Genomic DNA, 71,375 nt, shown 5'->3' on the forward strand with positions numbered 1-71,375 from the left:
TGTTTCTGCTATGAAGTCCTAACTTCACCCGCACAATTCACCTTTCATTTGTACTCATGGTAGCATGTAGCACTCCGACAAGCCACGTGCTATGGACGGTTATTACACTAGGAAGATCACCTTTTAACTTGTTATTTTCTGTATGAGATCACCCTAATAATTGACTATTGCGCAATCAAAGTCTGCACACAACAAAGGGATAAACATCTCAGGCAATTCATAATAGCATGATATGGTATAGCCCTGGGCGCAGGGAACGTCTCCATGGTCCTCCGAGGTCTTCACGAAAATTTCTCCAAGAACGTTGTCGTGGCAACAATTTTGAAAACTGCTGTCGTGGCTACTGTTACTGTTATCGTTACTATTATTGTTGTTACTACTACTATCAAACTGTCATACTACCGTGCTACTAAACACTTTGTTGTAGATATTTAGTTCTCCGGGTGTGGTTGAACTGACAACTCAACTTCTAATACTTACAAATATTCTTTGGCTCCCCTTGTGTCGAATCAATAAATTTGGGTGAAATACTACCCTCGAAGACTGTCGCGATCCCCTATACTTGTGGGTTATCAGTCATCATCCTGTATGTTTCGATGACGGGCTTCCTCAAATGCCAGAGGTCTTCATGAGCAAGCAAGTTGGATGCACACCCACTTAGTTTCAGTTTGAGCTTTCATACACTTATAGCTTTTAATGCATCCGTTGCATGGCAATCTCTACTCATTGCATTCATATCAATTGATGGGACTCTCCATTGCCCGTTCATCAGCCGCATTGATGAGAGACTTTCTTCCTTTTTTACTTCTCCTATTGATCTTTATCACCGCATTCTATTCCGCCTATAGTGCTATATCCATGGCTCACGCTCATGTATTGCGTGGAGTTGAAAAGCTGAAGAGCATTAGAAGTATGATCCAATTGCCTGATTTGACACCGGGGTGCTCATGATTTATATTTATGTGGTGAACGCGGATTCATGCCATGCTAACATGATAAAAAGAGTAGGGATAACATTCGTTAAGGATCATATATTTTGAAAAAGTAATGATTATGTTTCTTATATTCATGGATATTATTACGTTAATAGAAATTACTTCATCGTTTCTCAATATTTATACCATAAGAGAGATTAGATTATAAGCATGATAGGTAGCATTCAACATCAACTTTTTGTTTTTAACATTTACCTACTCAAGGACAGGCAGGAATTAAGCTTGGGGATGCTGATACGTCTCCAACGTATCTATATTTTTTTATTGTTTCATGCTATTATATTATCAATCTTGGATGCTTTATATGCTTTAATATGCTATTTTATATCATATTTTGAGACTAACCTATTAACCTAGTGACTAGTGCCAGTTCCTGTGTTTCACTTGTTTTTTAATTTTTAGAAAATCAGTACCAAACGAATTCCAAACACAATGAAACTTTACGGTGATTTTTTCTGGACCAGAAGGGACCCTATAAGGTTTGGGAGGAGGCCAGAAGAACTATAGGAGAGCCACGAGCTCACCAGGCGCACCCTAGGGGGCGCCTCTGAGCTCGTGACTTCCACACAGCACCGTTTGACCTAATTCCACCTCTAGAAATTCCCAAATATACCCAAACCAAGAGAGAGAGACCCGAAACACTTTTTCTGTCGCCACAAGCTTCTGTTCTTCCATGATCCCATCTGGAGGCCTTTTTCGATACTCTACCCTAGGGGGGATCGATCGCGGAGGGCCTCTACATCAACCTTCCTGCCCTACCAATGATGCATGAGTAGTTCACCACAGACCTATGGGTACATAGCTAGTAGCTAGATGGTTGCTGCTTCTCTCATTTGATCTTCAATGCCATGTCCTCCTCAATTTTCTTGGAGTTCTATCCGATGTAATCTTCTTTTGTGGTGTGTCCGTTGGGATCCAATGAATTGTTGGTTTATGATCAGATTATTCATTGAAAGTAACTGATTCTTTTCTAAACTTTATTATGCATGATTGTTATAGCTTTGTATTTCTCTCTGATCTATTCGTTTGGTTTGGCCAACTAGATTGATTTATCTTCAATGGGAGAGGTGCTTTATGATGGGTTCAATCTTGAAGTGTCCTCACCTCGTGACAGAAGGGTAGCGAGGCACGTATTGTATTGTTGCCATTAAGGATAAAATGATGGGGTTTATTCATATTGCTTGAGTTTACTTTGTCTACATCATGTCATCATACTTCATGCATTACTCTGTTTGTTATGAACTTAATACCTAAAGAGGCAAGCATAGAAGTGTTCTCGAAGTGGAGTAATAGTAGTAGATGCAGAATCATTTTGGTCTACTTGTCATAGACATGATGCCTATATACATGATCATTGCCATGAATAACATCATAACTATGTGCTTTTCTATCAATTGCACAATAGTAATTTGTCTACCCACCGTATGCTATTGTTTCGAGAGAGAAGCCTCTAGTGAAAACTACGGCCCCCGGGCTACTTACTCATATTATAAAAAACCAAAGCTACCTTGCTGCAATTTATTTACTTTTCTTTTCTTTTGCAATTTATCTATCTACCACTACAAGATTTAATCCTTGCAAGTAACGAGTTCAAGGGGATTGACAATCCTCTTGCCCGCATTGGGTTCAAGTATTTGCTTTTGCGTGTGCAGGTGTTATTCACTAGGGTTTGTGTGATTCTCCTATTGATTTGATAACCTTGGTTCTCACTGAGGGAAATACTTATCAGCTACTATATGATTCACCCTTCCACTTGGGGGAAAATCCCAACGCAGCTCACAAGTAGACTCATCACACCGAGAGGGCCCTAGGAATATCTCTCCATCGCCAGAGGAGCAAATTCAAGTCTCAAGCTAGCTGGTCCCTTGTCAAACTTTCCGATGAACCAGTAAGTTGTTGTTATGATCACTGTGTTACAAATGACATTTGAACAACCCCAAAGTTCGTCGTTTGGCATAAGTGAATACGATACTCACATGGTCTATGGAACTAAATCACACATTAACACTCCGTGTTATAACAATTGACTTCTGACAATACTATCTCAAAGTATAACAAACAAGTTTGGGTCGATTCAATATGATCGTTCTTCTAATGTCATACTTTCAATGTTGTTTTAGGATTACTGTTACACTTAACAATATCCTAAGATCCGGAAAACATGGCCACCAAAAATACTTGAGCTAGTCTTAGAGGCGAGACTGGGAACCTTATTTTGTAGTTTATCATTCCACACGTGCATATGAGTTTTCCACTAAATTGCATATTCCAAGATTATAGCAGTTATAACATAGAATATAAACTCTTAATTATGAACATAGAAATGTAATAATACAATATTATTGCCTCTAGGGCATATTTCCAACATCGGGACCATGGCAAGTTTATCCTAACAATTTCCAGGCTTTGGCCCTATCTCTCCTCAATGATGCGATCTTGTTCTTCTTATGCGCTGGGAAGATGTCAATCTACGCCTCTGATAGTGCTCACCCCCTATCATTTTCCCTTTAAACCTCCATCGAAGGCCCGCTCAGCAGTTCTATAAAGAGTAGGTCACTTGGGAAGCCTAGTTGCGGTGCTTGTATCTTTCTACGGAGATATCTATTCGAGACAGCGGACTTGGCTGGCTTGTGCATGTTCGTCAACTTCATCTTCAGCATCGACAGTTGGTCTCCTTTGGCTGCTGGAGTGATACATGTCAAATGTATCTATAATTTTCTTATTTTTAATGCTATTATATTAGCATTTTTATATACTTTTTATATCAATATTTTTTTTATGGACTAACCTATTAATTTAGTGCCCAGTGCCAGTTCATGTTTTTTGCTTGTTTTTGGTTTCGCGGGAAATCAATATCTACGGAGGTCAAAATACGTTGCCGATTTAACACGATTTATTGTGGGCAACAAAAACATTGTAAGCTTCGGGAGACGTCGAGAGGAACCACGAGCCAGCCACATGGACATGTGGCGCGACCAAGCGGGTGGCTGTGTCACCTGTCCATGTGGGGCCCATGAGAACCGCCTTAGTCCAATTTCACCGCCATAAATTCCTATAAATAGAGAAACCATCTGTCGTGCCTCCAGAAAATTTTTATCGCCACTACAAGCCTCTGTTTTGAAGAGATCGCATTTGGAGCCATGTTCCGGAGTTCTGCCGGAGGAGGAATCCATTGCTGGAGGGCTCTTAATCAACCTTGTTCCCTCCATGACCATGTGTGTGTAGTTCCTTTAGGATATACGGGGTCCATAGTAGTAGCTAGATGGTTCTCTCTCTCTCTTTCTCTCTCTCTCTCTGGATCTTCAATACCATGTTCCCCTTCTTCCTTGTATGATTGGATCAATCTGACATAATTCTATGGTGTGTTTGTTGGGATCCGATGAATTGTGAGTTTATGATCAGATTGTTCATTGACTATTATTGAATCTTTTGAATTTTCTCTGTTGTATAATTAAGTAGCTATATATGCTTTCCGATCTATGTGTCTTCTCTGGCCAACTTAGATGCGTAGTTCTTCAGAGGAAGTGGTGCATAGTAGTGGGTTCAATCTTGCGGTGCTCTAACCCAGTGATAATAGGGGCCAATACATGTATTGTATTGTTTTCACTATGGATAAAACGACGGGGTTTAATCCGATTGCTAGATTTCTTTCTGTCTACATTATGTCATCTTGCTTATTGCATTTATGTTTCTTGTAAACTTAATACCTTGAGATGCATGCTGGATAGAAGTTTTGGGGTGGAGTAATAGTGGTAGATGCAGTTGGATTAACGGTGTACATATCACGGACATAATGCCTATATGAGATTACGCCATGAGTGATCATAGTTATAAATATCACAATCTTGTCAATCCCAACTATAATTTTTTACCATGTCAGTTTCCCGCTTTCGAGGGAGATACCTCTAGTGAACCTTAGGTCCCCGGGGCCATTCTCTATCAATACTTTCTTGTACAAAATTGCCTCTTCATTCACCTTTCACTATTTTTCGTTTCACTATACCATTATTATCCATCTATTTACTTTTGACCTTGTAACTAGCAAGACAAGGGGCTTGACAACCCCATTGACATGTTGGGTGCAAGTATTTTTGTCTGTGTAGGTGTTGCTTATCTTGTGAGCTAGTTGAAACCTACTGGTTTGATTAAACCTTGGTTCTTATCTAACGGAAATACTTTGTTTCTATGCTACATCACCCTTCCTCTTTAGGGAAACCCAACAACTCCTGCAGGAGTAGCAAAGGAATTACCGCGTCATTGCCAGGAATCATCTTCTATCAAATCAGGTACCTTCACACAAACTTTTTATTTACTTGTTTTATTTTTTCCTAGTTACTTTTTCTTTTGGTTTTCTTGCCAAAAATATTCCAAAATACCAAAAATATGTTGTGTTGCTATTCTCGCTTTTTGCTACCATGTCTACTCTTGATAAAGTTATTACTGAAATTAATAGTGCGGAAAATTCTATGGAGAACAAAGATGAAGCACCTAAAACACCTACCCATGATAATGATCCTCATGATAACGAAACTCCTATAACTTGGAAAAAAATCTGCACATGAAGTGGGGATGTTATTGTAAAAAGTGTTATTCAGGAATTCTTTACTTTTGCGGGAGTCATACTGGCAATAGGGGGATCAATTCTTGCAAAAACTAATAGTTATGTGGATGGTAGTTATGCTTGTGGTTGAACATGAAAGAAAATTTATGCATATACATCCTGCTTTACAAATATTGTTTCTCGAGCTCCCTAATATTCATTATCATAGAGCTAAAATGTTAGCCACTATTATCCTGATGAATGAATTTGATTTTATAATGAGAAAAAGTAGGGATATTTTTTCTTTCTATAAAATTAATCGTGAATGTCCTCCTATAGAAGAAACTCTTCATGATCAAGATGTTATGCGTAGAATGAAATGTAATGAATATAGTGCTTTTGGGGAGAATGCTAGAAAAAGAGTCCCACCTTCAGTTTTGGTTCAGAATTTGTTTGAGCATGCTAATGATAAATTTGAATGAATTTCTAGAGGGATTGTTGATGGATTTTCTAAAGATTGGTTTAAGTATACCTCTAGAAATCCCATACAGGATAAAATAACTATTATGTATGAGGGATTTTATGGACATGATCCACCCCCATAAGAATTTGAGTTCACGAATGTAAAAATTACTAAATATCTCCCCTTTACTATTTATGCTTGCCGGCTACAAAATTTGCTACAGAAACGAGGGACTTTCTAAGATAAGTTTATGATGGTCCATCTGTTGGGGAACGCGGTATTTCAAGAATTTACCTACGATCACGCAAGATCTATCTATGTGATATATAGTAACGAGTGAGAGAGCATGTCCACGTACCCTCGTGGACCGAAAGCGGAAGCGTTAAGTAACGTGGTTGATGTAGTCGAACATCTTCGTGATCCAACCGATCAAGTACCGAACGCACGGCACCTCCGTGATCTGCACATGTTCAGCTCGGTGACGTTCCTCGAACTCTTGATCTAGCTGAGGCCGAGGGAGAGTTTCGTCAGCACGACGGCGTGATGACGGTGATGATGAAGTTACCGACGCAGGGCTTTGCCTAAGCACTACAACGATATGACCGAGGTGGAAACCTGTGCAGGGGGGCACCGCACACGGCTAAACAATCAACTTGTGTGTTTATGGGGTGCCCCCTCCCCCGTATATAAAGGAGTGGAAGAGGGGGAGGCCGGCCTCCTATGGCGCGCCCAAGGGGGGATTCCTACTCCTACTAGGAGTAGGTTTCCCCCCTTTCCTAGTCCAACTAGGAGGGGGGAGGAAGGGAAGAGGGAGAGAAGGAAAGGGGGGCCGGCCCCCTCCCCAATTCGGATTGGGCTTGGGGGGGGGCTCCCACTTGGCCGTCTCCTCCCATTTAAGCGTGCGGACCCTACGGGTTCGAGAACTATGTAGACATGACCGAGACACGTCTCCGGTCAATAACCAATAGCGGAACCTGGATGCTCATATTGGCTCCCACATATTCTACGAAGATCTTTATCGGTCAAACCGCATAACAACATACGTTGTTCCCTTTGTCATCGGTATGTTACTTGCCCGAGATTCGATCATCGGTATCTCAATACCTAGTTCAATCTCGTTACCGGCAAGTCTCTTTACTCGTTCCATAATGCATCATCCCGTAACTAACTCATTAGTCATATTGCTTGCAAGGCTTATAGTGATGTGCATTATTGAGAGGGCCCAAAGATACCTCTCCGACAATCGGAGTGACAAATCTTAATCTTGATCTATGCCAACTCAACAAACACCATCGGAGACACCTGTAGAGCATCTTTATAATCACCCAGTTACATTGTGACGTTTGATAGCACACTAAGTGTTCCTCCGGTATTCAGGAGTTGCATAATCTCATAGTCAGAGGAACATGTATAAGTCATGAAGAAAGCAATACCAACAAAACTGAACGATCATTATGCTAAGCTAACGGATGGGTCTTGTCCATCACATCATTCTCTAATGGTATGATCCCGTTCATCAAATGACAACACATGTCTATGGCTAGGAAACTTAACCATCTTTGATTAACGAGCTAGTCAAGTAGAGGCATACTAGGGACACTCTGTTTTGTCTATGTATTCACACATGTATCAAGTTTCCGGTTAATACAATTCTAGCATGAATAATAAACATTTATCATGATATAAGGAAATATAAATAACAACTTTATTATTGCCTCTAGGGGATATTTCCTTCAGTCTCACACTTGCACTAGAGTCAATAATCTAGTTCACATCGCCATGTGATTTAACACCAATAGTTCACATCGTCATGTGATTTAACACTCTATAGTTCACATCGCCATGTGACCAATACCCAAAGGGTTTACTAGAGTCAATAATCTAGTTCACATCGCCATGTGATTAACACCGAAAGAGTACTAAGGTGTGATCATGTTTTGCTTGTGAGAGAAGTTTAGTCAACGGTTGTGCCACATTCAGATCCGTATGTATTTTGCAAATTTTTATGTCTACAATGCTCTGCATGGAGCTACTTTAGCTAATTGCTCCCACTTTCAATAGTATCTGGATTGTGACTTAGAGTCATCTAGATCGGTGTCAAAGCTTGCATCGACGTAACTCTTTACGATGAACTCTTTATCACCTCCATAACCGAGAAATATTTCCTTAGTCCTCTAAGGATAATTTTGACCGCTGTTCAGTGATCTACTCCTAGATCAAAATTGTACTCCCTTGCCAAACTCAGGGCAGGGTATACAATAGGTCTGGTACACAACATGGCATACTTTATAGAACCTATGGCTGAGGCATAGGGAATGACTTTCATTCTCTCTCTATCTTCTGCCGTGGTCGGGCTTTCAGTCGTACTCAACTTCACACCTTGTAACACAGGCAAGAACTCTTTCTTTGACTGTTCCATTTTGAACTACTTCAAAAACTTGTCAAGGTATGTAATCATTGAAAAAACTTATCAAGCATCTTGTTCTATCTCTATAGTTCTTGATGCTCAATATGTAAGCAGCTTCACCGAGGTCTTTCTTTGAAAAACTCCTTTCAAACACTCCTTTATGCTTTCCAGAAAATTCTACATCATTTCCGATCGACAATATGTCATTCACATATACTTATCAGAAAGGTTGTAGTGCTCCCACTCACTTTCTTGTAAATACAGGCTTCACCGCAAGTCTGTATAAAACTATATGCTTTGATCAACTCAACAAAGCGTATATTCCAAACTCCGAGATGCTTGCACCAGTCCATAGACGGATCGCTGGAGCTTTGCACACTTTGTTAGCACCTTTAGGATTGACAAAACCTTCTGGTTGCATCATATACAACTCTTCTTTAAGAAATCCATTAAGGAATGCAGGTTTGACATCCATTTGCCAAATTTCATAAAATGCGGCAATTGCTAACATGATTCGGACAGACTTTTAAGCATCGATACAAGTGAGAAAATGTCATCTTAGTCAACACCTTGAACTTGTCGAAAACCTTTTTTGACAATTCAAGCTTTGTAGATAGTATCACTACTATCAGCGTCCGTCTTCCTCTTGAAGATCCATTTATTCTTAATGGCTTGCCGATCAGCGGGCAAGTCCACCAAAGTACACACTTTGTTCTCATATATGGATCCTATCTCAGATTTCATGGCCTCAAGCCATTTCGCAGAATCTGGGCTCATCATCGCTTCCTCATAGTTCGTAGGTTCGTCATGGTCTAGTAACATGACTTCCAGAACATGATTACCATACCACTCTGGTGCGGACCGTACTCTGGTTGACCTACGAGGTTTGGTAGTAACTTGATCTGAAGTTTCATGATTATCATCATTAGCTACCTCACTAATTGGTGTAGGAATCACTCAAACTGATTTCTGTGATGAACTACGTTCCAATTCGGGAGAAGGTACAATTACCTCTTCAAGTTCTACTTTCCTCCCACTCACTTCTTTCGAGAGAAACTCCTTCTCTGGAAAGTATCCATATTTAGCAATGAATATCTTGCCTTCGGATCTATGATAGAAGGTGTACCCAACAGTTTTCTTTGGGTATCCTATGAAGACACATTTCTCCGATTTGGGTTCGAGCTTATCAAGTTGAAACTTTTTCACATAAGCATCGCCGCCCCAAACTTTAAGAAACGACAGCTTAGGTTTCTTGCCAAACCATAGTTCATATGGTGTCGTCTCAACGGATTTAGATGGTGCCCTATTTAACGTGAATGCAGTTGTCTCTAATGCATAACCCCAAAACGATAGTGGTAAATCGTTAAGAGACATCATAGATTGCACCATATCTAATAAAGTACGGTTACGACATTCAGACACACCATTTCACTGTGGTGTTCCAGGTGGCGTGAATTGCGAAACTATTCCACATTGTTTCAAATGAATCTCAAACTCATAACTCAAGTATTCACCTCAACGATCAGATCGTAGAAATTTTATTTTCTTGTTACGATGATTTTCCACTTCACTCTGAAATTCTTTGAACTTTTCAAATGTTTCAGACTTATGTTTCATTAAGTACATATATCCATATCTGCTCAAATCATCTATGAAGGTCAGAAAATAACGATACCCGCCGCGAGCCTCAACACTCATCGGACCGCATACATCAGTATGTATTATTTCCAATAAGTCAGTTGCTTGCTCCATTGTTCCGTAGAACGGAGTCTTAGTTATCTTGCCCATGAGGCATGGTTCGCAAGCATCAAGTGATTCATAATCAAGTGATTCCAAAAGCCCATCAGCATGGAGTTTCTTCATGCGCTTTACACCAATATGACCTAAACGGCAGTGCCACAAATAAGTTGCACTATCATTATTAACTTTGCATCTTTTGGCCTCAATATTTATGAATATGTGTATCACTACGATCGAGATTCAATAAACCATTTATATTGAGTGTATGACCATAGAAGGTTTTATTCATGTAAATAGAACAAGAATTGTTCTTTGACTTAAATGAATGGCCGTATTGCAATAAACATGATCCAATCATATTCATGCTCAACGCAAACACCAAATAACATTTATTTTAGGTTCAACACTAATCCCGAAGGTAAAGGGAGTGTGTGATGGTGATCTTATCAACCTTGGAATCACTTCCAACACACATCATCACCTCGCCCTTAACTAGTCTTTGTTTATTTTGCAACTCCCGTTTCAAGTTAGTATTCTTAGCAACTGAACCAGTATCAAATACCGAGGGGTTGCTATAAACACTAGTAAAGTACACATCAATAACATGTATATCCAATATACCTTTGTTCACTTTGCCATCCTTCTTATCCGCCAAGTATCTAGGGCAGTTCCACTTCCAGTGACCGTTCCCTTTGCAGTAGAAGCACACAGTTTCGGGTTTAGGTCTAGCTTTGGGCTTCTTCACGGGAGTGGCAACTTGCTTGCCATTCTTCTTGAAGTTCCCTTTCTTTCCCTTGCCCTTTTACTTGAAACTAGCGGTCTTGTCAACCATCAACACTTGATGCTTTTTCTTAATTTCTACCTTCGCCGATTTCAGCATCGCGAAGAGCTTGGGAATCGTTTTTGTTATCCCTTGCATATTATAGTTCATCATGGAGTTCTACTAACTTGGTGATAGTGACTAGAGAACTCTGTCAATCACTATCTTATCTGGAAGATTAACTCCCACTTGATTCAAGCGATTGTAGTACTCAGACATTCTGAGCACATGCTCACTAGTTGAGATATTCTCCTCCATCTTGTGGGCTAAGTACTTTGTCAGAGGTCTCATACCTCTCGACTCGGGCATGAGTCTGAAATACCAATTCCAGCTCTTGGAACATCTCATATGCTTTGTGGTGTTCAAAACGTTTTTGAAATCCCGGTTCTAAGCCGTAAAGCATGGTGCACTAAACTATCAAGTAGTCATCATATCGAGCTTTGTCAAACGTTCATAACGTCTATATCTGCTCCTGCAATAGGTCTGTCACCTAGCGGTGCATCAAGGACATAATTCTTCTGTGCAGCAATGAGGATAATCCTCAGATCACGGACCAAGTCCGCATCATTTCTGCTATCATCTTTCAACTTATTTTTCTCTAGGAACATATCAAAAAATAAACGGGGAGCTACATCGCGAGCTATTGATCTATAACATAGTTATGCAAATACTATCAGGACTAAGTTCATGATAAATTAAAGTTCAATTAATCATATTACTTAAGAACTCCCACTTAGATAGACATCCCTCCAATCATCTAAGTGATCACGTGATCCAAATCAACGAAACCTTGTCCGATCATCACGTGAGATGGAGTAGTTTTCAATGGTGAACATCACTATGTTGATCATATCTACTATATGATTCACGCTCGACCTTTCGGTCCCAGTGTTCCGAGGCCATATCTGCATATGCTAGCCTTGTCAAGTTTAACCCGAGTATTCTGCGTGTGCAAAACTGTCTTGCACCCGTTGTATGTGAACGTAGAGCTTTTCACACCCGACCATCATGTGGTGTCTCGGCACGACGAACTGTCGCAACGGTGTACACTCAGGGAGAACACTTATACCTTGAAATTTAGTGAGAGATCATCTTATGATGCTATCACCGTACTAAGCAAAATAAGATGCATAAAGGATAAACATCACATGCAATCAATATAAGTGATATGACATGGCCATCATCATCTTGTGCCTTTGATCTCCATCTCCAAAGCACCGTCATGATCACCATCGTCACCGGTTTGACACCTTGGTCTCCATCAGAGCATCGATGTCGTCTCGCCAACTATTGCTTCTACGACTATCGCTACCGCTTAGTGATAAAGTAAAGTAATTACATGGCGATTGCATTTCATACAATAAAGCGACAACCATAAGGCTCCTGCCAGTTGCTGATAACTGTTACAAAACATGATAATCTCATACAACAATTTATATATCATCACGTCTTGACCATATCACATCACAACATGCCCTACAAAAACAAGTTAGACGTCCTCTACTTGTTGTTGCAAATTTTACGTGACTGCTACGGGCTTAGCAAGAACCGTTCTTACCTACGCATCAAAAACCACAACGATTTTTCGTCAAGTGTGCTGTTTTAACCTTCAACAAGGACCGGGCGTAGTCACACTCGATTCAACTAAAGTTGGAGAAACAGACACCCACTAGCCACCTGTGTGGGAAGCACGGTGGTAGAACCAGTCTCATGAACGCGGTCATGTAATGTCGGTCTAGGCCGCTTCATCCAACAATACCGCTGAATCAAAGTATCACATGCTGGTAAGCAGTATGACTATTATCGCCCACAACTCTTTATGTTCTACTCGTGCATATAACATCTACGCATAGACCTGGCTCGGATGCCACTGTTGGGGAACGCGGTATTTCAAAAAATTTACCTACGATCACACAAGATCTATCTATGTGATGCATAGCAACGAGCGGGAGAGTATGTCCACGTACCCTCGTAGACCGAAAGTGGAAGCGTTAAGTAACGCGGTTGATGTAGTCGAACGTCTTTGCGATCCAACCGATCAAGTACCGAACGCACGGCACCTCCGCGATCTGCACACGTTCAGCTCGGTGACGTCCCTCGAACTCTTGATCCAGCTGAGGCCGAGGGAGAGTTTCGTCAGCATGACGGCGTGATGACGATGATGATGAAGTTACCGACGCAGGTCTTCGCCTAAGCACTACAACGATATGACCGAGGTGGAAATCTGTGGAGGGGGGCACCGCACACGGCTAAACAATCAACTTGTGTGTTTATGGGGTGCCCCCCTCCCCCGTATATAAAGGAGTGGAAGAGGGGGAGGCCGGCTTCCTATGGCGCGCCCCAAGGGGGGATTCCTACTCCTACTAGGAGTAGGTTTCCCCCCTTTCCTAGTCCAACTAGGAGGGGGAAGGAAGGGAAGAGGGAGAGAAGGAAAGGGGGGCGGCCGCCTCCCCAATTCGGATTGGGCTTGGGGGGCGTGCCTCCCACTTTGCCGCCTCCTCCTCTCTTCCACTAAAGCCCATTAAGGCCCATTAACTCCCCGGGGGGTTCCGGTAACCCCCCGGTACTCCGGAAAATGCCCGAACTCATTCGAAACATTTCCGGTGTCCAAACATAACCTTCCAATATATCAATCTTTATGTCTCGACCATTTCGGGACTCCTCATCATGTCCGTGATCACATCCGGGACTCCGAACAACATCTGGTAGATCAAAGCACATAAACTCATAATACCGATCATCATCGAACGTTAAGCGTGCGGACCCTACGGGTTCGAGAACTATGTAGACATGACCGAGACTCATCTCCGGTCAATAACCAATAGTGGATCTGGATGCTCATATTGGCTCCCACATATTCTACAAAGATCTTTATCGGTCAAACCGCATAACAACATACGTTGTTCCCTTTGTCATCGGTATGTTACTTGCCCGAGATTCGATCGTCGGTATCTCAATACCTTGTTCAATCTCGTTACCCAGCAAGTCTCTTTAATCGTTCCATAATGCATCATCCCATAACTAACTCATTAGTCACATTGCTTGCAAGGCTTATAGTGATGTGCATTATCGAGAGGGCCCAGAGATACCTCTTCGACAATCGGAGTGACAAATCCTAATCTTGATCTATGCCAACTCAACAAACACCATCAGAGACACCTGTAGAGCATGTTTATAATCACCCAGTTACGTTGTGACGTTTGATAGCACACTAAGTGTTCCTCCGGTATTCGGGAGTTGCATAATCTCATAGTTAGAGGAACATGTATAAGTCATGAAGAAAGCAATAGCAACAAAACTTAACGATCATTATGCTAAGCTAACGGATGGGTCTTGTCCATCACATCATTCTCTAATGATGTGATCCCGTTCATCAAATGACAACACATGTCTATGGCTAGGAAACTTAACCATCTTTGGTTAACGAGCTAGTCAAGTAGAGGCATACAAGGGACACTCTGTTTTGTCTATGTATTCACACATGTATCAATTTTCCGGTTAATACAATTCTAGCATGAATAATAAACATTTATCATGATATAAGGAAATATAAATAACAACTTTATTGTTGCCTCTAGGGCATATTTCCTTCAGTCCATCTTTAAAAGAATTGCATGATGATAAAATTTGATAGGTTTGCATTATGCCTAGCTAGAGGACATTAAACAATAGCGTTCGTTGGGAGGCAACCCAATGCGTATCTTAAAAAAAATTGTTTTGTTTAGTGAGTCTACATAATTATAGCTACTATAGTAATTATATTTGTATCTTTTTTTTATTTTTGTGCCGAGTTAAGCCTTTGGGATGTTGTAAATGCATGTTTGTTAGGTTCTTTGCATGAACAGAAAATTTTGCACCCAATACTTAAAATTTTATCTTTAGTGGAACATGAAATCCTGAAACTTTTACACAATATTGCATTACAAAATTTCTGTCATGTCCTAATTTTAAAGAAGTTTTGGATTTACAAAAGTATGGCTAATTATTAGATCTTTACGTATTGTTCTTTTTTTGACATATTGTTGTTATGTTTTCTTTGACTGCTTATTTTAGAGTTTCCATGGCCTATATTGGGAATATAAATTGTGGAAATGACATGATACATTATCCATTACTTGTAAATAAATATGCATCTTGTCTTGACAGTACAGGATAGGGAGATTTATTTTTATGTACTAACCTATCTCGCGAGTTCTGTTAGGTTTTGTCTCCGATGAAGTTTTTAAAATCGATGGGAGACAACGATATGAGATGAATAAGTAGCGGAAAGAGTCTAAGATTGGGGATGCTCAAGGCACCCCAAGGTAATATTCAAAGAAGACCGAAGCGTCTAAGCTTGGGTTGCCCCGGGAGGCATCCCCTCTTTTATCATCAACAATTATCGGTATGTCTTGGTTGAACCTAAGTTTTTATTTGTTCATATGATATGTGCTTTGCTTGGAGCGTATTTTGATTTTTTTGCTGGTCATCATAATCATCATGTTTTGGTCACACTTATTAAAGAGACACACATTGGTCAATTATTTATAGAATGCTCATCGATCTTCACTTATATTTATTTGAGTTGAGCCATTACTCTTGTACTTCACATATATATGTTAGAGCATGGTTATATGTTTTTGTAAAAAAAGGACTCTCTTGCCTTAGTTATATCATTTTATAGAGTTGAATAGTATTTTGATAATTTGCATTGAACTATATGCTAGTCTTAAAATAATAGGTATGTAGAAGTGATATAATAAAAAACTTGCATGAACTTGTAGATCAATTGAACTAGAGAATCAGGTTCTTTGCAATAATTTTGAGATAGGGAGTGAGTAATTTATTTGTGTATAGCCTTAAGGACTTCCGCAAAGTAGTTGCAATGTATCATAAGGTCATACACGTTAATACTAGGGTCGATGCCTAGAGCTAAATGTCCTTTTGGTAGGAGCAACAAATATAGCTGCATCATCGTCATAAAGCAACGCATTGATTGGCCGACCTCTGAGCGGTTGGAGATGCCCTTGAGAAGTCACCTTGTCAAGGATGTGGTGCAGAGGGTCAATGACAAGAACAAATAGCAGCGGGGAGAGAGGGTCTCCTTTGACGAAGTCCCCGACCATGCTTAATAGGGTCACCGGCAGTTAAGTAACACATGTGATGAGGCCGAGGAGAGAAGAGTGGAGATCCAATCTCGAAAGCATGTGCATGGTATGGGGCGGATATGGGGCGCCCAGGCATGCCCATGCGCGTCTGCCACGTCGGACTGACGATGGGGTCCCACACGGAATCGCCTGGAACCCGGTGGTCTGACAGACGTCTCCTTTGGTGGGGGTGTGAACGTCGTGTGGCACCGCTCCGGCTCACCGCCTGAGGCCAAATCCGGTTGTTTAAGCCGGCCGGCGTCCTCCAACCCTAGCCCATCCATCTCCTCCCTTTCCACGCCGCCAGCCCGAGCCCATCCACCTCCTCTCTCCCACTCTGCCGCTCTTCCCACGCTCTCCGGCTTCACCATGGTCCGGCAGAAGATAGCCATGCACGCTATGCTCACGCCGGAGCGCCTGTACCAGATCGAGCAGGAGATCTGGGCGAGGTGCGCCGCGTGCGCTGCCCGCATCACCGTCGGGCTGCCTGCGGACTCGCCGGAGACAGAGGATCAGGCGGATGAGGAGGAGGGAGAGGAGCAGCAGCCGACTCCGATGAAGATGGTGGATTCGGAGGAGGACGAAGAGGAGCAGCTGGAGCAAGAGCTGGCTCCGGCTTCGGGCTTCAACATGGAGGACGCGGAGGCGGAGTTCACTATCGCCCAAGTGGCCAAAATGACGGAGCAGCAGGCCATCGTGTAGTCTGATACGTCTCCAATGTATCTATAATTTTTTATTGTTCCATGCTGTTATATTATCATTATTGGGTGTTTTACAATCATTTTATAATCAATTTATATCATTTCTTGGTACTAACCTATTGACATAGTGCCCCGTGCCAGTTGTTGTGTTCTCCTTGTTTTTTACATCGCAGGAAATCAATGCCAAACGGAGTCCAAATGCAACGAAACTTTTTGTGGAATTTTTATGGACCAGAAGACACCCAATGGACCGGAGAAGCACCTGGGGGTGCCCCGAGGGGAGCACAACCCACCAAGGTGCGCCTGGGGCCCCAGGCGCGCCCAGGTGGGTTGTGCCCACCTCAGTGGCCTCCGGCACCACCTCTTTACTCTATAAATACCCCAATATACCAAAAAACCTAGGGGATTCGACGAAAATCAATTCCAGCCACCGCAAGTTCCAGAAACACCAGATCCAATCTAGACACCATCACGGAGGGGTTCATCATGCCCATTGGTGCCTCTCCGATGATGCGTGAGTAGTTCATTGTAGACCTACAGGTCCGTAGTTAGTAGCTAGATGGCTTCCTCTCTTTCTTTTGATTCTCAATACAATGGTCTCTTGGAGATCCATATGATGTAACTCTTATTGCGGTGTGTTCGTTGGGATCCGATGAACTTTGAGTTTATGATCAGATCTATGTTTTTATCCATGAAAGTTATTTGAGTCTTTTGATCTCTTATATGCATGATTACTTATAGCCTCGTATTTCTTCTCCGATGTTTGGGTTTTGTTTGGCCAACTTGATCTATTTATCTTGCAATGGGAAGAGGTGCTTTGTGATGGGTTCGATCTTACGGTGCTTGATCCTAGTGACAGAAGGGGAATCGACACATATGTATCGTTGCTATTAAGGATAACAAGATGGGGTCTATTTCTACATAAATAGATCTTGTCTACATCATGTCATCGTTCTTATTGCATTACTCCGTTTCTCCATGAACTTAATACACTAGATGCATGCTGGATAGCGGTCAATGTGTGGAGTAATAGTAGTAGATGCAGGCAGAAGTCGGTCTACTAATCTTCGACGTGATGCCTATATAATGATCATTGCCTGGATGTCGTCATGACTATTTGAAGTTCTATCAATTGCCCAACAGTAATTTGTTTATCCACCGTTTGCTATTTTTCTCGAGAGAAGGCACTAGTGAAATCTACAGCCCCCAGGTCTCTTCTTTATTATATTTGCCTTTGTGATCTATTTTTATTTTCTTTTATTTTCAGATCTATTAATCCAAAAATACAAAAATACATTGCTGCACTTTATTTTATTTGTGATCTATTTATTCAATCTATTACAACTTTCTCCCGTCCTTTTGCCAATTTCTGGCGCTGTTACCCGAAAGGGATTGACAACCCCTTTGATACGTGGGGTTGCGAGTATTTGTTATTTGTGTGCAGGTGTTGTTTACGTAGTGTTGCATGGTTCTCCTACTGGTTCGATAACATTGGTCTCATCACTGAGGGAAATACCTACCGTTGTTGTGCTGCATCATCCCTTCCTCTTTGGGGAAATACTGACATAGTTCAAGCAAACATCAAAAGCGACATCACCAACATCTATCAGGTTCCTAATCACAAATCTCATCTCCTTGCAGTTTACATTATTTTCCATTTGCCTCTCGTTCTCCTCTCCCCCACTTCACAAACATTTGCCGTTTTATTCGCCCTCTTTTTCGTTCATCGTTTTCTCGTCAGATCTCCTGTTTGCTTGTGTTGCAATGTGTCTTCTATTGGGGTGATAATGATTCTTATGATCTTATGATCTTATACATTTATTTAAACCTCATGATGAATATGCTTGCGAGAATATTAAAAGTGGGTTTGGAAGAGTGTCAACTTTAGCTAAAAAATAATCCCACATATTTAGAGAGTGTTCGATCTTATGAAATTTTTGATAAAAGTGGGCTTGGAGAGGTCATGACTTTATTTGATGATAATCCCACTATTTTGGAAGAGTGTCAAGTTTGCATGCATGTGGATCATGAAGAAAATATTTTATGTGATAGTTATATTGTTGAATTTGATTATGATCTTACATGCAATTATTATGAGAGAGGAAAATATGGTCATAGAAATTTTCATGTTACTAAATTACCTCTTGTTATATTGAGATCGTTATTGTTTCTTTCTTCTTCCATGCATATGCTAGATATATCTTGTTTTGATGATTTATTTGCTTATAAAATTCCAATGCATAGGAAGTATGTTAGACTTAAATGTGTTTGTCACATATTTTATGATGCTCTCTTTGTATTTCAATTATTATCTTTCATGTGAGCATCATTTAAATCTAAAATCCTATCTTGATGGCTATAAAGAAAGAGCTTGTTGGGAGGCAACCCAATGAATAAAATTTATTTTTGCATTTTGCTTTCTGTTCTTGAGTGTTTGCACAATTATTCTATTGTTATGATTGTGTTTTTTGTGTTTTAATTAGTGTTTGTGCCAAGCAAAGCCTTTGGGGTCATGTTGGGTGATAGTTGATTTCATCTTGCTGAAAAACAGAAACTTTGCACGCCAGTCACATAATTATTAAAAATCACATAAGCGTGATAAAATACCAATTATTTTTTCATAAGATTAATATACAAATTACTCACGTGGCCCTAGGTTTTCAGAATTTTTGGAGTTACATAAGTATTCGAAATATCCAGATTGCTACAGATTGTTCTATTTTTGACAGATTCTGTTTTCTTTGCGTTGTGTGCTTGTTTTGATGATTCTATGGTTTCCTTTGAAGAGTTTTTGCCATAGAAAAGTTGGAATACAGTAGATATAATGCAAGAATAAAATATGAATAGGTTTGCAACAGTACTTATAGTAGTGATTTGCTTTCTTATACTAACGGATCTCACGAAGGTTTTGTTGAGTTTTGTGCGATTGAAGTTTTCAAGTTTTGGGTGATTTTATGATGGATGAAGGAATAAGGAGTAAGAAGAGCCTAAGCTTGGGGATGCCCATGGCATCCCAAGCTATTATCCAAAGAGAAGTAAGCAACTAAGCTTGGGGATGCCCGAGTGGCATCCCGTCTTTCTTCTAACGACCATCGGTATTTTTCTTGGAACTATATTTTTATTCGTCACATATTATGAGTTTTGCTTGGAGCGTATTGTATGATATGAGTCTTTGCTTGTTTTGATTTTGGTTTTAAGTCATGAATCCTTGTTGGACACACCTATTTGAGAGAGCCAAAATTATGCTATGACTTGTTAGAATTGCTCTCTATGCTTCACTTAAATCTTTATGAGCTATGGAATCGCTCTAGTGCTTTACTTATATCTTTTTGAGCACGGTGTTCTTGTTTATTTTGGTAGAAATGCTCTCATGCTTCACTTAAATTTATTTGAGAGTTAGTAATTTTTTTAAGAAATTCTCTCTTGCTTCACTTAAATTATTTTGAGAGAAAGAAATATTTATGCTCATGATCTTCACTTATATTTGTTTGAGCTATCAAAAGCAACATATGAAATCTAGTCCCAAAGTGATAGATATCCAAGGAAGATATAATAAAAACTTTCATGAAGATCATTGGACAAAATAAACTTGATTCTTTGTAATAGTTTTGAGATATGATGATAGTGATATGTGAGTCATGTTGATGAGTAATTGTTGCTTTAGTAAGAATATTGGTGTTAAGGTTTGTGATTCCCTATGCAAGCACGAAAGTCAATAGTTATGCAATGAAATTACATCCTACTTGTGGTGCATTATTCGGTGTTAATTACGCTTAATGCTCGCTTATGAGATTTTTCGTTTCTTGGTTGGTCGCTTCTCAATCTTTTGCTAGCCTTCATTTTGCACTAAGTATGATCACTACTTGTGCATCCAAAATCCTTTAAACCAGTTTTGCCATATGATTCCACCATACCTACATATATGTGGTATTCTTTTGCCGTTCTAAGCAAATTTGTATGTGCCATCTCTAATTTTCAAAATAAACTTCTCTTTTGTGTGCTCGTACCGCTCATGAAACAGTAGGGGGTGGTTAATATATTTCCATGCTAGATGTGTTATTCTCACGGTGAGTGTTTATTCACTTGTCATTGCACGAGAGTACGGCAAAGCTATTAGGGATGCCCAGTCCCGAAATGAAAAATGAATTTACTTTATGTTGCCGAATAATAAATTCCTTGGAAAGTGTTGGTATGGAAGGCACCCGTGGATACGGCTAGCCATGGAAAGTGAAAGTACGGTTGAAAAAGGAATAAACTTTATTTTCTGTTTGGGAACCGCCTATGATATATCTAGCATGGAAAGTATTGGGAACTAATCAGTCGTTTTCATTGACAGGAAAAGCATGCCTCCCAAAATGTTTTATCTCTATCTTTTCTGCTTTGAGCTCTGGCACCTCTACAAATCCCTACTTCCCTCTGCGAAGGGCCTTTATTTTATTTTATGCAATTTTTTTATTTTGAGTCTCCATCTTCTCTTATAAAGCACCAACTAAGGGGCACTATGATCGTACTTGAGCATTGGGTGTAGCTAATATGCGAGTGTGTTTCATGAATGGATCAATGATTGAGCATAATGGGCTAGGGATAACTTGCTTTAGTGTTGATATTTTGAAAGACATGGTTGCTTGTTGATATGCTTGAGTATTAAAGTCCTCGTGTCAAAACTAGACTATTGCTTTGAACCATATAAAAGTCCAAATGTCCATGCTACAAAGAAAAAAATGTGATGAACATGTTAGGCAGCATTCCACATCAAAAATTCTGTTTTTATCATTTACCTACTCAAGGACGAGCAGGAATTAAGCTTGGGGATGCTGATACGTCTCCAACGTATCTATAATTTTTGATTGTTCCATGTTGTTATATTATCATTCTTGGATGTTTTATAATCATTTTATATCATTTTTGGTACTAACCTATTGACATAGTGTCCAATGCCAGTTGTTGTTTTCTGCTTGTTTTTTACATCGCATGAAATCAATACCAAACGGAGTTCAAATGCAACGAAACTTTTTATGGAATTTTTATGGACCAGAAGATACCCAATGGGCCGAAGAAGCACCTGGGGGGTGCCCCGAGGGGGGCACAACCCACCAGGGTGCGCCTGGGCCCCCACACGCACCCAGGTGGGTTGTGCCCACCTCGATGGCCTCCCGCACCGCCTCTTTGCTCTATAAATACCCCAATATTCCAGAAACCCTAGGGGAGTCGACGAAAATCAATTCTAACCGCCGCAAGTTCCAGAAACACCAGATCCAATCTAGACACCGTCACGGAGGGGTTCATCATGCTCATTGGTGCCACTCCGATGATGCGTGAGTAGTTCATTCATTGTAGACCTACGGGTCCGTAGTTAGTAGCTAAATGGCTTCCTCTCTCTCTTTTGATTCTCAATACAATGGTCTCTTGGAGATCCATATGATGTAACTCTTTTTGCGGTGTGTTTGTTGGGATCCGATGAACTTTGAGTTTATGATCAGATCTATGTTTTTATCCATGAAAGTTATTTGAGTCTTTTGATCTCTTATATGGATGATTACTTATAGCCTCGTATTTCTTCTCCCATATTTGGGTTTTGTTTGGCCAACTTGATCTATTTATCTTGCAATGGGAAGAGGTGCTTTGTGATGGGTTCGATCTTACGGTGCTTGATCCCAGTGACAGAAGGGCAATCGACACGTATGTATCGTTGCTATTAAGGATAACAAGATGGGGTCTATTTCTACATAAATAGATCTTGTCTACATCATGTCATCGTTCTTATTGCATTACTCCGTTTCTCCATGAACTTAATACACTAGATGCATGCTGGATAGCGGTCGATGTGTGGAGTAATAGTAGTAGATGCAGGCAGAAGTCGGTCTACTAATCTTGGCCATGATGCCTATATAATGATCATTGCCTGGATATCGTCATGATTATTTGAAGTTCTATCAATTGCCCAACAGTAATTTGTTTACCCACCTTTTGCTATTTTTATCAAGAGAAGCCACTAGTGAAATCTACGGCCCCCAGGTCTCTTCTTTATTATATTTGCCTTTGCGATCCATTTTTATTTGATTTGATTTTCAGATCTATTAATCCAAAAATACAAAAATACATTGCTGCACTTTATTTTATTTGCGATCTATTCAATCTATTACAACTTTCTCCCGTCATTTTGCCAATTTCTGGCGCCGTTACCCGAAAGGGATTGACAACCCCTTTAATACGTCGGGTTGCGAGTATTTGTTGTTTGTGTGCACATGATGTTTATGTAGTGTGCATGGTTCTCCTACTGGTTCGATAACCTTGATCTCATCACTGAGGGAAATACCTACCGTTGTTGTGCTGCATCATCTCTTCTTCTTTGGGGAAATACTGACGTAGTTCAAGCAAATATCATAGTCCATCTAGGATGAGGCCTATATAGAGGCCAACCGGCAGTTCATCCGGCAGGAAAGGGCGGCGACCGACGCGCTCTTTGACAAGGTTGAAGCGGAGGCCGACGCGAAGGAGCCGGAGCTATGGTTGCCGCCCATGTACCAGGAGCCGGGCACAGAGATAGTGGACATCTCCAACGAGGACTAGGGTAGTTGATCTACGTATTACAAGGATTTTATCCTTTGCATGTTTTTGTATGGATTTAAAATTTCTAGTACTCAGATTTAAGTATGAGGTATCCAGATGCAGATGAGCATATTTAAGAACTGATTAGTCACTGCCTGCAGACAAACCCCGGCGGATCCACATGCGTTTGAGGTTCCGGATTTGTTCTAGTCCGGCTGTAGATCCTCTTACAGATGCAAGATGCACGAGGGCTCATCCAAATGTTACGTGCACGTCGAGCCAGAGAAAATGTGTGGCCTTTAGAAAAATCCACGCTGCCGTATACGCTCGAAATACGCGCCAGCCTAGCATATCTTGCACGGAGGATAGATTGAATTGAATGGATTAAGAAACGCACACAGAGAAGAGGAGGCGGGCCGGTCAGCGGGAGTCTGCGCACGACGTGCTCGCCCGTAGACCACTCGCCCCGCGCGCCACCGTTGCGGCAAGGAACCGCCCACTGGATCTTATCGCCGGCACCGGCCCCGATGCATCGATCGCAGCCGCCGCCGAGGGCTCTGGAAGGAAGACCGGTACCGCGCCATACCGTTGCCCTGGGCGGTGCCCGGCAACGGCCGGATTCCTTGATCCCTCGCGTCTCCCCCATGCCATGCCATGCATGGCACCAAACCAACCGGCCAACCAAAGCGGCCCCGATTGGTCCATTTGGACGGCCGAGGATTCTATAAGTACATGTGCCATCGCTCCACGATCGACACAGCGACAAGCGCAAGGCCGGCACCCACACACCAACCCGACCCGATGGCGACGCGGTCGCTGCTGCTCCTCTGCCTGTGTCTCTGCTTATTCGCGTCCCGCCTGTGCTCGTCCAAGGAGGAGCAGCAGCTCGCCGCCGGCGGATACCGTGTTGCCCGCGTCGCGGTGGACGAGGGAGGGAGGCGGCTGCGCGCCGAGGCCGCCGCCGCCACCGTCGGCGTGTCGTCCACCGGCGACGTGCAGAGGCTCGCCGTGTACGCCAGGTACGTTCATTCATTCATTCAGACATAAAAGTTCAACGCAACGCATGCTGGATTACTTTTTTTCTGCACAAGACAAGCGTGGTGTGGACCTCGTGTAGTGGGGAGAATCTAATCCGTAGTAAGTACTGATTCGTGTCCAGTCCGCGTGTCGGATTACTCACGATCGAGCGTGACCACTGTCTTAGCCCAAGTCTACAGAGTTGATTCTCTGCGCTAGAAATCTAATGCTTCTGGTCCTGACCCAGGGCTAAGCTACAATACAACGAAGACAATCCAAAGACATGTGCTCCGCTCGCACCGCACCGCACGGGCCGGCATCTATCAAAGAACAGTCAGCTACGCTGGTAGATGGGATGTCACGCACACACCCGTATCATCCATCGGTATCAACGAACGGCCACAAGGCAAAAGGCAGCTACACTGTAGTAGGAGTAGATGATATGTCACGTACGTTACGTACGCGTACCGTCGCCATCTTTTGGCCCATGTATGCATGCTCGCACAAGTGCACAACCCTTGCCGTCCAAAGGAAAGCCAACAAAATAAGGCGCTGCTGATAAGGTGGTCACAAACTCACATTATCGGAGATATATGCGAGCATGGTCCGTATAGTTCCAGACTACACATTGTTTCTTTCAAAACGGAACAATATTGCAAGTAGCTCTGTCCGGTACCGCAAATTATATGCCTTCATTTTTAAGGATGAGACGTCCACTTTTCAACCCCTTGCCACTTTTCGGAGTCTACGTTTCATCACACGACTACGGACTTTTAAACTAGAAGATAGCCCGCGCGCTGCAGCGGGACCAAATGCTAGAATTGGTAGACTGCCGATGTGGATAAATTACGAGAATTAACTATGATGTGATGACATGTTGATGAAGTGATAGACATACATGATTATTGACGTGAATGGGTTGCATAAATAGGAAAATTAGTTATAAATTGTGAGGATAGACTACGATGAGATGGTATGTTGATGATGTGGCAAACTTTCATGACTTTTTGAGTTGGATGACTTAGGTGAATAGACAAATCGGTACAAATTTATGGAAATAAACATGCAATACTTATTGATGTGGATAAGTTGCATGGGTAGGAAAAATAAAATAGTGAGGATGGAGCGAGCAACTGAAAATTGGAAAAGAAAGAAAACAATTAATGAGATGGCGTGTGTGGTGAAGGTGACATATGTGCATATCGAAAGAAATAGAAGTAGTATCAACTATTTAGGTATAAATTGCCGCAAAAATAAACTATTTAGGTATATATGATTACACCCTAAATCCCCGAATCATCTAGACTACACTTACTTCAACATCTGAATGTTCTTATTGTTTTTCATTTATTTTGTTACTTCTTAAGAGAGAATCCTACAAAGACGTTGAAATTGAAGGATAACGTTTGCATGGTTACCCTACACACCCTTCCTTACTAGAACAATTCTAATTTTTTGTGTACGTGGGCCAATTCAATGACATTTTTGGACCGTCTCTGTCCAAGTTGACTATGATTTTCTTTGAACTCATCTGATATAGAAAAATGAAATTTCAGTGAGAAGCCAACTTGCTCTTACACCCAATTGCATCCTTTTATAGAAGTGCAAATTTCCTTTCGAGTAAGCAAAGTTGCAATTTTGTCTTTCTGCTAGTCGAATTATACTTTCTTTTAGATAAAAGGCCCAGGGAGAGCGTCCGACCTAAGTAAGCCCATAAAGGCCACAAAAGTTTAAGCCAAGATGGGCGTTTGAAGCTACACCCTCTGTTCCTAAATATAAGACGCTTTGACAATTCAATTTAAACATTTTTTTGGGGTCAATTCAATTTAAACTGTCAAATTGTCTTACATTTAGAAACAGAGGTACTATTACCATAGTATATGCTTACAAAAATAAACACAATTCAGATTACGTAATGAACACCATTTGTGTCCACCAAACTCACCACCAGTGAACCAGGCCAACAGCTACTTGCAGGAATCCCCGCAAAAAAAAAAAGCTACTTGCAGGAAAATACTAATACTGGAGTAGTATATTATAGATTAAACAATAACTCAAAGGCACAGATTAATTATTGTTATCCGGATCTTTTAGCTATTGACACGATGCGATGCTGAAACCACTGTAGCCAACAACTTGCACGCATATGATCTTGTCAGGAATCCATTTATAGAAACAGATCCTCCACCATTTCTTTTCCAAAATCGATCGAAATTATTGGCGCTATCTTCCATCTGTCCAGACCCTGCTATTCAGATTGTCCGTGGATTGCTCTTCTCTGTCTTTTCCAAAACCGATCGAAATTATTGGCGCTATCTTCGATCTGCCCAGACCCTGCTATTCAGATTTGTCCGTGGATTGCTCTTTTCTGTCTGATTAACTTTTCAGTCGGTACAAATAGCAATTTATACTATTTCGTATGTGACTGTGGCAAGTTTTAGCAGCTCTAATACTCTTCTAAACATGAGAAACTAAACTGTGCGATTAACATTACGAGTTGATTCCATTTAGCGCACTGATACAGTTGATACCACGTCAAGCCAATGCACGTTACGGAAGTACACACTGCAGTAAAATTTATGCTGTTCGCCCTCCAGCCTGCAAAACCGAAAGCTCAGGGCCTTTCGCTGCCAATTAATCAGTCCAGGAAGCAATATTCAAAGGGGCACATCGCGTATCGTGTTCGTGATCTGCTGAGAATAGACCGGTCGAGAGCGCCGTGCTGTGTCAGTTGAGCTGACCTGTGTCCTTCCTCTGAAGAAACCAAGGATCTGTTTTAATTATTTTTCACCGACAAAATCGCTATCCATCCCTGACCGGATGATTGGCTCGGCTGGTCGATGCCGATTATTTATTGGCAAAGCCCCCCGATCTTTCCTGCACTCACTGTTAGCTGGCCCGGCCGGCCTCCTCGCGCTGCACTGCACACTGGTGCCTCCCGTCCCTCCGCGTGCTCCGATGGCGACGCCATCCGCGGCAGCTAGCTGTTATCCACCCCTCGTGCTCCTCCTCCTCGTCGTCCTCCTCCCCCTGACCGTCGCCTCGACGAGGGGCGATGACGGCGGCGGCGGGTACGACGTCGTGTCGCTGACCCAGTCGGGGAGCGCTCTGTCGGCGCGGCTGGAGCTTGCGCTCGCCGACGAGACGCCGGCGGACGCGGCGCTCGGGGCTGGTGCCCAGAGGCTCCGCCTCACTGCAAGGCAAGTATACGGCGTCTTAATTAGGGAGTATGGTGACTTGATGAGCCTCAGCTTCGTGGCTTGAGTTGATCTTGAACTCTCACTCTTGCCGGGAGTAGGTAGCATGGGCAGTGATTAGTTTGATCGTCCGTCTGGACTAGTCATTAGGATTGCTGTTCCTTCAGAAAAATGTGCCAATTCTGCTCGTGATATTTTTTCGAGTTCAAGGATCGCCGAGACGCTGACGTAGAAGTTCCTATGAGAAAAAAAAACTGTAGGCGTACACGGAAAGGGGCAAAAAACATTACAGTGACCGATCACACTGGGACTCGAACCCAGAATCTCCCGCTCCGGAGGCGAGCGCCTTATCCATTAGGCCATGCGACCGCTGTGACATTCCACTTGTAATTACCTTACTTGTCCGTTCACTCACCATTTCATTTGTGATGCCGGTGGCAGCCTCGAGACGGACAGCCGGCTGCGCGTGCGCATCACCGACGCCGACCACCCGCGATGGGAGGTGCCGCAGGACATCATCCCGCGCCCGGCGCCGGAGGACGTCCTCCACGACGCGCCGCCCGCCTCCTCGACGCCGCTCCAGGGCAGCCGCGTCCTCTCCGCCGCGGGCTCCGACCTCGTCCTCACCGTCCACGCCTCCCCGTTCCGCTTCACCGTGTCCCGCCGCTCCACCGGCGACGTGCTCTTCGACACCGCCCCCGGCCTCGTCTTCCGGGACAAGTACCTGGAGGTGACGTCGGCGCTGCCGGCCGGCCGGGCGTCGCTGTACGGGCTTGGCGAGCAGACGAAGGGCTCTTTCCGGCTGCGGCACAACGACACCTTCACGCTCTGGAACGCCGACATCGGCGCGGCCAACGTGGACCTCAACCTCTACGGCTCGCACCCCTTCTACATGGACGTGCGGCCGCCGGGGACCGCGCACGGCGTGCTCCTGCTCAGCAGCAACGGCATGGACGTGCTCTACGGTGGGTCCTACGTCACCTACAAGGTCATCGGCGGCGTCCTCGACTTCTACTTCTTCGCCGGCCCCTCCCCGCTCGCCGTCGTCGACCAGTACACCCAGCTCATCGGCCGCCCTGCCCCCATGCCATACTGGTCCTTCGGTACGCCGCAACATTGCCCTTCATCTGCTTGTACTCTGCACTCTGCATCCTCTGTTTCTTCTTCCATCTGAATGAACTTTTGGTTGCAGGGTTCCACCAGTGCCGGTACGGGTACCTGAACGTGTCTGACCTGGAGCGCGTGGTGGCCGGCTACGCCAAGGCCAAGATCCCGCTGGAGGTCATGTGGACGGACATCGACTACATGGACGGCTTCAAGGACTTCACCCTGGACCGCGTCAACTTCACCGCCGCCGAGCTCCGGCCGTTCGTCGACCGTCTTCACCGGAACGCCCAGAAATACGTCCTCATCCTAGACCCAGGTCACACACACGACACGATCAAATGTAGCAGCAAAATGGAACTGTAAAAATGGTGGCACCGTTGCTGATTTATTTGATGGGATTTGATTTGATGATGATGATGACAGGGATCCGCATCGACGCGACGTACGGGACGTTCGTCCGCGGGATGCAGCAGGACATCTTCCTGAAGCGGAACGGCACCAACTTCCTCGGCAACGTGTGGCCGGGCGACGTCTACTTCCCGGATTTCATGCACCCGAGCGCCGCCGAGTTCTGGGCGCGGGAGATCTCCCTCTTCCGCCGGACCATCCCCGTCGACGGGCTGTGGATCGACATGAACGAGATCTCCAACTTCTACGACCCGGAGCCGATGAACGCGCTCGACGACCCGCCGTACCGGATCAACAACCACGGCGACCACCGCCCCATCAACAACAAGACGGTGCCGGCCTCCGCCGTGCACTACGGCGGCGTCACCGAGTACGACGCGCACAACCTCTTCGGCCTCCTGGAGGCCCGCGCCACGCACCGCGCGCTGCTGAGGGACACCGGCCGCCGCCCCTTCGTGCTCAGCAGGTCCACCTTCGTCGGCTCCGGCCGGTACACGGCGCACTGGACGGGGGACAACGCCGCCACGTGGGGCGACCTCCGCTACTCCATCAACACCATGCTCAGCTTCGGCCTGTTCGGCATGCCCATGATCGGCGCCGACATCTGCGGCTTCAATAACAACACGACAGAGGAGCTCTGCGGTCGGTGGATCCAGCTCGGCGCCTTCTACCCGTTCTCGAGGGACCACTCGGCGATCTTCACCGTCCGGCGAGAGCTGTACCTGTGGCCGTCGGTGGCGGCGTCGGCGAGGAAGGCGCTCGGGCTCCGGTATCAGCTGCTTCCTTACTTCTACACGCTCATGTACGAGGCGCACACGACGGGGGCGCCCATCGCGCGGCCGCTCTTCTTCTCCTACCCGCAGGACGTCGCCACGTACGGCGTGGACAGGCAGTTCCTGCTCGGCCGCGGCGTGCTCGTCTCGCCGGTGCTCGAGCCGGGCGCCACCACCGTCGACGCCTACTTCCCCGCGGGCCGGTGGTTCAGCCTCTACGACTACTCCCTCGCCGTCGCCACGAAGACCGGTCAGCGCGTCACGCTCCCGGCGCCGGCCGACACGGTGAACGTGCACGTGGCCGGCGGCACTGTCCTGCCGCTGCAGCAGAGCGCGCTGACGACGTCGCGCGCCCGCCGGACCGCGTTCCACCTCCTGGTCGCGCTCACGGAGGACGGCACGGCCAGCGGGGACCTTTTCCTGGACGACGGCGAGTCGCCGGAGATGGGCGGCAGAAGCGATTGGAGCCTGGTAAAGTTCAGCTGCGCGACAGGGAGCGACGGGGCCATCAAAGTGAGGTCGGAGGTGGTGCACAATTCGTACGCACAGAGCAGGACGCTGGTGATCAGCAAGGTGGTGCTCATGGGCCACCGGTCGCCGGCGGCGCCGAAGAAGCTCACCGTCCACGTCAACGGCGCGGAGGTGGACTCGAGCGCGGAAGCCGGCACACGGTACCAGAACGCAGGAGGACTCGGCGGCGTCGCCCACGTCGGCGGGCTGTCGCTGGTCGTCGGGGAGGAGTTCGAGCTGAACGTAGCCATGTCCTATTAAAGATTTAAGCAGTCTGTGATTTGGAGCACAATATTAATTGAATAAAGACAAGTAATTAAAGCCCAGATGAATGGCTTCAATTCGTAAATGAGGGTATAATGGCATGATTATTTAGATAGTTCATGAATAATTGATGTTTTTGACGTTGAACGGCTTTCAGTTCATCAATAAACTGAAGCATTTCTCGTATCACAAACGGTCAGTGCGACCTGCCGGGGCGTGCCCAAGGAAATTTTAGTTTCGGAAGTATTTCAGCTTTTGCCGAAATCATCGAATTTCAATGAAATTCACTGATTTCGGTTTTCATTTTGTCCAAAGGACCAAAATTTCCAACTGAATTTAAAAGAGATCCAACCAATTTTTTTAAAATACTAAAAATAATTTAAAATAATTTGAATCTGTATGTACTACCAAAATTACTGGAATATTTTGACCAGAGGGGCAATCGTTTCAGTATGTATCAAAATTAATGAAAATTTTAAATCTTCAATGAAATTACACAGAAATTAGGCCGCGGAGCGGATCAGAGCTGCACTGCCATCGACCACCATTGCTAGAGGAATTTTTATCTTCTCATATGTTTTTTGTTCATAGGTTTGATGGTGCTGGTTCATGATGACGATGATCATGAACCAGTAGTAATGATGATGTTGTGCATTTTGTCAAAGGTTTTTGTTCCAGTTGAAACCCCAATTTCTATATGCAAAACAGTTAACACATAGTGTTGATTTTTTTAACCTAGTTGCAAGCCCGGGAATCAATCCGGGAGCTGGTCATACTCCCCCACATTTTTTCATTATACTCCCTCCGTTTCTAAATATAAGTCTCTGTAAAGATTTCATTATAGACTATATATGGAGCAAAACGAGTGAATCTACACTTTAAAATGTATCTATATACATTCGTATGTGGTTCATAATAGAATCTCTACAAAGACTTGTATTTAGGAAGGGAGGGAGTATGTTATTTTGATGATAATGATGGAGGTTTCTGCGTGATGGTCAAAACCGATAGCCATGCATGAATAGGAACCGGCAACCAGTCTTCTTTATATTAATCTTTTTTTTCACATTTGGATTTAGTCCATCGCATTCATCGGCCATCAAGCAAAGTAAAAGTGGAAAGGGGGGGGGGGAGGGGGGTGCGAGAGGGGAGCACCATTCATTTTTTGGGGTTTTGACCAATTATGTTTTGAGAATCAATAGAAATTTCCACAACCTCACAATCAACACAACGTCTCCCGCATCTATCCTCTATAAATACATTACTCGTTTTGCGATGGCACCAATCTAAGCAATACTCCTCCGAGCTTTTTTTGTAGTTGCATTCTATTGGTGTCACCAACAACACGAAGATAGGAGGGGAATATTTTATAAATGATAAAACCCCTTTTTTTGTGTTTCTAGTATGATTGATTTTTTTTTTAAGTTGCTGTGTGTCTTACATGATGGCATTCTAAGCATGTGTGTTTCTTCGGTTGTTTCTCAAGGTACCAAAATCTGGAAATGGCAAATCAATGCTCTATCTATCATCAACCTAAGGAATTTTGTTGTAGATTAGATAAGAGAATGTAATCATTCAAATCATCGATGGTTGAAGGTTTTGAAGAATTAATGGTAATTGTTTAACATTTTTTTAGCTTTTTCTTACAGCCCTTTTTCTTGTGTTTTAAAAGCTTTTATTAAAAAAAGACTAAAAAATATCATCAAGTGGTGCCGTACTATTTTAGAGAAACTTTGAATAGCCATGTGGATCTTTTCATGGAAGCTCGGAGTGCTCATGTCGAAGTTACGACATTTTCTATAGAGCAGCACAATGCAAAGACATACATCTGCCGCGCTTTTTTGAGAGCATTTGTGCAAGCACGTAGTATAGAGCTAGGTGATATTGTTCATTTTGATCCTGTTGCTTGGGGTAACTTATTTAACGTTGAGGTGTTTGATGGAGAGGGGGATCAAAAGATGGATGATTGCAATCTTGGTATATTTTTTGTCTTCATTTTTTCAGACTCATTTTTTTTCTTTTCTTATTAATTTTTTATTGTCTATATAGAATAATCTTTTTAAAAACATTCATCTTTTTTCTCACAGGCATAATGCTAGTGTCTGACGATGTGTGTGTTATATTTCAAGATATTATCTTCACAGACATGCATAAACTTGCAGATGATGTTGTGGGAGGACTTGTTGGCACTCTTACAAGGCGGCACAGGGTTGGCCATGACCTTCTTAATAAAGAAACCGGGGCCCCAATCGATGATCATTTTGTCCACATGCTGACCCATGAAGACACTGAAGATCATCAACTAGTATGTCTATATAAATTTTAGAGGCAACCTTCAATTGAGATCATCAACTAGTATGTCTATATAAATTTTAGAGGCAACCTTCAATTGAGATCATCAACTAGTATGTCTATATAAATTTTAGAGGCAACCTTCAGTGTCTTCGTGGGTCAGCATATGGCAAAATAATCACCTATAGGGATCTCACTTTCTTTAATAAGAAGGTCGTGGACAACCCTATGCCACCTTGTAAGAGTGCCAACAAGTCCTCGCACAATATCATCTGCAAGTCTACGCCTGTATGTGAAGATAATATCTTTAAATATAACACGTACATCGTCGGGTACTAGCATTATGCTTGTGAGAACAGGAAAAAAACATGAATGTTTAAAAAAAAGGTTCTTCTATATAAACAAAAAAAATTAAAAGAAGATAAAAATGGCTTTGAAAAGTGAAGACACAAGTTATACCAGGATTGTAATCATCCATCTTTTGATCCCCCCTTCATCAAACACCTCAACGTTAAATAAGTTACCCCAAGCAACGGGATCAAAATGAACGATATCACCTAGCTCTATACTATGTGCTTGCACAAATGCTCTCCAAAAAGAGTCGTAGATGTATGTCTTTGCATTGTGCTTCTCTAAAAAAAAGTCGTAACTTTGACCATGAGCACTCCGAGCTTCCATAAAAAGATCCACATGGCTATTCAAAGTTTCTCTAAAAAGCAGGGCACCACCTCATGATTTTCTTGAGATTTAAGGAAAAAACACATTGAAAACACAAGCAAAAAAGGTTGTAAAAAAGCTAAAAAAATAAACAATTACTATTAATTCTTCAAAACCTTCAATCATCAATGCTTTGAATGCTCTCGTTCTCCAATCTGATCAACGACAAGATCCCTTAGGTTGATGACAGCTAGAGCATTGATTTGACATTTCCAGATTTTGGTACCTTGAGAAACAACTGAAGAAAACACATGCTTAGAGTGCCATCATGTAAGACACACAAAAACTAAACTAAAAAGAAAAATCAATTATACTAGAAACACAAAGAGCCAAAAGGCTAACTTGCAAAATATTCCCCTCCTAAACCCTGTCTGGGTTTTTGTCCACTTCTTCCCCATCCAAGCTTGTTTGACAAGTAAAGTATCTGTAAGGCATTTATCCAGAAGTAGAAGGCCCACATTAAACTTTAGGGCCTTTATCCACAAGGTCCGTTGGGGGCATGGGGTGGTTTGGGCTGGGCCGCGACAAACAAACAAACAACCGGAAGAAAACCAACGGCGAGTCTACTAGGAGGGCTTAAACAGGCTCAAGCCTACCCTCCAAATAACAATAATTTTTACTAGTACTTTCATCACAGCTCAATAGTACATCTACTATCGAGTAGCAAACACACAACGCCACACACGTACACCGAACAGGCACCATACACGAATGCCCAGCCTCTATCTACTGTAATCACTTGTTCATGTACTGTTAACTAATTTAGTGTCCAATGCAACTTATATGGTTATGCATGTATGTACTGGCACTGAACCTGAACCTATCACAGCTAATCTGAACCCAGATACCCTTCCCTTAACTATTGTGATTGACTGATTGTAATCCCTCCTCCAACTTATATGGACAACAAGATGGGGAGATAATGATTATTTTGCAAGATAAATTAAAATTTTGGTTCAAAATTTCATATATTTTTTCAAAAATCCTAGAAAAAATCTAGTTAATACTACATGTTTTAAGTAGTGATTTGGGAGATTCTGAGCTTATCAACAAGGTTAGGACATCATTTTTAAGTAGTGTTTTGGGAGTTTTCTCGCTATTGACTTTAGCCTGCCCTTCATTTTCTTCCTAGATTCGCCATTGGTTGGGGGTATGAAGTTGTCAACGGGAGGAAGGAACTGATCGTTGTCAATGGCAAGGGAGGGGCCACAAAGTAGATGACGTCATGTTAGATGTGAGGTATTATCTCTCTTATCTCACGTCTACTGTAGATGTGACATAGTTGGACCATTCTGTTAACTTGGGTAAAGCGTGTCGCCAGCAGATGAAATTCATTCTTTTTCTCTTTCTAGATATAATAGAGACCCACTTGTCTACAATCGGCAGTACCGCCGAAAATTATTGGCAACTATACCAACTATCCATTTCCGTAAGAAAGATTTTAATTCGGCCACTATAAAATCACTTCGGTTATCTGCATCAATACCTGATGACACCTAACTGTTCAGTTATGCAGCTACTGCATCATCACCATGATCAGAAAACATATCTAGTTTCCTCACTGCGGCTACTTCGGCTAGTCCAAATCAGACGCAGCGCGCTGATGAGGAAGCTGCATGCTGGAGATATCCTCCCGCGGAAGATGACCCAGAGAACCTTCTCCCTCGGTGTGGCCTGCGTCCCCAAGCTTCGCGTCGCTCTCGAGCAATGGCAAGGTACACTTCCTGTTCTTCCTGAAGACGAGGTAGAGGATCGCGGCGATGTATATCAGCATGCCGAGGAACCCGAATATCCCGGAGAACACCTGGGAGACGGTGGATAGTCCGCTGTGAAGAAGCAGCCTGACGAAGCTCGTTATCAGGAAGTAGATGTTGATGACCATGATGAAGGAGCCGATCGCCCATGTGAGCACGGCAATCTGCATTGGAATGGAAATTGGACGCGCTATTATGAGTATAATTGGATTGCTGCAGCATCATTGTGTATACCCAAATTGTGCGATGAACGACTTACGAATCTTGAATTTGTGTGTGGCCCCATCTTTGTTTTGCTGCTGGTGAATTTCAGGAGTGGTACTAGAGCAAAAGGAAGTTCAAATGACAGAATCATCTGCATACAGCAGTAGGGAATTAATTAGAAGTAGACTTAGGAAATGAACAGTGTGACTGCATGTGCAATGCACCGAAGCAAAGATCGTCAGCAATGTGATGTTAAGAACAGAGTTTCAGTGATTACCGAAGCAATGATAATCAACTTCCCAGCTGCCGAGGAACCGCCAATTAGTGACACAATCAGACTAGGCACAATTGCCAGGGACCTAGTTAGAAGGTTCCGTAACCAGGGCGTCATCCGAAGGTCCAGAAACCCCTGGTGTAAGAAAAGAGTAAAGGTCAACCTCTATTAGATCGAAATTCATATAACTGGAATATGTAATTTTTCATTATACAGATAAAAGACTTGGAAGAAAAAAGCAGGGCAATCTCAGTCATATATTTTGCCCGAAGCTTACTACCATCTCTACACATTTTATCCACAATCTAGTTTAGCTTGATTAAGCCTGCAACACCAATGGTAGATACACCATGTTTTCTAACTTTCCTGCTCATTTTATTCACAATTTATTCAAACAAGAAAAGATGGAACATCAATACGAGAATACATTCAAAACATAATTACTTTCAACATCAAACCTACATAAAGCTCAATAAGATACTAAATGTTGTAACAATCGCACAACAAGGTCAGTTTGTCACCTCTGTTATTAACATTCGTGATATATTTTGAGCCTTCATGCATTAGAAACAAGATATGGTGTGCCAATAAGCTTTGCAGATTGCAACATATGGCTAACAATGAAGAATAGCAATAGAAGTGATCAATACCTGCATGACATATTGTCCTGCATAAGTTCCTGTAATCGTAGAACTCTGGCCAGATGCCAATAAGGCAATAGCGAACACCTTTGAGCTCCAATTTCCGAGGACATTCTACAACAATAGGCAGAAGGCGATATGGGATCAGAATGTATACTGCAATATGGAATGTCTATTTGGGAGCCCTTAATGCATGAGTACTACTTCCACAAAAATTTAGTAAAAGACAAATCCTCAAAGTCAGAGATAACTTCTTTTATTAGAAAGCGTTTCATATTTATCAAAATAAGAAAAATACGGAGGTTTGCATAAGACCTTTGCAAATGCCCAGCTTAGCACATGACGTATACAGCAACGTCTTTCAACAAATGTCCATCTAATTAGCAGAAAACTCCTGCCGAAACCATAGTACTCCCTCCGTCCCGAATTACTTGTCACAGAAATGAACTACATAGTCTACATCGCCAGCTAATAAAACAATACAAACACCATAAGTATCTGACCAACCTTTAACAAGAATGAAGCTTTGTTAAGATCTAGATCATTGCAATTCATCCGGTCTTCAGGGTTCAAATTATCTGCACTGCAAACTGCACCACTAACAGATATGATAGAGATGTTGATCAGAAAGGCTACTGTGAGGGCAAATGCACTTTCAATCATATAGAATCTACAGGCCTCCTGCAAAAAAGTGGAAACAAATGTATGTCATCTTCATGCTTGTACTTCTGAAATTAGTAACGAAGATATGCTCGGAAGTTGGAACACATAAATTGTTTAGTCTCAATTTAGTAGAGCATATCAGCAAGGATAAACAAATTAGGTGTACACATCAGGTATCAAATTAAGAGTATAATAACGCAGATAGAAAAATTCAGTTATACATCGAATATCAGATAATATTCATTAGGTTAAGTTAAGATAGATTACTTTGATCCCATGAACCGATCTTGGTACTTTTCTTGATAGTACCAATGCTGAGTGGAGAAAAAGATTGTGCCTGCATTTTTTTTATCAAAACATGAAAAAGGTTCGATGTCACAAATTATAGAAATATTTGAGGGAATATGGTGGATGTGAAGCTTACGGCATCACCATAGCACCAAGTAGTGAGATAGCAAGACCTGTAGCTCCATCTCCTTTAATTTCAGGAACAAAAAGGCCTCGCACAACTTCTGAAGAATTTGGTTTAGAATACCCAAGTTCAACTAAGAAGCAAGTTGCTATCAAGAATACCAAAAATGCTATCAGAAATTCCAGTTTACGGACCTGCACAAAGCAAATCAATATGCAACATGAGCAACAAGAGAGATATAGAGAGTGCTTGTGCTTGTGAACTAATACAATACTGATGATCTGCTAATGTATGCTAACTGCTAGAAAAGCAGATTTAAATACTGGTTTGTTTTGTTATATAACAAGTGAAAACAGACACATCGCCCCTTCCAAGAAAATAAATTACGTCTGGAATCAAAACTAAACTTCATAGAAAAATACTTGCTGGTGAAAAATATTGTGAAGATAAAAAGGACATGTTCTTACCCCATATTGTTGCAGGAACAGGAGCATCAGAGTGCTGAGCCCAGTTATGAGAACACCACACCATATCGGAATTTTGAAGAGCATGTTCAAAGCAAAAGCGGTTCCAATTACTGAAACGAATAAGCAACCACCAAAGCTGGTTAGATAAAATTACAACTTTAACTGACAGTTTCCCCATCACAAAATGCTATTTTAAATTTGGAGTTGCTTTATAGTACGACATCATCTGCAATAAGACGAAAAGGCTGAACTACTGAATCCAGGTAGCTCTGTAGTTCAGTTAGAATGCAACGTTTGCACGTTTCAGTACCTTCAGGAATGTCGCACGCAACTACAGCCAGTTCTGCAAGTATCCATAAGATGAAATTTGTGACCTTGGGATATTCAGCCCTGCAGTGCTCAGCAAGATGCTTCCCTGTCATGCAGCGGAAGTTTAAAAAAATATATAAGCACTACATGGTCAACGAAACAAGGATCAAGTGCTAGTGCTGCATGTCTCATAATACTGACCAGTCACAACCCCAAGGCTGGCTGCAAGTGATTGAATTACAAGTGCAGCACATGACGCGATAAGTATGATCCAAAGAAGCTGCCAACAAAACAAGATGGTCATGCTTAATGGTAGATATAATCATGAGATAGCTGAATGGCAGATGAAGGAAGTACAGTCCATAGAGTTCCCAACTTTAAAGGAAAGATAGGATGGACAGTACCCAAAAATATGCTAGAGACAAGGGAAATAAGGACACACCTCATATTTGTATTGTGCTCCAGCCTGTAGGTCCGTCTCAACTGCAACATGGACAGAATTTATTTTCATGAGCTGAAAGCGATAGCGAATGAATAGACGGAATAAAATTAACAACAAATCCAGCTAATCTTACAATTGCCAGGATCGATATACGCGATAGAGACGAGAAAACCGGGCCCTATGTATGAAAATAAGTTCTTCCAACTATTTTTCTGCAATAGCACAAAAAAAACCAATTGTTGGTTAGTTTTCCTCATCTGTATCCACTGTCCAGAAATAAATTCAGCAAACAAACTGATTTGGGCACATGAGGTCAAAAAACTGCAAATTCTATACACGCCAGTACATCAGACGCACATGCAAGAACAATCTTGTAGGAGGAAAGAGTGGGCCTAAGCCTAACTGATAACCCTTGAAATTAGCTGCATGCCATGGTGATATATTTTCTTTCTTTATTCAAAACCAATCAAGAACTATCAAGCACATGTACCATACCTCAGGGATAACAATCTGATCAACATCTATGCTGTCAATGAGAGGAGTCCCCGGTCCATTTGAGACGTTATTGTTCTGCCCGACGCTAGTCATGAACTGCGGCTGCGACGAGCCTTGCCTCGGGCCACTCATACTCACTCTCTCCCAATGACACCCTCAAGCCGATGATGAGCTGCAAGCACAACACAAGGGGCGGTTATTTATAGGTACGCTTTGCAATGGGCAATGGCGCTATCTCGCTCGCTTAAGTACATAAAGAATATGCCTAGTGGAGGCGTAAGAAATCTTCCCAGCAGTAGGATTGCACTTGTAAGGACCATAGCCACTAACACGAGAAGATAAGGTAAACGAACATCAAGACCTGGGAACAGTGGACTGCAGAAAAGATATATACTTATAATAGTACTGCATAGTGTGTGTGTGTGTACACAAAAGTGGCAGTTTCAACCAATCTTGATCTGGCAATTGGGACGACGCTGTGAGGCCTGAGCCAGAGACATCTGCTTTAGACGGGGATATATATTCGTCCGCGCAAATTGGACGGCCTGGAGGTAAAGGGGGTTGAATGGGTGATTACCAACGCAGCATCAGGAATATAGAAGCAATAAACAGTACCCAATGTATCTTTTAGCAGTGGCTAGTATTGAATTGCAAGCTTCAGCGACGACGTAGTAGTGCTAGCTTTATCCCATACGGAAGCTAAGCAATTGGAACGGGATCCTACGGGCATGTGGTGCAAGAGGGGTGTAAAATAATGGAAAGCGGTTTAATAGAGCTTAATGGCGGCCGGAAGTGGCATGAGGTCATCAATCTCAGACGCCACGAACGAAAAGATGGCACTGAACCGCGAGGGTTAAGGAATCCGGGCAGCAATGGAGGATCCTCATCGTAGGTAGATGAGAAACGTAAGAATTAACTACGGAAAATGGTTGAGATTAACAACGGAAAAGGATTAAGAGCGGAGCTTGTGCGTGCATGCCTGCATCTCCTTCCGAGATTCCTAGGAGAAATGGTTCCGTCTCCGTGGGGAAAAGCTCCCCTCTTGCGGGCGGCGATCACGCCGATGGGATTAGAGAGGTAAACGAAAGACAGAGTCCCGCGAGATGGGCGGCGGCGGGGGAGGAAGCGTGCCCGGATCTGAGCGGCGCGAATTGCATGGCCTGGGGACCGGGGAGAGAGGAGAGGGCCCGTGCCGTGCGTACCTGACTCCGGGCGGTTGGGCGGTGGCGGCGGCGGCGGGGCGGGAGGAGGGAGAGAAGGGCGGAGACGTCGCCGCCTCTTCTTACCTCGTCTTCTCCTGCGCTGCCGCGGCCTCACGTCTCCTGGCAGACAGAACAGGAGTCGCCGAGTGGGGTCCCGTGGTCCAGCACAGTCCAAGGAAAGGAAGTACGTTGGGTCTGACACACGAGCGGAGCCCGCGCGCCACGTCGCTCGCCGCCTGGCAGCCGTCGGGCCGGGGGAGCACGGGACCGCGTCCGTCCGATCACGCCGTTCTGTTTTTTCTTTTTCTTTTTCTTTGAGCTGCACGCCGCTCTGTTGGTGACGGACGCTGCGAGCCAACCCGTCTCCGTCTGTGTGCTTCCGGTGGCTCGGAAGAATGGAAGGTCACCGACCTCTCTGCTCTCGCTCTCGCTCTCGTGGGCGTGGACCGGCCGCTGCGGCGGATACGGACGGGATACGGAGTCGAGAGCAGTCGTCGTTCCAACAGAAAGCGAAACATTTGGCACCGCACGACCTAGAAAAGCGACTCATGGTTTGCTGCCCACCGCGTCGGTGTCAGTGTTGATGGCAGTACTTTCTTTTTTCCAAGACATGTCTTTCTGATGCCACCGAACGATTACTATTGCCGTCAGAACGAGCCGCTGTCACCGCTCTATCGAACCCGGATTGACCTTATCAATGACAGTCGGAAAGCCCTCATGCGCGTGCCCTAAGAACCCGTGCCCTGGAGCCACGGTCGTCGCCTTTGAACTCTTGCATAGATCTAAAGCACGTGACACCAAATCTCGGCACATAACCGGGAACCCTAACCTCACCACCCTAAGAAGACGACAAGAACCTACCGTCGACTACAACCAGATGGACGAGCTCAAGAAGTACCGGCGCCCGGAAGACAAACTCGGAGAAGAAGCGTCACCATCCACCCGATCCCGCGTATACGAGGACAAAAAAAAACTAACCTAAGTTACTAACCAGAGTGGAAGCACTAGGATTTCCCTCCCACCACGGCCGCCGAAGCGGCATGCAGAGGGGAGGCGAGTCCACTGGCTAACCGATGAAGCCCGGAGGGGAGAATTTGGCATAGCCGCTTAGGTTGGGGGGAGGGAAGAGAATTGCGAGGTTTGCGCCTTATTTTCTAGGAGCACATCCGAGTGAAATCTCCAAGTTAAGAATGCTCGGCTTGGAGCAATTTGAGTATGGTTGACCGACTCAGAAGTTGTTTTCAGGTGCGAACGAGTAAGGAAAAGATGCATAGGAAAGACTATTATTGGTTTTGTAGGACCAGTCTAGATCCCAGACACAAAGTCTTAGAACCGATGGGTTTGGCCGAGGCGTTACAATTTTCAAATCTGTGATTCTTTTTCCAAATTCAGGAATGTTTCAAAATTCACAAATATTTTTTGAAAACGTGAGTATTTCAAATTCATAATTATTTTCTTCAAATTCATGATCTTTTTTGAATTTGTGAACTTCTTCCAAATTTGTGAATGTGAACGTATTTTAAATCCACAAACATGTTTTGAATTCAAGATTTTTTATAGAAAACCAAGTGTCGACTTTTTTCTAAAAAAACCTTAGGGTCAGTTTTTTTGGGCTTCTAAAATAAGTTGCACCCTAGCTAGCTTATTCTGAAAGCCCGATAAAAAATAATTTAGAAGACTACTAGTCAAGTTAGTAAACTTCTAAAAAAAATTGGTTGGGCTAGTAGAATAAGTTGGGTAGAGGAAAGCTTATTCCGGCTTATTCTAGAAGCCATCAGAACAACTGGCCTTTACGCTAGTGATCAAGTTAGCCTAACATAATAAAGGAGGAAAAAATTGAAGCTGGGCAAGCAGCAGCGAGAAGGCACAATATTGGCCGCAATCCTCGCGCGTGTGCGACAACAAAATCCTCAGAAGCATGAGGCCATGAGAGCTATGTCTTGCTTAAAGTGAGACAATAGTTGCTCTCGTCTGAAGGGATTTCGCTCTTGCATATGATCGGGCCGGCTCATTTTATTCTCCTCGCTCGCTCGCTTGGATTGATCGCTCCTGCACTGGTTTGGTTAGGTTTTGTTTCGTTTTTTCTTTTTATTTTGTTTTTGTTACTGTTTCTGCGGTTTTCTATTTTTCTATTTTTATTTTTACATTTTTTTTACCAATTTTCTTTGATTCTTCATGGTTTTTGTTTTCTTTGTTTTTCATCAATTTTCTTCATCTGTTTCTTGGTTTTCATTGAGTGTTTTTCTTCTTTGTTTGTTTCTTAAAAAATGTTTCTTTATCGTTTTCCTTTGGTTTTTCTTGTTCTTTATTTACCTTTTTGCACTGAGTTTCTTGGTTTCTTTTCTATTGGGACCAAAATTTTTCTTGTTTTCTTTTCTATTTTTGTTAATTTTTCGTGTTTTCCTCATGTACTTTCCCGGATTCTTCAGGTTTCAGTTGTTCTTAGTTTCTAAGGTGTTTCTTCCGTTTCTTTGGTTTTCACTGATTTTCTTCGGTTTTGTTTGTTTTTTCTAGTTTTCATTGGTTTTTATGTTTTCTCTTGGTTTTCACTATTTTTTTATACACATTTTTGGTCTATATATAATACATTTTTCTAATACAAGTTTAACATTTTTCAAATACAAGATCAACATTTTTTAATATGGGGTCAACATTATTTCTGAAAACAATTTAACATTTTTAAATACAACATTAATATTTTCTGAATAAATGGTCAAGATTTTTTTCTATACACATATAACATTTTTTAAATGCTTGATTAATTTTTTTTGATACAAGATTATTTTTTGAATACATAGTCAAAATAGTTTTATACACATATAACATTATTCAAATGCTTCATGAATAATTTTTAAATGCAAGTTTAACATTTTTAATACATGGTCAATATTTTTTCTATACACATTTTTAACATTTTTCAAAAGCTTGATTAAAAAATCAGAGACAAGATTAACATTTTTCAAATATATGGTCAACACTTTTTTTTATACACATTTTAACCTTTTCAGATGCTTGATTAACATTTTTGAAATACAAGTTTGACTTTTTGAATACATGGTCAATATTTTTTCTATACACATGTAACATTTTTCAAACACTTGTTTACCATATTTTGCAAATGCTTTATCAACATAATTTTAAATACATGAGCAACTATTCGCACACACATTGTATATTTTTTGTATATGTTTTTCTTATACATGAAAAATATTTTCTCTATACATATTTAATACTTTTCAAATGCTTGGGTAATATTTTATTGAAAATTATGTTATTCAAAAAATATCTATTAGAATATTTGATAGTAAAAATATGAAAAGGAACGAGGTTGTGGCTTCCCGCTCGCGGGGCCGGCCTATCTGGCGCACCCCTGACCCGAGGCTTCCCTACGTCTCGCTAAACTGAGACAAAGAGGCGCCCGCATGAGGCACCGACGAGGAGGTCTGCACGACGAGAGTTCCTATTCCACGAAATCACTAATTAAGGAGTACTCATTGCAAAGAACACTCCATCTTCCCAGGTCACGACAAGTGGCGCACATGCAGCGCGCCACTTGTTGCAACCTGGGAGTTTTCCCTTTTTTCGTAGATTCGTTTATTCAAAACGTTTTATCTCTTAAACCGTGCGTCCAAATCTCAAACCGTTTTCACCATTGGATTCCTCGCGTCGAGATCTTCAAAACTAGATCCCATGTTGATAGGTTTTGACGAACTTTTTTCACAAAAAAAACCGGACGAAAAAACCAAACCTGGAGCACGGTTTTTTCCCTTTCCGAAAGAGGCACGCCCGTGCCTCTCGCGAAATCACAACCGTGCCTCTTGTGGAAGCAAAACCGTGACTCCCGTGGAAAGAAAAAAAACAGAAAACGCGTTTTTTCCCTTTCCGAAAGAGGCACGCCCGTGACTCTCGCGAAAGCACAACCGTGCCTCTGACAAAAGCAAAACCGTGACTCGCGAAAAAAAACAGAAAACGCGTATTTTTCCCTTTTCGAGAGGCACGGCCGTGACTCTCGCAAAAGCACAACCGTGCCTCTCGCGGAAGCAAAACCGTGACTCTCGCGAAAGAAAAAAAAAAGAAAACCCGTTTTATTTTTCCCTTTTCGAGAGGCACGGCCATGACTCTCATGAAAGCACAACCGTGCCTCTCGCGGAAGTAAAACCGTGACTCTCGCGAAAGAAAAAAAAAACAAAAAACGCGTTTTTTTTCGTTTCCGAAAGGCACGGCCGTGACTCTCGCTAAAGCACAACCGCGACTCTCGCGAAAAAAAACGTGACTTTTCACGAAAGAAAAAAAAGTAAACGCGTTTTTTCGCGCCAAAAAAATTGTTTTTCAAATTTTTTTTGGTCGAAACGGTAAGGAAGACCGGGAAAAACCAAAACGTCGAAAAAAACCGTTTAAAAGCAGAAAACGCGTGCGAAAAAATAAAGAAAAACAAAATCTGAAGGGAGCGTCCAGAGCGCGACACGTGGTGAATGGCTGAGAGCGCGCCAAGTGGCGCTGATCGTTGCGAGGCTCCCGAAGGAGCGCTCGTTAACTAGTTGCTCCCCCTATTCCACGCCGTAAACGCCAGTTTTTAGTTGTGCATCCAAACCGGTGCACATCCCGATTGACCTTGGACTCGGCCCGTTTAACCTTTTTTTCTCTCGTTTTTTTCCTACTAATTTTTCTGTTTTTTCCTACCGGTTTTAGGAACCTTATTGAAAGTCCGATCGGTTTTTTCTTGGATTTTCTCCTTCTTTTTTGTTTACTTTCCACATTTATTTTTTCTCCTTTTTATATTTTGTCAACAATTTCGTGCTTTTTTCAAATTTGCAAACATTTTTTTTCAAATTCACGAAATTTTTAGCCCCTGAACTATTTCCAAATTTGTGAACTCTTTTCGAGTGAATGAACTTTTTGCTCTTAATTTTTTACAATTCATGAACGAACATTTTTCAAACTTCATGAAATACACACTGAACATTTTTTCAAACTTTTCTAAAATTATGTAAACTTTTTTCAAACTTTTCTAAAATTCCGTGAGTTTTTTTTTTGCAAATTCGTGAACTATTTTTTTATTTCAATAACTTAGCCCTCAGTTTTTTCAAACTTCGTGAACTTATTCCAAATTTCATGAAAAGATTTCTATGTTTTCAAACTTTTTCTCTATAGATTTCAATCTTTTTAAAAAATGGGCTGTTTTGGAAAAGTCAATGGTCAATGCTCTTTGGTCAGGGAACAACCCATAAATAGGTCAGCAGTCTGGTAAAGCCCATGATTTGTTTTTGCTGAATTTATGACTTTTTATATTTTTTTGTCTTACAAAACATGATCATGTTTTTTCTTTCAGCAAACAAAAATGGGCCACGGCCCGCAAGAATGCACGTGAGCGCCAGGTCGCGCAAGTAGCGCTTAAGGCACGGAAAACGGCTCTCTTTGCGCTCTGGCACAACGACTGCATCGCGTGTGTGAAAGGCGCGGACTAGGAGGTCTGCAGTCGGCAAATAATGGAGGAGTCACACAAGGCGCCAGCGCAATGGGCTGGTCAACTAGCATCCTGTAGCAGTCGGTTAACTGTAGTGGACTGTTTAAATGCTGCGAAAGGTTTTGTGTTTTTTCTTTAAAACAAATTCTTCCTGATATTTCTTATTATTTTTATTTTTTTATAGTTTGATACTCTAAATCCATTTATAATGTATAGTGAACATTTTTCAAAATACACACTGAACATTTTTTAATATAAAATCAATTTTTTAATATAGTGATAATTTTAGTAACATACTTTTAAAATTGATAAATACACATTTAACTTTTTTTAAATATCCAAAACTACTTGTTAGTATAGGCTGATTTTTTAAAAAAAATATGCATTGATTGTTTTTAAAAAATACGTTGAACAATTTCTTAGTATATGATGGCAACTTTTATAATGTACAGTGATTTTTTTAATATATGGTGAACATTTTTCAATGCATGGTGAACTTTTTGTATAATACAAAAGAAAAGTAAAACAGAAAACAGAGAAAATAAAATAAAATGTAAAAAAAATCAGTAAAATGAATAGTAAAATAAAAGTAACGAAAAAGAAAAAACAGAAGAAAAGGAAATAGAAAAAAAAGGAACCGAAGAAGTAGCCAACCTACTTGGGCGTCTGGAGGAACGCCCCCTCACCTAATTGGATAATCGGAACGAGTTCTATGCGCCCGATGGGCAAACTTGTTGAATCCCTGGTTCAACTTGTCAGCGACCTCATTATACATGAAACGGGCGTTTGGAATAGTGCCTTGATTAAACAAAATTTTCTGTCCCCTGATGCGGATGCAATTCTCGCAATGCCAAGATCGAAGACCTCCCAAGATGATATGTGGACTTGGGCGTGGGAGAGCAATGGTATCTTTTCAGTCAGATCAGCAATAAGGGAGATAGTTTTAAGGAGACATGCTCAGGAGACGGATGTAGGCGTATCTGCACATCCGAAACATATGTGGAAGGCATTATGGAAGTTGAATGTTCTGCCGAAAATACGTGTCTTCTGGTGGCGAGTACCGAAGGGCCTGCCAAGCTACAACGAATTGAAGCGGCCACATATTAAGGTGATCTCGACGTGTCCCATGTGTGGACATGAAGATGAGACTCTGTATCACTGTTCGAATACATGCGGCTGTTTTGGGAGGAGGCAGAATCCAAAACAATAAGGTGTGTATTAATAGTGTTCGCTCGCGCGTGCCACGTCAAAGATTTTTATTGTCGCTAGATCCACCCCAGGTAACACCTCCCCAAGGTTTCAACGCTTGACAAAAACATACGCAGTCAACACCGCATCGATCCCCACGCCCTCGTCCTTCCCTTCTCCTACACAGGCACGTCTCCTCCTCCCCTTGGCTGCCTGATCCCCTTTCTTCTTGTGCACGCCGTCTACTCCCCTCCTTCGGCTGGAGCAAGGTGCCGCCATCCCTCCATCCTCGCGATGCCACCTCCTTCCTCCGCCGCGGGCAGGGGTGACCGGCTTGGGTTCAGTCGCCACCGCCAAAACGGATGGCGTACGTGCTGCCGGCGAGTGGCCCGGCGCCCCGGCAAGTTCTCCTTCTCCAACTATCTTCTCGTCCCCGTTCCTCTCTCCATCCCTGCTCGTCTCCTTCTCCTTGACCGCCTCTCTCCTCCTCTGAAGGAGCACGAGGCCTGCCACTGCTCCTGAGCCGCCACAAGGACGGCAGGTGGAGGAGATCCGATGCCGATGGGCCGCTCATGCCGGTGTCTGAGCTCTTGGATTTGCTGGAGGTATCGTTGCTGCACGGAGATGGGTCGACGGGCGTGCAGAGGGACGGCCCTGCCGCTCTCCTTGCCGCCGCCCGCAGCAGAGGGAGGGCTGCCGCTCCTCCGACCTCACCGCCGCGCCAATCCCGCACGGCCCAGCCTCGCCGCCGTACGCGCCAACACCAGGGCCCCGACCTCGCCGCCGACGCCAACTCCGGTTCCTACGCTGTGGATGCCGCCTGACGCGCCACCTGCACAATAGCACCACCGCTCCTCGCCACCTACGCAGCCTACCCATGCGACGGTGCCACTCCCCGCCGCCTCCCCGCGCCCGCCTGCCCCGAGAGTCCCTCCCACGCGATGCCGCCTGCCCCGAGAGCCCCTCCCACGCGACGCCACCTGCCCCGAGAGCCCCTCCCACGCGACGCCACCTGCCCCGAGAGCCCCTCCCACACGCCGTCGCCGCTCCCCACACGCGACTCAGAAGCGCCGTTCATCGCCCACTGAGAAGAAGACGCACTCGACGAGTGATCTGGATGCGCTGGTTGTCGAGATCGATGTCGCCCTCAGCCGCAAGCGGATATCCCTCAACAACAAGTGCCTCGACGAGGACACTGAAATCCTCTCGTGTGAGCAACCATCAATCTCCCACTACTAGATCGGGATCGCGCCTTGGCGCGAGGGTGCCGGTCACAACGTTTTGATCAAGTGGGTAATGCGAAGTCAGTAGTAATCCAGGTACAGCATATACATTCATACATGATAACAATACAATGAAGAAGAAACATTCAATTGTGATGGAAGCGAGACATAGTGATACTCATTATCGGCGTCACACTATAAGGCACGATCAATTTTAGTGCGTTCATAAGACCACAAAACATAGCCACTCGATAGGAAGTTTGAAACCAAAAGCACAGCCACTCGACATGAACTTCGGTACCAAAAGCGCTATAATAGGAGAGGGGGTAATAAGCGCCGGATAGGAGAGACAACTACCGAGTCATAGCTACTAAGCATACCAATAAGTGTCTTCATTCAACTGCCTTTAGTGACATGTTTCAAGCCATAAAAAGGAAAGCTTTGTACAAACTAAATGTGATCAAAGTAATACAACCTTACGGTGCCATCAACAAAAGAAAATTTTGGTTTCGATGCGGCAATTTCCTTCAAAAAAGTTGAGCAAAACATGGCTAACAAAGAGCCCAACACATCTGTTGATACATCAAGTCATCGACTAAACCAAGTCGATTTAGAGCAAAAGTGCATATGCAGCATAGCCTCGATGTAGAATGTATCAAACCAAGTGATGCACCTGCCTAAATAGGGCGAGATTTGTAGTGACCATCAAAAGCAGTAAATAACGATCACAGTAATCAAAACAGGGCAATTGCTATGGAACAATTCACATTGATTAAATACAAAATTCAAGACGCACAAAAAATGAAAACATGGAAGGGCATAAGACTCACCTCAGGTACCCTACCTTTCTCTCCGGACTTTAGGTACACAAAAAAACCTCACCGTAAGAGTTTGCCCCCATTGCCGCAGCATGGTAAATTTCCATACCGCAACAACAAACATGCAGTTTCATAGCCTACAAGATTGACACTGCTGCTATGCATTATTGCTTTTGCTAATTTTGAATGTACTATACTCATGATCAAAGCATGAATTGAATATTCAGATAGACTGCACCCCCCGTCCGCAAATCACACACTCGAGTGTAAACATGACCATTATCTGAAACAGAGAAATAGGAAAGAGATGCATAAACCGCATGAAACATGGAATAAGTTATTTTTTTAATTCTCGGCAGAAAAGCACCACCAACGACCCATCATCAATGAAGGAGCTAGTAAACTTAAAAAACCCTAACCACACTATGAATCACAGCTGCCAAGGTATCATGCGTCATGAACTCAGCAACGAGCAGCCGCTCGCCACCCTTGTAGCATCATCCGATGAGGTTGGACAAGCGAACGCTCTGCAACAGCCCAACTGCCCTAGCCTCCTCTTGTGCATCCAAAAAAATATGACAGCCAAATTCAGTTCAGACTCCGCGGCAGAGGCCAGTCGAACACTGGTGCATACGAGGTGACGATCCACCCCCCCCCCCCGAAGCAAAACAAACCAAAGCAAGGGGCACGAACCATGAATTGGCGTGCGTTAGGCCAGGCGGAGCGGTAGAAGAGCTTGATGGCGACGGTGGTGCCAGAGCTGAAGAGGGCCCGTGGTAGATGGCGTTAGGCTCCTTCTCGCAGTGCTCGAAGACGATGTGGTCCGTTGCGAAGCCGTCGGTGGAGGCGCGGAGCTCGTCGAGGTTGTACTCCGCGAACACGGGCACGCCGCTGCCGTCCTGCCCGGTGACGCCATTCTCTGCAGGGGCACGGAGACTGGATCAGCAGCGGATCGAGCCCTCGACCAATCAGCAAAATGAGCCCAATGCAAGGTATGCAAGGCATAGTCAATCCACAGGATAATTGATTTCCATGGTCACGACAAAAGCAAGAAGGGGATCGGTATTGAACTGGACACTAAAACTGAACATTTTTATGATATTCTAAAAGCTTTCATACACATAAATGATGCATTTCACAAGGACTGAAACATACCAGCACATGGTTTACATGATTAAACTGAAAAAACCTCGAAAGGACCACTTAAATCTAGAGTTAATCCAGCCAATTATCTGAGCGCACCTTCTCTGAACATATTTCTACCACATAAATTTAGAATTATCTAAATAGTATCAACAATATCAAGTTTGAGGCAACCGAACACAAAATAGAGAAGGGGGGAGGAGGAGCGAGTTGTGGCGGGCTAGCTGTACCTACTTGAGCTGGCCCTCCTCCTCTTAGAGAGGACAACGATCTGGCAGTTAAGCGTCTTCCAGGCGCCATCCTTGAAGGAGAGCTCGACGATGTCCTTCCTAGTGCTGGCCACATCGCCAGCCAGGCAACACTGCTTCTCCGCATTCAGGAGTGACTCGATTGCCATGTCGACGCTGTTGCCCTCCTGCCTCACCACAAACGACCATCGTCACACGTGTGGTAATAGCACATCAATCGAAAACCCTAGGCACAGGGACGATAACATGTGAAGCAAAGCAGATCTGCGTGTTACCTCGTGTAAAGGTTCTGTCACACATGGATTTCTTTATACAATTGAAACTCTTGTTTTTTAGGTGCGGTGGAAATTCTGTGAAAAGAACCATTATACAAAAAGTTAGATATTTGAATGTGAGGTTACAAAAATAAAAGGAATACAGTGGGTCCCTGTACGCCTAAGTATCTACATACATCTAAATAAATTCATATACCCGATGAAGTGTGTAAGGCTGAACCAAAATGTAGAACAAAGGAGCTGCTCGATCGAGTATTTAGGCTGAACCAAAATGTAGAACAAAGGAGCTGCTCGATCGAGTATTTTCCAAGCCCAATTCATACCAACAATGTTTAATGGGGTTTTAAAGTTCTAAAATTGGTCACGACCATCTTCAATCAGGAGAAGCACCAAAATTAATTAAAGAAAACTTGCACATGTATTAGTACTATGAGTAACTCTACTGATTGCTAGCAACCTCTGAGATTATCCTAACAAAATCTCACCAAGCAATCCGTTTAACTCGCATGGAGAAGAACCGCCGTTTCAATGATGCTACCGGCTGGGAAACTAATACATAATTCAGTTTGCATGCATTTACTAATCAACATCTCTACGTATCTACATGAAATGCGCCATGGAGAAAAGCAGCTAGCTACACATGTATAGATCAACCGAAGGTTCCAAAGAGTAAGCCAGTAGTATTACCAGCTCCCAGTAAACAGCTCCCAGATAAAGAAGAAAGAATCACTGATTATTTCCATACATCAGAATTATGGCTGAAAAATGTAATTAGAGTTATGACTCTTGAACAAAGCTAATACCCATGAAACACACACTTTGAAACCACGAGTGCTACTAATTTATCTATGCAAACCTACAACAAAATTATGGCTGAAATGACATGCCATGAAACTGGAGGGGTAGTGCATGTTTCGAAAAAATGATCGAGGTTCCCTAATCCTAGTAATGTGAGCATGAACCCCTGTGTGACAACCTACCTTCAGTGGCAGAGCTATAAACTACCGAATGGACCAAAATGAAGCTATAGATAAAATCAGTCATTTACCTAGCTGGAGAAACCAAACAAGAAGTAAAATCACAGGAGGAGGCTTTCATATCTACAGATAATCAATATCTGTCAACAGAGCCAACAGAGCGTAGGTAGAGAGAAACCTCACCAAGAGTAGCTCAAGTGGGCCTTGGAATTGCACACACCACCATGGAAGTTTTGTGCACTGGGGATCAGTCCCAGAGGTGTTGTCACTTCAGCCTTTTACCTCGCTAACACACTCGTACCCCTCATTCAGGAACCGCTGGAGGAAGAAGGTGAACGTCAATGACCAAAAATTGTTTGCTATAAAATGTAGAAATTTCCAATGAACACTAAATAACAAATATTAGACTAACATGTGTTTTATTGTAAAATGTAAAATAGAGCAGAAACACCTTAAAACTATTTGATCCCGGTCATCACATTCTTCCAAACAAATGCTTAGAATTGAATGTCAAAATATAACAGGCGAAGTCTAATACTTACGTGTGCAACATAAATTGATTCACACTAACTATGACAAGTGAGGATTAGATCCAATTTTTGCTATTTCATAGCTCAATTTGTATATAGCTTCAGCCCACATGATAACATGAAATTAAGCACGTGCAAATGGGTTTCTTCATGCAGAATTAAGGAAGCAATAATGGCAACTCCATGAACAATAATTATAGCAAAATAGGAACAAAGCAAAACAAGAAAAAGAGGCATGCAAGAGCATCACCTAGCATTCGGGGTGACATGGAAGTGCTCACTCAGTTCCTTTACCTGAAAAACAACCTAGAATGTAAACATATGTGAAGTTTCCTCTAAATGTTAATATATCTAAAATTTCCAAAAAAATGAGTATTATAGCACACAAGCTCTCCAAAAGTTCCAGCGTGATATTGTAAAGAGGTGTTATTCACAAATCAATTTAAAGGGTGGATCTGATACCTAGGACTGTTAACTCTTCATTCTGATCAAATGCTCCATTACTTTGAGATATTCAATTGCATTTTGTGCCTGGAACAAATACATTGGAATAATTTATCAGGTCATCTGAACAAACGAAGGATAAAATGTGTGATTGTGGCAACAAAGAGTGAAAAGAAAGGTACCGGTAGAGACTCAGTTACTGCAAGGTCGAGATAAAAATTCTGAGATGCTCCCAAGCCGCAAGCTTTTTATTTGCAAACATGGGTTGGAGAGGGGTTCTCAGAAGTTCCAGTATTTGGTAGTCAGCGAGCAAATTATATACATGATCTGGATAGAGATGGAAGCATTACCCTGATTGAAACTAAGATGGATAATAAAGAGAAATTAAGATGAGCAATTAATGGTCACCTGATTCTTCTTTAATCTGTATTATAGAAACCTTGCAGCAAATTTTTAGAACTGGACCAACAAGCACATGTGGTCGGGAGAAAAAAATGTTGAAAGTGTCATCCACTTGTCATACTTGCATACCAGCCGATTTACTCCAAGGCCATGCTAATTGATCTTGAGACATCAATTTCTTTCAAATCACAGAGAATTGCATCAAATAAAGATTGATCTGGTTAGAGGATGCACAAATCTGCATACGACAAAGTGTATTGATGCAAAATAATGTAATGAAATCTCTAATTGATGCACATGCAACCAATTGAGTTATTACCGTTCGACTCCATAGAAGTACTAAACTTGATGATAAACAAAGAGTATACATGGATTAGCCAACTGAGCTATTCCCACACCCATTGCTAAGCGTCTTATGTGCAGAGAAACTTCTGGATACGTGCTCGTCGCACTAACCTGCCAAAGTAGATTTTATGAACGGTGCAAATCATTGAACTATCTAAAGAGCTAGTCAGCAACTTAATTGAACAGATGGTGAGCAAAAACTGTATTGAAGCTAGGTTATGAATAGCCCATAAGGCACCCTCCTACCAATGCGGCTGCAGGCCATTGGAATATTCAGAGTTTATGTGACTACTCGGCTAATCAATATTTCAGCCACTGAACACTGAATCATTGCAGCTTGTAAGTCAACTACTAATGAACAGTCCTCCCCCCTATGGATCATGCCACAGACAGCAGAACCATCCCAGATCAGAAGCCCGCACACCACTAAACGAATCTAATACTCTGAAATTGAACTGGGCACATGATAAACTCATACTGTGTAGAAGAGAGTAAAAGGAGAGGAGCTACCTTCAAGCAAACTTGACCCAAAATCAGAACCCACGCTCAGGGCCTGGGCTCTCCCTCTCCCTCTGGCGCATGGTGGTGGAGAGGTGGACGGGCGTGGTGCGTGTTTCTGCCAGAGAGCTCATCCCAGCGTGCCCATCATCGGCGGCTCGCTGTGTACCTCCTTGTCCACATCGGCCGCTGCTCTCCACGAACAGAGCCCAAGGGGGAGGAGCGGTAGCGAGACCATGGGGAGTAGGAGGCACACGCTCGGGCTCGAGCTCGAGCTCGTTCATGGCCGCCACCTCGCCCGGATCCGGATCCGGAGCACCCTTCGACCCCTCGGCGCTCAGCAAAAGGAGCTCTGCTCGCCGCCCCGCCGTCTTCGGATCTTGACCCGCCACTCCCCCTGCGCACACTCCTCCTATGGCGACGAGAGAGTGAGCGAATGAGACCTCTGCCGTCTCTGCGGCCGACACACCTCCAGCTGGGCCGTGAGGTACGGCGATGGCGCCACAGGAAACTCGACCACCTCGTCATCTCCGTGGCTCGCACTGCTCCTCCTCTGCCTGGTCCCGACGGGGAGGAAAACAGAGGCGCACAGGAGAGGTCGTGGCTTGCGCTGCAGAAAGGGAGGACAAAGGAGGAAAAAGGCAGGATGGAGATGGCGCTCCTCACGTCGGCGGCGGCGCGGAGAGATGTGAGGGAGAGAGAGAGACGTGAAAGGAGAGAGAGGTGACCTAGGTCTCACCCGATTGGGGATGAAGCAATGAATCGAGGGAAACCGCGTGGCAAGGGGTAGGTGAAATCCCAATAATGCCCTCAGCGGGGCACTGAATTTACTGGCGGTGGTAGCAGATATTTACCACGGGAGGTAACTATTCATTGCTACAGGGCTTTGGTTATGATCCGGCGGCCCAGATCATCCGGGCGCTTGATCCGACGGCCGGAAACGCATCAAAAAATCGATCGAACGGCCAGAATGATCTAAACTCTGAGAACGCTCGGGAGCTCCCAACTAACATAGTAGTCTGATGTCCCTATTCCTCCTCCATTATCAATGATATGCCACGATTTAGAAATTTGATTGATTCATATATGGTGTAGATGTTTTGTTCTGAAGGGCTAAACTCAACAACCTGGTGTATGACCAAAAGAAGAGTCTTAATCTTGTGAAATCCCTGTGGACTTGCCTGTAAAACATAATCGTTTCTAATTACCTATTTCTGAAGTGCAAATGCATGACATCGAGTTCAGTATTCTGAACTCAAACTCAACAGTTTTACTAGAAATAAATTAGCAAATAATTATATAAAACAAGTTATAAAAAAGAAGGCACCTGCAGGACCAGCTACAGTATTGGTGCAAATCATGCATGTGGTTATTATGTACATAATTCTTCCTTGCACAAACCAAGTATTTTCCAGTGTAAATAAATAGATGGGTAAGCTTTAAGAAGGTTTCATATAATTGCAATGTGCACATGCACTGTTGAAGAAAAAAGGAACCCAACATGCTAGCCTCTGATGTCTTTTTGCTTCAGTTAACTTGCACTGCAATCTGGATGTCTTTCAGAGTGTTATGGTTGTCCAGTTCATTCAGACATCGTGTTCCTCCAGCAGCAAACTTCCTATCTTTTCTACTTCCAAGCTCCTATATTTCTGAACTAGATAATTAGCTGCTAACTATGCTGCACTTGCAATTGTCATTCTGAAACTTAACTTCTCCACCAATGTCATTTTGTGGGTTTTTTCTTCCAAGTTCTGATGCTATTGTTTCAGCTATTAATATTGAACTGTGTTCTCCAAGCATATTTGATATTTAATTGTGCTTTGGTACGGTGCCAGGTGCTACTGAACAAGTAGATACAGAGATACTGATTAGTGGCAGTCAACAGCAAGTAAGAGATGCAGATGGGGTACCGATTGCTCATTCTTTAGATTACCCGGGCTCGGATGGGGTACTGCCAGATTTATAAGCAACCATGTGCTGTGAGGATCTCCTATGAGGATGGTTAAGATTGATGCACGCCCATCCTTCTCACAAGTTCAACTAAAGTTTGGTGTTACTCTATTTTTACTATTGTTTCCTTATCAATATCTCAGTGCTGGGGTAGAATTCATTTGCCTTTTATGTAGTTCTTCGTTGAAAGCCGAATGTGCTACCCCTCTGTCTAGGTGTGTAAGTCACCTTACGAAAACCAAATAATCCCATAACAATTAGGCACCGTCATTAACTCCCTCCTCGTTCCTTGTTTTGTGACATATCAACCAATAAGAGATGTGGGCCGTGCATGCTTTTAATGACTTGAGACTACCAAACATGACATGCAGTGGTTAGTTCATTGCATGCAATGCTATTAATTAGCAAAAAGACATTAAGTTTTCTCGTTTCCCTCTCCGCCTTGGTCGCGGTGCACAACGTAAGATGACTTACACACCTAGACGGAGGGAGTATCTGAAATGTTTTCCCTAGATGAAGGAAGTACAGTTTGCATGTAATTTTTTACTGTTAGTTTCAGATTGTTCCCTTTTCCATGTGCATTTACTAGACGCCTGTATGAATCTCTGTCATTTTTGGTCCAGCAAAATTTAAGTCAGTTCAAGTTACATTGAGCATTTTTCAGTTCTCTCTCCTGTTAGACTAATTTAGGTAGTTTGGTAGTACATGCATATTCGCTTCGTGTCCTTTCTTTCAGACATTTGGCAAAGTAAAAATTTCTCATTCCGTGTAAAGTTATTTTCTCATTTTTTGCTGCTCGCGTATGTGTTAACCTGTACTGAGATTGTTTATTATGTGTCTGTGTCCGGCTCCTGTAATCTGATGCATCTATTTAAAGAATTTGGCTAAAATATACTACACTAGATGTAGATCCAAAGTTTAGATACTTAATAAGGATCCTTGAATTTGGAAAGTCATTACAGTGGGGAAGAGATCATCATAGTCATTTGAGGGAACACATCTGACTTGGATCAGCTCGAAAATGCTATAATGAGTATAGTTTATTTCACATACATAATAAACAATTTGATGCAGTTCTTGTCCCTAGAGACTTCTTAGGTGTAGCAGGTATCTTGAACCATCAACAATGCTTCCAGATGCCGCCCTGGGCTCTCGGGAGTACACCGGGCCGCCACGCCTCTGCTTAGGTGATGGCAGCGGCCGGTGCCGGTCTTCTTCTTGGCGCACATGCGTTATCTCTTCGAGATCTACGAGTTTGGTGACAGGCTGCTAATCCTTTGATGACCCACAAGTGGAGGGGATCTATCGTAGTCCTTTTGATAAGTAAGAGTGTCGAACCCAACGAGGAGCAGAAGGAAATGATAAGCAGTTTTCGGTAAGGTATTCTCTGCAAGCACTGAAATTATCGGTAACAGATAGTTCTGTTATAAGGTAATTTGTAACGAGTAACAAGTAATGAAAGTAAATAAGGTGCAACAAGATGGCCCAATCCTTTTTGTAGCAAAGGACAAGCCTGGACAAACTCTTATATGAAGGAAAACGCTCCCGAGGACACATGGGAATTATCATCAAGCTAGTTTTCATCACGCTCATATGATTCGCGTTCGTTACATTGATAATTTGGTATGTGGGTGAACCGATGCTTGGTTGCTGCCCTTTCTTGGACAAACATCCCACTTATGATTAACCCCTATTACAAGCATCCGCAACTACAAACGAAGTATTAAGGTAAACATAACCATAGCATGAAACATATGGATCCAAATCAGCCCCTTACGAAGCAACTCATAAACTAGGGTTTAAGCTTCTGTCACTCTAGCAACCCATCATCTACTTATTACTTCCCAATTCCTTCCTCTAGGCCCAAACAATGGTGAAGTGTCATGTAGTCGACGTTCACATAGCACCACTAGAGGAGAGACAACATACATCTCATCAAAATATCGAACGAATACCAAATTCACATGACTACTTATAGCAAGACTTCTCCCATGTCCTCAGGAACAAACGTAACTACTCACAAATCATATTCATGTTCATAATCAGAGGGGTATTAATATGCATAAAGGATCTGAACATATGATCTTCCACCAAGTAAACCAACTAGCATCAACTACAAGGAGTAATCAACACTACTAGCAACCCACAGGTACCAATCTGAGGCTTTGGGACAAAGATTGGATACAAGAGATGAACTAGGGTTTTAGAGGAGATGGTGCTGGTGAAGATGTTGATGGATATTGACCCCCTCCCGATGAGAGGATCGTTGGTGATGACGGTGGCGATGATCCCCCCCCCGGAGGTAAGTTTCCCCGGTAGAACAGCTCCGCTGGAGCCCTAGATTGGTTCCGCCTCATGGCGGCGGTGTTTCGTCCCGAAAGCTTGCTTATGATTTTTTCCAGGGTAAAAGACTTCATATAGCAGAAGATGGGCACCGGAGGCCTGCCAGGGGGCCCACGAGGCAGGGGGCGCGCCCAGGGGGGTAGGGCGCGCCCCCACCCTCGTGGATGGTGGGTGCCGCCCCTCTAGTACTTTCTTCGCTCAGTATTTTTTATTAATTCCAAAAATAACTTCTGTGGAGTTTCAGGACTTTTGGAGTTGTGCAGAATAGGTCTCTAATATTTGCTCCTTTTCCAGCCCAGAACTCCAGCTGCCGGTGTCGGTGTCAAAATCCGCGGATCTCGGATAGGGGGTCCAGAACTGTGCCTCATTGAGAGGGACATCAATATCGTCAATGTTGTTCAAGTAATGCTAGTTCGTTGGACCCTGCCGCGCCAGCGACGGCCTCTCCGCCTGTAGGAGTTCAATCCAGAAGGGTCGCGGACTCTTCAGCACTTCTTCGGCGCCACACACGAAGGAATGTGGAGATTATTCTTCAGGAAACGAAGGCAATGGCCGGACACCACCGAAGATGTCGGCCTGGACTGTAATCATTCGGATACCCCCGTAAGTACTCGTTTGCCGAATACCTCATAATCAGATACCCAGTGGCCAGATACTGACCGAATCATCCTTTTTCAGGGCTGGATAAAGAAGGTGGAACGGATTAGGTGTCCGGCTCCCCTTCCCGAAGACTCAGCTAATCCTGTGCTAACAAGGATGCTGGCCTCGGCACCATATCAGGCGCCGGCAAGGGAGGGCAAAGAGGAGAGCGAAAAGACCCGGGATGACCTTTGTTTCGGAAGTAAGTCAGATACCGAGTCCGGAGAAATCGACCTTTCCTTGCCTGAAGATAGAGGCGAAAGAGGAGCCAGCATCCCTTCTCCGAGTAGGAGGAAAAGGGCCGCCTCCGAAGGTTGGGAGGGGCGGTCCCCCAAAAGGGGCAAGATGTCACCGTCAAGCGGCTTGGGTTTGGAAAGCGACGCCGTTGAACAGCTCCGACAAGGGGACAAGCCCTCGACCAAACCGTAATTGAATCCGGAATACTTTGATAGTGTCCCGCTCCTTTGCCGTTACCGAAGATGTACGTAACGTGTCCGTGCATTTTTATAGGTCGGCACAGAGTGTTTCTGGGCAATCCTCTTCCTCGGGAGGTCTCCTCCCAGAGATGAAGGAGAGCGAGACGCCTCCCCCAACCTCCTCACCCAATAAGGCGGACGACTCTGAAGTGTCATCGCGGAGGGTTCTTCCTGATCAGCAAGTTACGCAGGGGATAAAAGAGGCAGTACCCGAAGGTGGATCTCCGACCGTCCGAGATTCTGGGCTGATAGTAAAGGCCCCGAACTGTCTGGCTCGCAGCCGACGGTGATTCTGGAGACGGGTGAACAGATTCCTTCAAAGGATGGTGGTGCTCCTAGAGCAGCTTTCGGAGACCCGGAGGCTCCAGATATATTGCGGGACATGTTGCGAAAAGCATCTGTCTCGGGGGAACAGCGTACCTTGATGGGTACAGTGGTTGAGAAGATTTTGTCCGCGAAGAGCGGATTGAATGAAGCCTTCATGAGCCTGCTAAAAGGCTTCGAGGTTTGTGATATAGTATTTTCAGCTATTTTTTATTTGCAAAGATGCACATGTGTATAGGTAGTAGCCCCTGAGACCCGGGTTGGCTTCCACTCAGAAGCGAATCGGAGGATCAAAAAGGATTACTCAAGGAATGATCTGATGAACTTGAACATAGGATGTTTCCCCCTCAACTACTTCCCAGACTATGGATATTGCCGAACTGCAGCGGAAGCTTGATGTAGCAAGGGATGACCTTGAGTTAATCAATATGCGTCTTGACGAGTCGCAAGGTATGTATTTGGGGCAATCCCCATACATTTTTTGTGACATAAGCATGATGCTAAAATCTGTGTGCTGTAATATGCGTGGCTGCAGATGGTGCTGCCGCCATTGAAGTTCTTCGAGCAGAGCTGGCCCGGGCCAAGGAGCAGGCCCGGTGTAGCGATGCGGCGGCCGAAAAGGCATCAGCTGAGTTAAAAGCCGAACAAGCTGCATGGCGCCAAGACGAGGAGAAGATATCCACGGTGACGCTCGAACTGGAGAATGCTACTGGCCGCTGTGAATTTCTGGAGAAGGAGAATAAAGCCTTAACGGCTGAACTGGACAAGGCCTTACAAGAGGTGAGAGAAGCGCGGTCGGAATCCAGAGTGGCCCGTGAGGAGGTTCGGCAGGCGAAGGAGATTGCGGCTGGAAAGCCCTTTCTGCTGCAAACTAAGTTCGGTGACCCGAACTATGCTTAGCTTAACCAAGTGTGGAGTTCTCCGGACGAGTTCTTGGACTTGCCGAAGAGTTCTTCCGATGCGGCACAGTATTACGAAGCGCGGGATGGGTATGCAACGGAGAAGCTTTTTTGGTCGCAGTTTGGCGCATCAAAGCACCCTCTGTTGCTCAATGAACAGATGTCCCAATGGGCCAAACTTCATAGGATATCCGGCGTTGCCATGAAGAACGTCATAATCCGGTTGTGGCCAACCGAGCCTGTTCCGAAGAGCTATTTCGGTTTGGTGCAAAGGCTTGTTGACGCGGTGCCGCATGTCGACGCTGTGAAGCGATCGACGTGTATTGAGGGTGCACGGATGGCTTTTGCCCGAGTCAAGACATTCTGGGGGAAGATGAAGGCCATCAATGTTGCGGCGAAGAGTGCACCCAAGGGCTAGGACCGTCCTGAACCGGAGCATTATTTTGAAGACGTCCTGGAGGCCGCCCGCTTGATAGAGGGTCAGTGCTCGAAAAACATAATGTTCGAGTGAGGTGTATGAGAATTGTAAAAGACCATTTTATAGTTGATCTATTTTATGTTTTGCTTGAAAGCTTGAATTCCTCCTGTGCGACCATTTTAATATAATCTGAAAGTTTCCAGTCGTCAGCTTCAGCCCCCTGGTAGGAAGTACGGGGGTGTTCGGAAAGCATTTAATCACTCTTTATCCAACGTCTTGGTCCATAAAGGAGGTGATAATGCGGCGAACCAGGCAATCGGACTATAGGGCGTTAACACTTTCACTTAGCCATAGGAGTTTTATGGTGGGACTACGACATAGCCCCTGGTATGTATGCGGCGTATGGTGCCTTACATATTTGATCTGAAAAAGATCCTTCGTGTGACATGAAGAATCGCGAAAGATTCCAATAAGTCGTCAAGTGATTGACCAGCTCTCGCCGCATCATGACAGTCAGTTTTTGGCTTTCTCTACCGAGGTACTTGACCAGATGAACCGGAAGCACAATCGCAGTAGTTCTCCCTTTACTACCCTAGCCGATAGAGCGGAACGTAGGGTAGCAAGCACAGGAGCCGGGCAACCCAACTATTGACCCAAGACAATGATTCGGAGCCGATGCATATAAGGCCAAACTTGCGACGCCGAAGTACGATGTAGAGCTGTTCGGGCTTTTGCTGGCAACTCATTTGTTCCCATACTGAGACCCTGGCAGGTTATGCCAAGGTATATCTTTGAAACAGCCGTAGGAGCCATATTCATTGGCGAAACAATACGGATGATTAATTCAGATACTTTTTACTGGGAACTGAGCGATATGCCAATGATTACTTTATATATATAAAGACCGCAACCCCGGCTATTTGACATGCTCGGGGTCGCAGGCAGAGGAAGAGGCATATTACAGGCTCGAAATAAAGAGTGCGGTCTACAAAAGTTACTTTGGACCTCCTGTCGCATGTCTGCGCCGCCTGTCCTCGACGAGGGGAATCCTTGATGGAGGTAGCCCCTTAGGTGAGTGTACGGATCCAAACTCCGATAGAGTCAGTTTTGGATATTTGCCCTGTTCGTCACCTATTTTAAGAGACAGTGAAGAAAAATAAATAAAAAGAGAAGAGATAAAAAGTGTTACGGGAATGCTTGCAGGCTTGTTCGTAGTGTGCTTCCGCCAATGCCCATGGTATCTTGAGTGCATAGTGATGTATGTGCGGCACAAATTTTGCAGGTGTACGAGGTGGGCGGCGGAAGCCGGAATGCTATTTTTGCTCCGGGAGTAGGTGATCCTCGGGTGGAAATTGCTTCTGGCCCCCGGTATTTCGTTGGTGAACCTCTCCGTCGTCCCTGTCGCCTGGCGGCCTCTTCCCCTGGTGTTCGGCATTGAGCTTACCGGCCTGTTTAAAGACCCAGCAGTTTCTGTTAGTATGGTTAGCTGGTTTATCGGGGTGGCCATGAATCTGGCAGGGTCGGTCCAATATCCTGTCTAGGTTGGATGGTTCATCGCGATTTGCCTTGAATGGCTTTTTCCGTTGACCGGGCTTGGGGTTGCTGGATCCGGCGTTGACCGCTGTGTCGCGTGATCTTTCATTATCATTGCAACTGTTGTGTTTGCTTCGTCGTGGCTTGCCGTTGCCATCTCGGATTTCATAAGTGCCCAGGTCACTGGCGATGTTGCTTCTACGAGCGAGCCAGCTGTCTTCTCCCGCGCAAAAGCGGGTCATTAGAGTAGTAAGGGCTGTCATGGATTTAGGTCCTTGTCCGAGGTGGCGTGCTAGCCATTCATCCCGGACGCTGTGTCTGAAGGCCGCAAGGGCTTCCACGTCCGGACAGTCGACGATTTGGTTCTTTTTGACTAAGAACCGAGTCCAGAGCTTCCTGGCTGACTCTCCGGGCTGCTGGACAATGTGGCTTAGGTCGTCAGCATCTGGTGGCCGGACATATGTTCCTTGGAAGTTGTTAAGGAAGGCTTCTTCCAAGTCTTCCCAGCTGCCTATGGAATTTTCAGGAAGGCTGTTTAGCCAGTGCCGAGCTGGCCCTTTTAGCTTTAGTGGGAGGTATTTGATGGCGTGGAGGTCATCTCCGCGTGCCATATGGATGTGGAGTATAAAATCTTCTATCCATACCACGGGATCGGTTGTTCCGTCGTATGATTCAATATTGACGGGTTTGAATCCGTCGGGGAATTCATATCCATTACTTCATCAGCGAAGCAAAGGGGGTGTGTGGCGCCTCTATGTTGGTCCACACTGCAACGTAATTCCGAAGGAGCCCATTTGCGGTTTTCTTCTCGGGCGTGGCTAGGTTTGTCATGTCCGAATAGGTAGCCATCGTCGCGTGTCGAGGCATGCCCTCGCGATCCATAGATCGATCTTGCGTGTCCTGCTCTACTGTCCAAGTTCCGTCGAAGGTCGTCTGTACAACCATGAGCTGTGTTTTTCCTGCCTTTACGGCGAGGTGGGGCGGTCTGGTGTTCGGCTTGAGTTGCCCCTTTATCCGGACAGGGTTGTCGATGACCTGCCTCATTGTGTGGTGATGGTACGGGCTCCAACGCCTCGTGATCGAACTGAGGTAGCAATCAACGCTTCGGGTAGCTTTTGGCTGGGCCACCAAGGCCGTATTCTTCGGCGGCCAGGACTTTGGTCCATCGTTCGTTGAGTAGGTCTTGGTCAGCTTGAAGCTGCTGCTGCTTCTTTTTTAGGCTCCTTGCAGTGGCTATTAGCCTGCGCTTGAAGCGCTCCTGCTCGAGGGGTTCTTCGGGTACGAGGAAGTCTTCGTCGCCGAGGCTTACACTACAAAAAAAAGACACATCCGTGACATTTTGGGCCGAACGAAATTTTTTTCTGTCATACATATGACACTTCTATGACGATAATTGTGACAAAACCCGGGATCATCATAGATGTGGTGGGCTCCTACTTCTATGACAAAAAATCATGATAGAAAATGGGCTTTTCGTCCTAGGCGGGCCGGAGACGCAGCTGCTTGACATTCTTTGGGCCGTCCATGATGGAAAAAACCATGGTAAAAGCGAGGGCGAGGAAAATTTCGGGGAGTTCCCGGTTACGGTGGGAGGTCGGGGGCCGAGCGATGCGCGTTTCTCTCGTACACGTACGCGCGTGTGTGCGAGGCGTTGGCTCTAACTGAACCCGAGCGAGGCGTTGGGCTCTAACTGAACCCGAGCGATTGCACTGTAGGCTACGCGTTACTGAACCCGAGCGATCGATCGATGGCTGTTAACTGAACCCGATCGAGCGATTCCTTCGCTACTGCTGCTAACTGAAGCCCATCGATGCTGCCTTTGGATGAACAGTGAGCGTTGCTGGGGGGGGTTTGGCTGAACAGTTCCCGGTGGGGGTGGATGAACAGGACCCCGTGGTGTTGCCTCTGGATGAACAGGACCCCGATCGATCAAGCCGGTTGGGGCTGGATGAACAGGACCCCATGGAGGGCAGGATGAACAGGACCACCCCGTGGAGGGCAGGATGAACAGGACCACCCCGTGGAGGGCAGGATGAACAGGACCACCCCATGGAGGGCTGGATGAACAGTAGCCCGTGGAGGGGTGGTTTAACAGGAGCCCGTGGAGAGGGCTAGTTGAACAGTAGCCGGTGGAGTAGCGCGTGGTGGAGGCTGGATGAACAGGAGCCCGTGGATGAACAGTCGCAGGTGGAGGCTGGAGGAGGTCGACGGTGGATGAACAGTAGCCCGTGGAGGCGGGAGGGGGTCGACGGTGGAGATGAACAGTGTCCCGTGGAGTCCCGTTTTGCGGTACGCCACACCCCTCCCGATGAACAGGACCCCCGTTTCGACCGTAGCGCTCCAACGCAAGTCTGTTTCCTCCGTTTTGTGGTACGCCACACCCCTCCCGATCAACAGGACCCCCGTTTCGACCGTAGGAGGTCCGTTTCCTCCGTTTTGCGGTACGCTAGACCCCTCTCGATGAACAGGATCCCGTTTCAAACGTGGCCGGTTGAACACAAGGTCGTTTCCTCCGTTCTGCGGTACGCCAGGCCTCGTTTCCATCGGCTGTTCCGTCCAAGCCCTCCCGACGAACACGACGACGCATTCCGTTCCGACCCAGCTGGTTGGCTCCCCATGAACACGACGACGACGATGTTTCTCCGTTCCGACCCAGCCATGTACACGAGCCCTGGCCGTACGTATGCGCGAGTAGGCGCTCGAGACCCTGCCCGTATGTACGTACGTGGCCGTATTTTCTTTCTTGCACACTGGCCGCTGTACATACGTGTACATGCTACGTGCGCGCCTCTACATCGACCAGTATGTACGTACACGTTCGCGACCAGAATGACAATGCTATGTACGCTTTGACCAGGTGGGTCCCGACTGTCAGGCACTTCCTTGCCTGCGAAGATGTAGCTGGTGGGTCCCAACAGTCAGGGGGGCGAATCGTTTTTTTTGCCCGGACGCACTTCCTTGCATGCGAAGATGTAGCTGGTGGGTCCCAGCAGTCAGGGGGAAACTTTTTTTTCGCGAAATACAGTGGCCCGTCCGGTGGGTCCCAGCTGTCAGGTGGAGGAATCATTATTTTCCGCGTAATAAGGAGGCACTTCCTTGCTGCGGCCGTGGACCCAGCTGTCAGCCTCTCCACGTACAGTCCACGTCCGATGGAAGTCGTTCCTTGACCACGTTGACCACGCCGCGCCGAGAGCAACAGGGCGGTGGACGACGGCGAGGCCTAGGAAGGGGACGACGGGGAGCCGGGGAAGACGCGGCAGTGGAACCCGCGCGAAGAGGAGTACGAGGGTTCACTGGTTTGGCTGCGGTGTGAGGTTGCCGTCGCCGCAGGGCCTGGTCAGCGGTGGGAATAGTAGGGGGCGGTGAGGCCTCCGCGGCAGCACAGCCGGCCACGGGAGGCAGGAGTATGCGGCACGACCGGCGCTGCTTTGGGCGGCTGGAGCAAGAAGACCAGAGGTTGAAGAAGCACTACGGCCGTTGGATGGACATCGTACGGTCACTGGAGCTAGAATCGTTCATATTGACTAAAGTTGACAAAGGCCCCCGTCCCAGTCAACTTAGTAGGCCCACAAGTCAGCCTCTCACCATGGTGGGTCCCAGCTAGCAGGGGGAGTATTCATTTTTTTGTGCGTAATAAGGAGGCACTTCCTTGCGTGCGAAGATATAGCTGGTGGGTCCGAGCTGTCAGCGGCGGTAACGTTTTTTCGCGAAATACAGAGGCCCTTTCGGTGGGTCCCTGATGTCAGGTGGAGGAATCATTATTTTGCGCATAATAAGGAGGCATTTCCTTGCGTGCGGCCGTGGACCCAGCTGTCGGCCTCTCCACGTACAGTCCACTTCAGATGCATGTCGGTCATTGACCACGTTGACCAGGCCACGCCGAGAGCACCAGGGCGGTGGACGACGGCGAGGCCTAGGAAGAGAACGACACAGAGGCAGGGAAGACTCGGCAGTTGTTTCCCACGCGGAGGGGAGTACGACTGTACGAGGGTTTACTGGTTCGTCTGCCGTCGCCGGAGAATAACAGCAGGTGTGGGTGAGTAGAGGGATGGCTAGGCCAGCGATGGGAGTACGGTGGGGCGGTGAGGCCTGCGCGGCAGCACAGCCGGCCGCGGGGAGGAGGGAGCAGGCAGTCCCGCCGGCGCTTGTTTGAGCGGCTGGAGCAGGAAGAGCAGAGATTGAAGAAGCACGACGGCCGTTGGATGGACATCCAACAGTCAGTGCTTGTGCGTCAACCTTTTTTTAGGAAAGCCTCAAATCTGTGGAAAACATCATATAGCCCATCTGCCATTATTTCTAATAATTTACAGCCCATTTGCTAATTCTTAAGGTTTTTTTGGAGCCCATATTCTTTTTGTTAGCATTACAGCCCATATTGTGGCCACGGTTAAAAAATTATACGAAATTTTGCATATTTCGGTGCGGTCCGAACTGCTTTTAATCCCGAAATTTCGACTCACATTCAAACTGATTTTAAAAATAAATGTATATCAATATAAAATCCAACAAATTCTCCACGCATAAAATTAATGTAATTTAAAATCTTGAAATGAAAAAAAAGATATTTGAACTAATTGCCGGTTTGATGTGTTTAAAAAATGTACAACCCATTTCTCATTACTGATGGGCCATTTTCTCGGCCAGCCGAATGAAAGCTCTCGTCGTCTTGAAAGATTTGCAGCCCAACAGGCCTCACAAAGCGACTTACTTGGCAAATCACAAAAAAACTGGGCTGTGGCCGTGGACCCAGCTGTCAGCCTCTCCACGTATAGTACTCTTCCGATGGAAGTCGTTCCTTGACCACGTTGACCACGCCGCGCGGAGAGCACCACGGCGGTGGACGACGGCGAGGCCTGGGAAGGGGACGACGCGGAGCCGGGGAAGACGCGGCAGTGGAAGCCCGCGCGGAGAGGAGTACGAGGGTTCACTGGTTTGGCTGCGGTGTGAGGCTGCCGTCGCCGCAGGGCCTGGCCAGCGGTGGGAATAGTAGGGGCGGTGAGGCCTCTGCGGCAGCACAGCCGGCCACGGGAGGCAGGAGCATGCGGCACGACCGGCGCTGCTTTGGGCGACTGGAGCAAGAAGACCAGAGGTTCAAGAAGCACTACGACCGTTGGATGGACATCGTACGGTCACTGGAGCTAGAATCGTTCATATTGACTAAGTTGACAAAGCCCTTCGTCCCCGTCAACTTAGTAGGCCCACAAGTCAGCCTCCCACCAAGGTGGGTCCCAGCTAGCCGGGGGAGTATTCATTTTTTGTGCGTAATAAGGAGGCACTTCCGGTGGGTCCGACCTGACAGCGGGGGGAACGTTTTTTTCACGAAATACGGTGGCCCGTCCGGTGGGTCCCAGCAGTCAGGGGGAAATGATTTTTTTCGCAAAATACTGGTGGCCCGTCCGGTGGGTCCCCGCTGTCAGGTGGAGGAATAATTATTTTCCGTGTAATAAGGAGGCACTTCCTTGCGGCTACCGTGGACCCGGCTATCAGCCTCTCCACGTACAGTCCACGTCCGATGGAAGTCGTTCCTTGACCATGTTGACCACGCCGCGCCGAGAGCACCAGGGCGGTGGACGACGGCGAGGCCTAGGAAGGGGATGACGCAGAGCCGGGGAAGACGCGGCAGTGGATGCACACGCGGAGAGGAGTACGAGGGTTCACTGGTTCGGCTGCGCTGCCGTCGCCGCAGAATAACAGGGGGTGTGGGTGCGTGGAGGGATGGCCTGGCCAGTGGTGGGAGTAGTAGGGGGCGGTGAGGCCTCCACGGCAGCACAACCGGCCACGGGAGGCAGGAGCAGGCGGCACGACCGACGCTGCTTTGGGCGGCTGGAGCAAGAAGACCAGAGGTTGAATAAGCTCGACGACCGTTGGATGGACATCGTACGGTCACTACAGCTAGAATCGTTTATATGGACTAAGTTGACAAAGCCCTTGGTACGTCAACTTAGTAGGCCCACAGGTCAGCTTCTGAAACGGTGCGCCCCAGATGTCAGGGGGAGGAATCATTTTTTGGGCGGGTGAAGCTAGAATATCCGAGATTGAAGAAGAAGCACGGCATCCGTTGGATGGACATCCAAGGGCCACTGCTGCTAGAACCGTGTGTTGACTATAAGTTGACAAAGCCTTGCATACGCGTCAACTCTGTTTTTTAGGGGACGCGTCAACTTAGTAAGGCCAGAAGTGTGTGGCAGAGAACTTATAGCCCATTTGAGATTTGTAAGAATGTGTAGCCCATTTTTGAATTCTAATGGAATTTACTACAGCCCATTTACAGTTGTTAAAAGTACAACCCATTTCAACCAACCATTCAAAACAGAATTCAATAAAATTTCCCACATTTTGATGGGATCCGAAATATTTTTATCCCGAAATTTCTAGTCAGATTAAATACAATTTCAATATAAATTTATATTACGTAAAAATCCAACGAAACATTGCGCTCGCAACAATTAATGAAATTAAAATTTTCAATATCCAAAAATAATATGTTATGAACTATTCACGTGTTTGGTGCATTTTTTATAGTTACTGCCCAGTTTTTATAATTACATCTCATTTATTATTTCTTAAAGCCCATTTTCTTGTTAATCCTAATGCATCCCTCCTAGGAAAGATTTGCAGCCCAGCGGGGCGGAGAATAACAACTTGACCTTGCCTGGGTATTCCTAAAAAAGTATAGTTGGGCTAGCTATTTTCAGCTTGAAAAAAATTAATATCTGGGCTGGATATCTGGCCTGGGCTAGACGGGCCACAACCCGCCCAGTTAATACCTGCAGCGATGTTTTCGTTGTTGTTCAGAGGAGAAAAATTAATATCTGGGCTAAACATCAAAAAACTCTGCAGTGCTCACACCTCAAAAGCACAAATACTTCTCGAGCTGCTTGGTCCCAGCTGTCGGCCGCTTCTTGTGCAATTCTCTCGTTTATTGACTACTACATAGGTTGACAATGGTGTGGGACCGTGATGTCAGGAAACCAGGAGGAAGCAAAATAAATTATAGTTATATATATATATATATATAATAAGGAGGCACTTGCGTACGTGAGGCTATGGACCTGGTGGGTCCCCATTGTCATCCTCTCCAAGTAAAGTCATCTCCTCGCCCGCGCGCGCTTTCCACGCGGAACAGTCAGCGCCGCCCGCCCCGCTTCCCGGTGCAGGCGATTGCTCCGCCTTCAAACGACACAAGTGCCGTCCGTCCGTCCATCTGCCACCCACATTAATGATACGCGGTTGCCGAGGCGGCTACTCCGGCACCACACGTCCGTCCCTCCGCCCGCCCACCATTGCTATATAAACTGCTGCGTCGGTCATAGCTGTAGTCATCCGCATCCGCTCCCTTTCTCCTGTCCACACCACTACTGCCCACCATGGCTTCCTCGCGCTCCAGCGCTCTTCGGGACGGGCGGACGATAGACCACAAGGAGATGGCAGCTATTGCTGCTGACCGGCTGGCCGGCAGGCAGCCGGAGGACGATGATGTCCCAATGGAGAACATGGTAGTCGATGATCCGGCGCCAACCCCCTCCTCCGCGCCATCCTCGCCGGTGCATTGCACCATGACCATCGGCGAGGCCCGTGCCCAATATATGGACAGGGTGAGGCAGATGCGTGAGGAGCAGTTCCGGGAGGCGCAGGCCGACGCCGCCTACAACCACCATCTCCTCCAGGAGCACCTGCAGGCGGAGGAGCAGATCGCCGCGGAGCGGGCGGAGCAGGAGGCGCTGCTCGACTCGTACCGCTCCGCCCGCAAGGGCCGCCTCGAGCGCTGGCGGTACCGCATGCGGGTGACGGAGGCTGTGGCCTCCTACAAAGAGGCTAGCAAAGAGGGCGATGAAGCGGGCGAGGCGCTGTTTGGCGAGACCGAGGACGAGGCCGAGGACAATGTCGGCTCCGACGAGTCCCCGCTCCGCTGGCGTCGACGAGGCCCTGCTCCATCGAGGCCCCACGGTGCCAACAACGAGGCAGAGGACACCGCCGGCTCCGCCGAGGCCCCACCCCGCCAACAACGAGGCAGAGGACATCGCCGGCTCAGCCGAGGCCCCACCCTGCCGGCAACGTGGGGGAGGATTTCCACCGCTCCGCTGAGGCGCCGCCCGCCGGCAACGAGACAGAGGACATCACCGGCTCCGCCGAGGCCCCGCCCCGCTGCCAAAGAGGCCGCGCCACACAGAAAACGAGGAAGAGTAGAACACGGTAGGTCGCCGCCGCTCGGGTCCAAGTAAGGCCACCGCTGCTACCCTCCGGTTGAAGCCAAGCTAGGCAGGTTGACCATTGACGGCCGGTTAGCTTCTTGGCGGCGACTTGGAGTCGGAGAGCTGCGCTGGAGAAGAACGCTGCTTCTACTTAACTGCTGGTGCAGTTGGCTGACTGACACGTGAGCCCAACAGGCCGCATGTCAGTTACGCAACTGCACCTGCAGTTAAGTCACTGAAGCTTCTGTCCGGCTCAGCGGGACACAGGTGGGTAGCTTCGGTTAATTAATTATACCTCCAGCGCACCCCTTTTTAGTTGAAGAATGTATGAAATGTAATGAAATCTGGCATGTTTATATGAAATCCGATCGTGTATGAATGAATTTATTTCGATTAGTTCAAATTCCTGTATCACTGGCATTGGATGAACATGCAAAACAATACGTACTAGCATTATTCCCAGGGTGATCACCTCGTTTGCAGCAGTTTCACATGTACTCCCTCCGGTCCTTTCTAGTCTGCATACAAGTTTTGTCTGCAATCAAAGTATCTCTACT

At 45.0% G+C, this 71,375-nt stretch overlaps 3 protein-coding genes, 1 long non-coding RNA gene and 1 other non-coding gene across 8 annotated transcripts; 1 reads left to right on the forward strand and 4 right to left on the reverse strand.

Annotated features, from left to right (window-relative positions):
- Window positions 1-24,082: 24,082 nt before the first annotated feature.
- On the forward strand, window positions 24,083-30,702 carry LOC109760097 (alpha-glucosidase). Of its 2 annotated transcripts, none has more exons than XM_020318936.4 (4): window positions 24,083-24,360; window positions 27,997-28,658; window positions 28,748-28,978; window positions 29,086-30,702. In XM_020318936.4, exons 1-4 carry the CDS (start codon window positions 24,143-24,145, stop codon window positions 30,612-30,614), a joined length of 2,640 nt encoding a protein of 879 aa, XP_020174525.2. In that variant the 5' UTR covers window positions 24,083-24,142; the 3' UTR covers window positions 30,615-30,702. The 2 variants fall into 2 exon arrangements, with proteins under 2 accessions (XP_020174525.2, XP_020174524.1); XM_020318935.3 differs by lacking the exon at window positions 24,083-24,360 and adding an exon at window positions 27,243-27,558.
- Window positions 27,852-27,924, reverse strand: TRNAR-CCG (transfer RNA arginine (anticodon CCG)). Its single transcript has one exon. It is a non-coding gene; the product is annotated as a tRNA-Arg (tRNA).
- A 4,249-nt stretch (window positions 30,703-34,951) lies between the features above and the next one.
- On the reverse strand, window positions 34,952-40,819 carry LOC109760098 (metal transporter Nramp3). Of its 3 annotated transcripts, none has more exons than XM_020318937.4 (14): window positions 40,490-40,819; window positions 39,288-39,459; window positions 38,926-39,004; window positions 38,793-38,833; window positions 38,552-38,630; window positions 38,352-38,456; window positions 38,042-38,151; window positions 37,587-37,768; window positions 37,430-37,499; window positions 37,007-37,180; window positions 36,509-36,613; window positions 35,862-35,993; window positions 35,640-35,735; window positions 34,952-35,544 (listed from the first exon to the last, which is right to left on the reverse strand). In XM_020318937.4, the coding sequence occupies exons 2-14, from the start codon at window positions 39,417-39,419 to the stop codon at window positions 35,203-35,205; spliced, it is 1,647 nt and encodes a 548-aa protein (XP_020174526.1). In that variant the 5' UTR covers window positions 39,420-39,459; window positions 40,490-40,819; the 3' UTR covers window positions 34,952-35,202. The 3 variants fall into 3 exon arrangements, with proteins under 3 accessions (XP_020174526.1, XP_073361357.1, XP_073361358.1); XM_073505256.1 differs by having other exon boundaries at window positions 40,574-40,782; XM_073505257.1 differs by lacking the exon at window positions 40,490-40,819 and adding an exon at window positions 39,682-39,835.
- Window positions 40,820-48,012: 7,193 nt separating this feature from the next.
- Window positions 48,013-51,366, reverse strand: LOC109760101 (uncharacterized). The gene is made up of 4 exons (XM_040396183.3): window positions 50,849-51,366; window positions 50,560-50,740; window positions 49,857-50,101; window positions 48,013-48,225 (listed from the first exon to the last, which is right to left on the reverse strand). The coding sequence occupies exons 2-4, from the start codon at window positions 50,720-50,722 to the stop codon at window positions 48,013-48,015; spliced, it is 621 nt and encodes a 206-aa protein (XP_040252117.1). The 5' UTR covers window positions 50,723-50,740; window positions 50,849-51,366.
- A 1,450-nt stretch (window positions 51,367-52,816) lies between these two features.
- On the reverse strand, window positions 52,817-54,317 carry LOC141026443 (uncharacterized). Its single transcript, XR_012188588.1, has 3 exons — window positions 54,057-54,317; window positions 53,208-53,657; window positions 52,817-53,126 (listed from the first exon to the last, which is right to left on the reverse strand). It is a non-coding gene; the product is annotated as an uncharacterized lncRNA (long non-coding RNA).
- Between the last annotated feature and the right edge of the window lie 17,058 nt (window positions 54,318-71,375).

The sequence above is a fragment of the Aegilops tauschii genome, chromosome 7 (genome assembly GCF_002575655.3).
Source record: "Aegilops tauschii subsp. strangulata cultivar AL8/78 chromosome 7, Aet v6.0, whole genome shotgun sequence".
In the NCBI taxonomy this organism is placed as follows: domain Eukaryota; kingdom Viridiplantae; phylum Streptophyta; class Magnoliopsida; order Poales; family Poaceae; genus Aegilops; species Aegilops tauschii.

Excerpts from the sequence above, each read along its gene's own strand:
- LOC109760097 (XM_020318935.3), top strand. The coding sequence starts at position 27,317 with ATGGCGACGCCATCCGCGGCAGCTAGCTGTTATCCACCCCTCGTGCTC. Across the intron at positions 28,659-28,747 it reads CATGCCATACTGGTCCTTCG|GGTTCCACCAGTGCCGGTAC; the intron begins GTACGCCGCAAC and ends TTTTGGTTGCAG. Across the intron at positions 28,979-29,085 it reads CGTCCTCATCCTAGACCCAG|GGATCCGCATCGACGCGACG; the intron begins GTCACACACACG and ends TGATGATGACAG.
- LOC109760098 (XM_020318937.4), bottom strand. The coding sequence starts at position 39,419 with ATGAGTGGCCCGAGGCAAGGCTCGTCGCAGCCGCAGTTCATGACTAGC. Across the intron at positions 39,005-39,287 it reads ATCAGATTGTTATCCCTGAG|AAAAATAGTTGGAAGAACTT; the intron begins GTATGGTACATG and ends GTGCTATTGCAG. Across the intron at positions 37,500-37,586 it reads CTTGGTGCTATGGTGATGCC|GCACAATCTTTTTCTCCACT; the intron begins GTAAGCTTCACA and ends AAAAAAATGCAG.
- LOC109760101 (XM_040396183.3), bottom strand. The coding sequence starts at position 50,722 with ATGGCAATCGAGTCACTCCTGAATGCGGAGAAGCAGTGTTGCCTGGCT. Across the intron at positions 50,102-50,559 it reads GAGGAGGAGGGCCAGCTCAA|AGAATGGCGTCACCGGGCAG; the intron begins GTAGGTACAGCT and ends GTGCCCCTGCAG. Across the intron at positions 48,226-49,856 it reads GGTTCGTGCCCCTTGCTTTG|TGGGCGATGAACGGCGCTTC; the intron begins GTTTGTTTTGCT and ends TCTTCTTCTCAG.